This window comes from Mytilus edulis, chromosome 9 (genome assembly GCF_963676685.1).
Source record: "Mytilus edulis chromosome 9, xbMytEdul2.2, whole genome shotgun sequence".
NCBI classification, from domain to species: Eukaryota; Metazoa; Mollusca; class Bivalvia; order Mytilida; family Mytilidae; genus Mytilus; species Mytilus edulis.
The window spans coordinates 69,537,908-69,605,773 of NC_092352.1; the positions used below are offsets into that span (position 1 = coordinate 69,537,908).

The 67,866-nt window shown below is 31.5% G+C and overlaps 5 protein-coding genes across 5 annotated transcripts; 3 read left to right on the plus strand and 2 right to left on the minus strand.

The window, feature by feature from the left end:
* Positions 1 to 12,695: 12,695 nt before the first annotated feature.
* On the plus strand, positions 12,696 to 15,519 carry LOC139488913 (killer cell lectin-like receptor subfamily B member 1A). The gene is made up of 3 exons (XM_071274881.1): positions 12,696 to 12,776; positions 14,417 to 14,505; positions 15,167 to 15,519. The coding sequence occupies exons 1-3, from the start codon at positions 12,725 to 12,727 to the stop codon at positions 15,284 to 15,286; spliced, it is 261 nt and encodes an 86-aa protein (XP_071130982.1). The 5' UTR covers positions 12,696 to 12,724; the 3' UTR covers positions 15,287 to 15,519.
* A 9,311-nt stretch (positions 15,520 to 24,830) lies between these two features.
* LOC139488905 (perlucin-like protein) lies at positions 24,831 to 28,906 on the plus strand. The gene is made up of 5 exons (XM_071274872.1): positions 24,831 to 24,956; positions 26,446 to 26,534; positions 27,410 to 27,515; positions 28,227 to 28,455; positions 28,807 to 28,906. Exons 1-5 carry the CDS (start codon positions 24,905 to 24,907, stop codon positions 28,835 to 28,837), a joined length of 507 nt encoding a protein of 168 aa, XP_071130973.1. The 5' UTR covers positions 24,831 to 24,904; the 3' UTR covers positions 28,838 to 28,906.
* An 11,990-nt stretch (positions 28,907 to 40,896) lies between these two features.
* LOC139488912 (perlucin-like protein) lies at positions 40,897 to 45,237 on the minus strand. Its single transcript, XM_071274880.1, has 5 exons — positions 45,139 to 45,237; positions 44,607 to 44,695; positions 44,000 to 44,105; positions 43,066 to 43,294; positions 40,897 to 40,991 (listed from the first exon to the last, which is right to left on the minus strand). Exons 1-5 carry the CDS (start codon positions 45,188 to 45,190, stop codon positions 40,961 to 40,963), a joined length of 507 nt encoding a protein of 168 aa, XP_071130981.1. The 5' UTR covers positions 45,191 to 45,237; the 3' UTR covers positions 40,897 to 40,960.
* A 2,126-nt stretch (positions 45,238 to 47,363) lies between these two features.
* Positions 47,364 to 51,378, plus strand: LOC139488907 (perlucin-like protein). Its single transcript, XM_071274874.1, has 5 exons — positions 47,364 to 47,437; positions 49,000 to 49,088; positions 49,869 to 49,974; positions 50,687 to 50,915; positions 51,266 to 51,378. The coding sequence occupies exons 1-5, from the start codon at positions 47,386 to 47,388 to the stop codon at positions 51,294 to 51,296; spliced, it is 507 nt and encodes a 168-aa protein (XP_071130975.1). The 5' UTR covers positions 47,364 to 47,385; the 3' UTR covers positions 51,297 to 51,378.
* A 10,601-nt stretch (positions 51,379 to 61,979) lies between these two features.
* LOC139488909 (perlucin-like protein) lies at positions 61,980 to 65,512 on the minus strand. Its single transcript, XM_071274876.1, has 5 exons — positions 65,431 to 65,512; positions 64,986 to 65,074; positions 64,373 to 64,478; positions 63,439 to 63,667; positions 61,980 to 62,079 (listed from the first exon to the last, which is right to left on the minus strand). The coding sequence occupies exons 1-5, from the start codon at positions 65,480 to 65,482 to the stop codon at positions 62,049 to 62,051; spliced, it is 507 nt and encodes a 168-aa protein (XP_071130977.1). The 5' UTR covers positions 65,483 to 65,512; the 3' UTR covers positions 61,980 to 62,048.
* Positions 65,513 to 67,866: the final 2,354 nt, after the last annotated feature.

Below are 67,866 nucleotides of genomic sequence, written 5' to 3' on the forward strand. Positions count from 1 at the left end.
TGGAAAATCAACTAGTCTAAAATTTATTTTCAAGAGTTATTTTGAATACCTCTATTATAGACCTGTTTGTAAACAAAAAGTGCAATCTTAAACATCTTTAAAATGATATTATTTTCATAATTTGTGTACTGTTTTGTCCCCTACGAAACTGCTTCTAAAAAAACATATTTTTTCAATTTTAAATGTTTCCTATAGACATTCCAGTTTGTTTACTTTATATACTAGAAACATCTCATTTTTTTCTGAATTGGAGAACCAATTTTTATCGATAAAGATTAGACAGTACTTCACATATGAAGGTACAACTCATGTTACGTAGTGGACATTTTGATGCGTTTCGTAGTTGACAAAACCGTTTCGTAGTGGACAAAAAGTTTCGTAGTCGACATCAACCCTATTCTATGTTAATAAAAACATAATAAAAATTACATGAAACTAACCTTTGTTATTTGCTTTGCACGAATATAATTGAAAAAAGAGTAAAAAAAGACTGCATGGTAGTGGTAGTGTCCACTACGAAACGGTTTTCTCCCAAACTTGTTTCATAGGGGACCGTTTCGTAGGGGACGTATTCACATGTTTTATTTTTTTCTCACAACCCCTATATTGCAATAGTAACAAGACTGACTGTATTCATCAAAGCGTTATCAAACTGTACACTGATATTTTTTTCATAATTTTAAAACCAGTTACTGAAGGAGATTTTACCCGTTTCGTAGTGGACATTTACAAAAATACGGTATCACTCTGGTCCATTTGATGTGCTCAATTTTTCTTACCAACAGTTTAATTGCCGTTATGAAAGCATCACTTCTTTTGTAAGACCCTAATGTTTATATCTCTTGCAAACAAAAAATTACATTGATTTTATAAAACTGTTTATAAGCAAGTTTTAATGACTTCGTTTCGTAGTGGACATTGTGTTAGAGACACACCTTCTAAAATAAAAAATCCTATGTTAAAAGCTGTTTATTAAAATATGTTGGCTCTAAACCTACTTTTGAATTATTAAAGAACTTATATTAAGTAAAATTTATGTTTATTTCTACATTTTTTTACGATATTTTAGAGTATGAATGTTGAACAGGCGGTCTAGGGACATGCCATTTTGGTTGTTTTGGACCATTCAGGAATCAACATCTTATCAATCCCTCTAAAAAATAAACTGTTTCTTTGCCTAAAAATGTTATATCTAATTCAATGTACTGACTGCATAAAAAATTACTTGCAAAGATCAAACACATTTTTTTTAACGTAGCTAGGACAAGAAAGTACGTTTTTTTTAAAAAACGCCCATATATGAAAACATATTTATGTACGATATGTGCAAAAAGAAGGCTCACACAACAAAACACAATTATTTTAAAACAATAGTTACGGCATTGTTGGTGATTATTAATTTAAGGTTACTCAGTACACTACTGGACGAAAAAACGTCTGTCCATACCAGTAACAGTCGTTCTAAGACTGATAATGTTTGTTAAAGTTGTAACAGTTGCTAAATTTCACTGCTGCAGTTTTTTTGTAACTGTCCCAACTTTAAAAGTGTTTGTCTACAACATAAATCGACTGTAACAACGCAAGAAATAACTGTCACCGTTATTAAAGGACTGATACAACTATTTCAAAGTTGTAACAGTTGATTTACAACTGTCCCAACTCGAAAAATGTTGCAACAGTCATAAATAAACTAATTAAACGCCTAAAGGGTTGTCATAGTCGTAATAAAACTGATGCAACCATTTGAAAGTTGTAACAGTCATTTAATTACTGTACCAACACGGAAAACGTTGAAACAGTCATAAATAAACTGTTTAAACGCAGAAAAAGTTGTAACAGTTAAAATATGATAGCTACAACCATTGTATAGGCATAGCTAATTTATAAGCGTAGCATGTTCCAAACATTGATCTTCATGTACACTTAAAACTTATAGGTTCAATTATTTGTAAAAAAAATTTTACTGTGTGAAATATAAGGTTGTGACAAAGAGAAACAACTATCACTCCAATGTAATACATTAATTTTAGATAGATATTGATTTACAAAAAAAAAGTATTTTGAAATATTTGCCGCTGAACACATTTTTGTATTCCTCGGTTATTTAGTGCATGTGCTGAATTTATATATTTTTTAACACTTCCTCGCCCTTATCTCTTCGAACCAATAAAATCGGAACCAGCACTAGATACCTGCAATTTCACTAGATAAAAGATATATCTACTAAAAAAATAACAGAAAAATCGAAAAACGTTACCCAATATATTTGTTACCAAATGTATCTTTACAACTGAATTAAAAGTTGACAATTTTTATATCATCTAAATAACAATTTAATTATTTTTCTATTAAATTAGTTAGGTGTAAAATCATTCATGCATACACGGTTGTTTTCAATACCCGTAGTTTTACGAATCACATCACTTCATAATAACGCTGAATATACATGATATACTCTAAACCTAGCGGGGAACTCCTAATACACGCACTTGTCAAACTTATCCCCACATAAAACTGCTTTATATTTTCTTGAGGGCTTATTTCACACACTAATTTTTGGGGGGCTACATTTCTTGTAAAATTATAAATATTGCCGTATAATCATTTTGATTTCTATACATGTAAAAAAAAAATCAGACATTTAACACATCTTTTGCAGCTATGGAAAACAAATCTTAAATCTATCTGAATTTAATTTATTTTATTTTACCGTATTTTATTTTTGAATAGGTCAATATTAACTCGACTTTGTATTGTACATTGTACGGAATGGTCTATTTGAAGTTCAATTGTAATAGATACACATGATACAGGTAAATAGCACGTCAGCATTCATGATTGAGGTAAAAAAAATATTATCACTCGCGAGAAAAATTCATATTTTCACCGGATTTTTCGCAAAGAATTTACCATACATAATTTATGTAAATACTAGTAGATGGACGTACTGTTCAAGACCCGACAAATTAACTAGCGCAAGTGAAAGTTCAAATGTTCAAAACATGAAAACTCGCATTGTTTAAGACAGGGAAATCAAATCTTAATTCTTTTATTTTTTCACATCACTTTTTAGAACTTGATGTATTCTTTAGACTCCGGTCTTATTAAATTCTAAAGACTGACATCGGATTCTCTTGTGTGGTTTCAGTTGATCAGATGTACTAACGTTTATCCAAAATATTTTCCCATTTCAATTGTTCAAATTCAAATTATTTAATCCCATAAATGCTTGTACAATAATGACATATTATTCAATCAGTAAAGAAAACTAACAATGTTACTAGATAGATAATTATGTACAGACAATATTTTGGGTCCCTTTATATTTTTTTGTTCGGTGTGAGCCGAGGCTCCATGTTGAAGGCCAAGGGGCGGATCCAGCCATTTTAAAAAGGAGTTGTTACTAACCCAGGACAAAGGGGGGTTCCAATTACATGTACCCATTCAAATGCCTTGATCGTCCAAAAAAGGGGGGTTCAAACCCCCGGAACCCCCCCCCCCCCTGGATCCGCGCCGGAGGCTATACATTGACCTATAATGGTTTAGTGCGTTATACATGTATGACTTTGTAATGCTTATTGTGTTTATGGAAAACAATGGGAAAATGTTGTTTAACATCTTGGGATATATATTAAGAAGGCATTTATTCAAAAGCAGATAGAATTGATTTGTAGAAAAACATGAATATTAAAGGGCAGATGATCAACTATTATAGTACAAGTCTTTGATTAACCACAATATTATATTTGTCATCACTGACGTATCAATGTTGCTTTTGTATACATGGTATAAAAATCCAACTTGGGTTTCTCATCTGAACTTGTTTACACGGTGTTACATTATCTAATATAGCTAGGCCTGTTATAGGTTTTTCATTATCACACTTATGGGGAACTGATTTTGCTCATTGTTGAAGGATGTACAGTTACTAACAATTACATCACTTCACTTGAAGTTCCTCCATCGTTCAATTTTCATCCATGGAGATCCCCGTCTTGGTTTACGGTTGATGGTTGTCTTATTGAAATTCATACCACATCTCCTTATTCTGGTTATCATACAGTATACATGTTATACCAATGTCCCAGGTTAGTGGGAGGGTTGGGAACTCGCTAACATGTTTAACCCCGCCACATTATTTATGTATGTGCCTGTCCCAAGTCAGTAGCCTGTAAATAATTCAGTGGTTGTCGTTTGTTTATGTGTTACATATTTGTTTTTCGTTCATTTTTTAAAATAAATAAGGCCGTTAGTTTTCTCGTTTGAATTTGTTTTACATTGTCTGATCAGGGCCTTTTATAGCCGACTATGTGGTATGGGCTTTCCTCATTGTTGAAGGCCGTACGGTTACCGTAAATTGTTAATATTTGTGTCATTTTGGTCTTTTGTGGATAGTTGTCTCATTGGCAATCATACCACATCTTCTTTTTTATATGTTATACAAGACTAAAATACCTAGTATTATCAAATGAATTATAACAATTGTTAATAGTTGTCAGACTTTTGTTATCAAAAAGCAGCTACTGTACATGTGTATAATCAAGATGTAGACATGATCACTGGCGTCAGATGTAAACAAGAGTGAATGTGCAAATGCTGAAATGTCATCTCTGCTTTGCCTACATGTATGAAGGTTTTACTACATGTACAAGTATCACATAAACTTTCAATTTTCATTAACCTTTGAAAATGAAGTTGCAGTCAATATAACCATGCCAGACAGCTAGATGATGTACACCCTACAAACTGACATTCCATACCCATGATACCCAAAATTTAGTGATTTATACTGTCTGTGAAATAGACTTAATATTCTTAACACCCAAACCATGAAAACTAACTTATGAATATCCAATAATATGCCAAAAATAGTGATCCTATACATGGCATGCATGTACATGTACATTGTAGTTTGAGAAACATTTGAAAATAGATCAAACCACAAAAACTAAGCATTGTTCAATGAACCATGACATTTTCATTGGGGTCAAAGTCTGATGTAAGTCTTGCAATTAGACATATTCACCTTACACTCATTTTATAAACCAAATATAGTTGACCTACTTTTCCTACTGCTTGTAGTATTTTTAAACATGTGTGAGAAACAAACTTGACAAATTACATGTAACTGAAGTAACCTTAATCACTGATCCATGAAATGAAGTCAGGATCAGGCCAACCCTGCCTGACAGACACTGAGACATGTACACCTTTCAAGATACCATAACAATTAATCCAGTAACTCAATTAATATACATACGTTATACATTTAAGACTTCAAGTGTCAGAGTGTATTTCACTGTGACTGTTCAAACAGTAATATTTTTTTGTAAACAGTTACATGTACATGTAGTGTACCATGAAAACTAGATGAAGTGCAATGAACAAATCAATAACAGAAACTTCATAACATTTTAAAGGAAGTATCCAGGCATTTCAGCTTCTAAAATGTATCTGGTGAAGCTTAAATACAAAACGGTACGCTGTAGCCACTGCCAGATTGTAATACATATTTCTTGGCTTGCATGCATGTACTTCAACTTTTGTTTCAGGAGGGATAATAAAATTATACTTAAATGTACGTGCATGGTTTATTTGTTTCAAAAACCATGAACACTTGGCCACTAACATGACTAATCATGCTAATTAAGATTTTTATTTAATTCTAATTCAGACTTTAATAATTTAAGTACAGCAAGCAGTCATTTGACTCTAAACAATTGACACGGACTGCACGAGACCCTCATAGTTGGTTAAGATCTTTTTACACACCCTGGACATGCTGGCGGTAGTTAACAATTGCAATGCCAACATAAACTTCAGATGTGATATACATGTACTGTTTTGTTAATTTCACTGAAACTAGAAATTCACATTATCCATATTGTTACTATATTAAAATGACTGATTATCAACTAATTAAAAGTATTCATGAATTCAGATATGATGCACTATTATTAGTAGTATTCACTGAAACTATGCATTTTCATTATTCCAAATTGCTATTTCAAATGAATAGTTATCCTGGGTATTCATGGAATTCAGAAATAATGTACATGTATGATCGCACTACATGTATTAATATTCACTGCAACTACGAAATTTTGTTATTCCAAATTCACAATTGATCATGATAACCCAAGGTAATTAGTCCTCCAGTAATGTGGTCCTCCTTTAATACAATTTGTAATTTTCCTATTTGTACAAGGCACAATTTTCTTCTTGTCCAATTTAATCAGAACATCACATTATCATCATGGAATAATGCTGCACGCCATATTCATAATTTCCAAAAACAATAGATAACTAGCATTAAATAATGAATTAATCCATTGTTTCACAATTTGCAGCTATACAGTGACTCAGTGACATGATATATCATCTATATTTTCTATGCATCAAAGTGCACATGTACTAGCAGGTGTCATATTCTATTAAAGTGGGAATCATGGTCAAACCAATACATATTCAGTATGATTCTACAAAATAAAATATACATTTAGACTCAAGTACAGTAAATGTTTAACTAATAATAAATATATAATACTACATGTATATACATTGTGCAATAATAAGAAAGTTAATTACAATAACTGTATTTACCATGTTTACCTAGATAAAACTAGCACTTCTCATTTGATTGACCAAAAAATTCAAGCACTAATACAATTCTATTTTCAAGTCCCTATTAACAAGAAAAATAAATCTTTTAAGGGGGTCTAAATTCTATATAGTGTTGTCTTTTTTCCTGCATTAATGATTTGTTAAGTGTGATTGTGTACTTTCATTGAAGGGTTACTGTCTCATTGAGGCTCACACCATAATTTTTTTCATCAATTCTTTAAAGTCAGACATCATGGACATAGTTATTCCTCTCTAAAACACAACAGGTTATTTCTTTTGTTTCTTTTAATTATGTTTATGATTTAATATGAAATATATTGATACTACAAACATGACAAAGAAAAGTTTAAGGAACGAAAAAATAAAATAAATTAATGCCCTGTTACTATATATACATGTAGATGATATTGACTTTACCTTTGTCCAGTGCATATAATGAATAAACCTTTGTGATGTAAAAATATTGTTCCAAGACTTAACCATCCCAGTTAATGTTTTAAATCCTTGAGTTTAATAATTTTTACATCTTTTGTGTTACCCTGAATGCTTTTTACTTATTCATTTGTTATAACAGCTTGCATTAAATAATGCTTTGCAGCTCACTTTTTTATTTAATTTAGTTATTTACCCAATTTTATTTTAATAAATCAATATTCAGATTACTTTTAAAATTTGCATTTTAATATCCAAAATAATATATATATCCTGCTGTTTCATATTTTTCTTAAATTATAATTTGTTTTGAAAAAGTTATCAAAATTTTGAAGAGGACAATTTTAATCATGATAATTTGTGAACATTATTATAAAATTGTATCATTATACCAATGACAGATTAAATATCATCCCCCAGGGCAATAAACTATTGTTTCTTAATTTGTATATTAGCTAGATCATGTATATAAGAATTTCTGATTATTACCTATCGCATATCCAGTGTTAACATCCTGATTATTACCTATTTTAATGTCACATTTGCATGGTCATATTCAGTAAATACAAATATTTTAATTGTTAATTTTGAATTTGAAGAAAAAAAAATTGTTTTAGACTAAATTAGTAGATACAACACATACAATGCAGTTAACACAGTAAATTTTATGAGAACTTACTGGATAATACTATATCTATAAAAAATATTTTGAGCTTCATATAATACTTTTAAAAAGTTTATACCATGTTAACATAAAAAAATATGCATACAGATAGATTGTTTTGTTATGTTTTCCTGACATATTGAATGTTTACATAAAATAATTATCATGATTATATAAAAAATGCAAAAAATCTGCAGTCGTATGTGAATGCACATGATCAAAGGAGATATGGGATATATCAATGATGCATCAACCCAACAGTTTAATAGGCAACAATAAAGTAACCAAAACACAATTGAATGTGTGTCGAAAAATATATATGACTTATGATTAGAAGGTCCTTCATCATTGCGGAATAAATATAATGACCATTGAATGTTACTACTTGTAAGTTAGATAACATGTATGGCACAAATGAATTTTGAAAAACAATGCTAACAGAGCACAATTTATATGAAAATTTCACATGAAAATATATAGTTTGGGTTCAAAGTATTAACAAATTATAGTGATTTAATATAAATTCTATGTTAAATCTAAAAAGAATAAAATTATGATGCTAGCTTTGCTCTTTTAATATGTGTTTTTTAAACAATGCAGTACATGATAAAACAATTACTAATTGAATTAGCACAATTTGTTTAATCAACTGTGTTTAAATGGCAACTGTTTATGACTCTGTGCCTTGTTTCAGGAACATTAGTTTAATAATATTGTTTTATTTTGATGATTAATGCTATTTTAAACCATTTTTAAAATATTTATTCACATTCAATGCCTGGCAAATGCAAGCTATTATCAAATATATTAATGTTTTGTTGTCCATGATTTGAGAATTATTTAAAATATAAATGAAAATGGACACTTGCTAAACACTAAATAAGTCACTATTCAATCTTAAAGTTAATAATTTTCTTAACATTTTATGATCAAATCATATGTGTTTGTACTATGCATTTTTTTTTATCGAAATCGTGACGTCACAATGCATTCTAAATAGAACAAAAACTATCAGCTGATAAAGCAAAACTAGGGAAATACTAGTAATCCAGCATAAGCATGATAAAAAACACATTTATATGGATACGTACATGTAAAGATCGGTTGGTTGTTGGTTATAAAATGTCCAGTGACAAGTATTTCATGCAAATTTATGACCCGAGTTAGCAATACATTAACATACAATATGTACACTACATGATGTATAGGTCAGCATGGTCAGTGGCAGATCCAGAACTTTTCATAAGGGACAGGGCCCCTGACTGCCCTTAGGGTCACGGATCCAGTCATGCTTGAGTGATTCCCTATATAATCGACCAAATTATTCCCACAAAAACGGGGAAGATATAGAGTAACCTTTTATGTATTCCGCTCAGGGTGATGTATGCAAAATAATTAAGGGAATAAATGACATACACATGATAATGGGGGATGGGGGGACGGTGTCCTTCATGACTTTCAATGATTTATTATGAAGCACAACTTTAACATTGAAGCTTAAAGGTGGCTCAAAGCTTATATTTTCCCTGGAACATGCAACTATGCACGAGTGTGGTAATATATAACGTCGATTCATAGCTATATATAGCATATCGGAGTATCTCAATATAGATTCCGTAGGATCAGTGGCGGATCCAGCCATTCTAAAAAGGGGGGGGGGTCCAACCCAGAACGAAACAGGGGGAGGGGGGGTACAACTATATATCCCCATTTAAATGCATTGAGCGGCCAAAACAAAGGAGGTTCGAACCCTTGGAACCCCACCCCCCCCCCCCTTTTGGATCCGCCAATGAGAACACATTGTAAGGTCTGTAAGCCGACAAATGTGCACATTTTCCCTTCAAAATTATGAATCCATGATTATTCGATAGACATGCTTTAAAATATTGATAATTTCTACTCACCGATTGTATTTTCCAGCTCAGATTATTGAACATGTGGTCTAACATCTGTAGTTACCTGTGTAAAAATATAGTTTGCCGACCTGAGGTCCCGGTTTTTTTTGTTTTTTTGCCGACAAAAAATTAAAGTGGATAAATCGTTTACGGTGAAGAATTGTTTTCCGTTTTTAATGAAACTTGACAGATTTTACTAATTATTTTTTTAATCATCGGAAATGTCCCTCTTGGTGTAATTCGAATTAAAACGGGTTTATTATGCTGTACAATATTGGTAACTTAGTCATAATCTTTAAATTTAGGCATGCCTTAAATTTATTTCAGGTACACCCTTGTACATTTTTCTATTGCGCAGAATTTATCAAATATGAATTTGAATGAATCCATTATCATCTTCTCATTCTTCTGCAATAATATTAAAACTCTATTTTAAACGAAAGCTTCTGGTTTTTAAAACCAGTTATGTACGAAAATGTTATAAAACAGATATATTATAAAATAAAAAGTAAGGATATCAAAAGGATTATTTAAAGTCAAACGCACATGACTGTCAAAAATGAACGGACAATTCTACGGCAATAAATGGAAAACGACAAAAGACAAACAACGATCGCAAAATAAGTGAATAAACAGCAAAACAAGTTTACAATCGCACGATAGACGATAATAGTATAAGTAATGGACTATTTCACAACACAATCAAATCTTGAGAGCCGGGTGAGACGTGATTTTTTTTTACACTGATGGACTACCGTTACGCTAAAATATTTGTATTAAAACATTTACCGACTGTATCAACCTATGAAGTGTTTGTTTTAAACATTTAACGACTGTTTCAACCTTTTATAAGTTGTAATAAACATTTAATGACTGTGCCAACCTTTAGAAAGTTGTAACAAACATTTAACGACTGTCCCAACTCTAAAAACGTTGTGACAAACATTTTTTGACTGCATCAACGTCTGAAAAGTTGACACAAACAAATTTTAACTGTCCCAACTATTAAAAGGTTGGGACGGACATTATGCAACTGCCACAACTATTAGAAAGACTGTAATAAATAGATGTTGACTGTGACAACACCGTAAACCACTGCAACAGTTCTGAAATGACTGATGGTAGCATTTTTTGACTTTCACAACCCGTAGAAAAGTTGGGACAGACATAAATGAACTGTTGCAACGAAATATGACAGATTTGACAGTCATTACTTGTCTTTTACAGACTAAGACAGTCGTACAACGACTGTTACTGGTATGGACAGTTGTTTTTTCGTCCAGTAGTGGTATTGTAATACCTTATTTTTTTTCATTTAAATCATTCCTCGACGAAAATTTGATATGAAACATCATGCCGAAAAAAAAAATAGACGAAGAAATAACAACAGCTCACAAAACTCTGCAAAAAAAAGAAAAATGAATAAACTTATCATAAATATCATGATTGGAATTGTATATGTGTTCCAGACGCGCGTCTTCTTTTACTAAGACTCATCAGTGACGCTCGAATAAAAATGTTACAAAAAAAGCCAAATAAAGTACGAAGTTGTAAAGCATCGAGGACCCATAATTCTAAACTATTTGCCAAATATAGCTAAGGTAATCTATTCCTGGGGTAGAAAAGACTGCGTATTTCAAAAATTCAACAAAGTTTCCTAAACTAATAAAAACCATACAACAAACCGGGTTGATCCGTATGCAATCAGGTATCAGACGCATTTACTATTGTCCTACGTTGTGAAAGTCATATATTCAGCTAACGTTATTGTGTTGTAAAATAGAAGCACACAATCGGCTAATTCTTTGCTTTAAAATGCAAATATGTATGTCAGATGATTTATATAAATAAAGAAATGTAACATGTGTTAGTGATTTTCTGTATAATTTTAAAAAAAAAATGTTTTGATTTATGTTATTTGCTTTTTTTTTTAATTCAATTGTTCTACTCTGTCATATATCAGGGGAAATATATGTAACTCTTAGAGTAAAATGTGTATAAAAGAGGGACGAAAGATACGAAAGGGACAGTAAAACTCATAAATCTAAAACAAACTGACAACGCCATGGCTAAAAATGAAAAAGACAAACAAACAACAGCACACATGACACAACATAGAAAACTAACGAATAAACAACACGAACCCCAAATTAGACCTTTGGTTTTCCCGTTTAAATAGTTTTACACTTGTTATTTTGCGGCCCTTTATAGCTTGTTGTTCGGTGTGAGCCAAAGCTCCGTGTTGAAGGCCGTACATTGACCTATAATGGTTTAATTTTATCAATTGTAATTTGGATGGAGAGTTGTCTCATTGGCAGTCACGGCACATCTTCCTATATCTATATAAAGGAAAGTAGTAGCAAGTTCACAAGTTATACGTTATTTTTTTTTTATTTGCATTTTCTAAAAAAAAAAAGCATTTTATATAACCTATCTTCTCCTATGTAACTCAAAATTTGTTTTCGGAAGGCTTTGTATTGCTAGAGGAAATTCACTCTGAGACAATGGATCATACCAAACATCATTTTGACCCCTGGTTGCAACTGAAATATATGAGCATTGGTTAAAGCTTATTCTGGAAATATGTTTCGTGTGCACATTCTAAGTTGTCAAGTGATTACAATTTTCTACTTGTACTACAAACGCATCAAATGTATGAGGCTTATAAGTTTGCACGGAAGACGCGCGTTCCGTCTAGGTGAAAGTCATCAAAGGCGCTCATAATGAATATTCTGATTAACATTCTCATAGTTCACCTCATGTACTCATGTATATTCTTATTCAAATTTCAATAATTAATCACATAGGATATCACGATCTATCGCTTTTATCCTTATCCTGATAAATGTTCTAAATTATATTCCAAATAATCTTGTTCTGAAATTTGACCTTTTTATCAAAATGGTCTGTATGAATACCAGTCATAAAAGTTGGTCCATTATCAGTCATAACTAAGTAGACCTTGACTTTGTTTTTGGCCCACATGTTACACCCCATTCCAGTTTGTCTGCAATTGTTTGACCGTACGAACTTGAGATAATTAACGAATATAAATATCGCCTCTTGAAATGCAACATTCAATATTCAAACTGCTGCCTAATATAACAAAATGTCTTTTGTTTGTATGAAACTTTGTGTTCTGGCATTTGTAGCCACAGTTGGTAAGTAATTTTTCTTAATATTTGAATGCTTCTTGAATATTTTGGGCTGTACAAGAGTTTACCGAGGTACATTAAGTATAAAGCGCCGAAACGCTTCATTCTAAAAATGTAAAAAGGGTCATTGCTTTTACAACGCTATGAAATTACTTCAAGAATTCTATACTTTTAATTTAATATTTTGCTAGGATGATGACAACAAGATTGATAACAAGTTTTTCTTTAATTTACCTGTGCACTTTATTGTCGAAGCTCGTGTCATGATGAATGTTTAATTTCATTTCAAAATGAACGTGAGTTTCCAGACTGACTCGAGAATGCTGATAGCCAATCAAAATAAAGTATTTAAATGAAGCATACATACAATGCATGTAATATAATGTTTAACTAATTCTTCATGATTCAATCTGTTATATAGAATTAAATGCCTCTTCGTGTAGTTTTGATTTATGGATATTTGTTGATTAAAGTAAATGTAAGGATAAGCATTGCTGTCAAATCCATGCTCACCAATTTGACCCAATTGCAAATTAACATTTTGAATCACAGAAGAGTCAAAAACATTTCCAATTTACCAACAAATTAGTAGAAAGTCAATTAATCGTAAATCCGATATAATTTAGCAGCATTTTTTTTTTATTATAGACTTCATGCCATCAAATTATCCCTTGCGATAACATTAAGCCTGCCAACTATCATAAAACCCGATACATGCCATGCATACATTATTTTGATTTACAAAGACAGACAAACGCGTGAACTAAATGTTTGGGTCTGTTCGATTTAATGTTTATCCCGTAGCTGAATGTATTTATGTGTACCGGATCAGTTAGTGAAAAGGTCTTTTTGCTGATTTCTACTTTGATAAATATATCAATGTTAAACATTTGCAATACCCTTCCCCTTCAAAAACTATAATTAAATGTTACACGAACATGACCTAAGATGATATTACTGCCTTGCAAACCAATTATAAATCATCGAAAATTTTGAGCAATTTGTCTATAAAATTAAACCAAAATTATTACGAATAGCGATATATTATTTTTATTTGTTTGCCATATTGTACGCGCATTTGGTCTACGAAGTTATTCGTACTCCTGTGATGAGTTTATCTTTTTATCAATGTTTGAAGCAACCTAGATCATATATCAACTGTTATCAACTGTTACTTTACTGTGTAAAAGCGTTAGTCACAGCAAAGTTATCAACGGCTTCATATGTATGTATAAATGGCCAACGCACCATAAAAAATTACTAAAAAGCAAGAAAAAGTGAACATAGTAACAAATAAAAAGTACGAACGTTATATTTTGTGCGAAATCAAGCTTTTCCTAGCTTTTTTTTCTATATTCATATTTTTGTGATGAAGTAACTTTATCATAGATCACACGAACAGTTATAGATGCGACAATTTGTCCATTTGAAAAAGGTTTTTGTCGTGATGCAAATAAACTGAGCGTCGAATAAAATTTATCAATCAAAATGTAACATAGATTATTCTTCTTTGACTTTGGATTTTGACTGCATTCCTTGAACGTGAACGTGACACATCTCTTTATGTCATTTGTTTGTAAATATTAGACAGTTCTCAGCATTTATATTCTGTATGAAAGATAAACGAAAAATTATTTTAATTTCAGTATTTTGTGCTTGTCCCAATAGTTGGAGTCATTATGGAGACAAGTGTTTCTTTCTAAGCCGTGATAACGAGACATTTGCCGATTCACTGGTGTGTAAAATTGAAAAGAGCCGAGGGAGGTTAAAAAATAAGTGGTATTGAAATTTAATTTAATTTCGCGCCGTTTGCGAGTAGTTAAATTACGTGAATATAAATCGTCGCGATAATATAGTTCCTTATCTGACTGCAGTAAAGGAATTTGAAAATCACTAAATTAAATCGCCACGAAGTTGGCTAGAAAGGGTGGAACAAAGTATCCGCGAAAAGAAGTTGGTTTACAGTATTTGAATCCCTAAGGTTTTTGGTTTATCATTGAATTGTATCTTTCTCATTGGATACATGCGTTTTCAACACCGGTCAACAACTGTTGCATCTCATTTCACATCACGTGATCTTGTATAAGATATCAATAACTTTGTATAACAAGCGTTAGGGACTACTGTCTTATAATAAGATCATCAAAATAATATTAGGAGCAGGATATATATTTTCTTAATGTAGCATATCTAATCATGGTTATACTTAAGCAGTTGGTAATGTAGGAATGTCCTTTTGTTTAAAACGTGTAAGCATGGAAGATGTTTTACAAGGGATATAAAGGGCTGAAAATATGCTAATTTTGTCACTTAAATATATGTGTCATGTCATATCAACATGCTGAAAAAATGTTTGTTTTGAAATTTGAAAGTAATATTTCTTTATCTTTTAACAGAAACTGTGTGAAGTGATTGGACTTCAATATGGAAGATCTGCATCATTAGCTACCGTTGATGATGCAAAAACACAACAGTTTCTTGCAAATTTAATGATCAAAATAAGTAAGAATGCGTAGACGTTAGATTTAACATTAATGATGGAGCGCAACTTTTCTTCTATATCTTGCATTACCTTAATACAATTTTCTTACTTGTTTAAGGTGTTATCAAGCTTGACTGTTTTACTTACTATCGATTTGTTATGTTCTTATCAAATCAAACAACAAATGAGAAACTTAACATGGAGATGAAAAAATAGAACCTGGTTTGAATTACGTTCACATAACAACATTGCATCACCAAACAGAGAGTGACCTCACGTGTTTTAATTACGTTGTGTTGTAAAAAGAATATTACGCTTCTCAATGATCAAAATTGGTGTTTGTCAAATTGCTATATAACCAGTGTAATTTTTCTGACAAAACGGTTGGTTCAAAAAATTTTATATTTCTATATTTTTGTTCAAGTGTCAAAGTAAAAAAAAATTTATGAAAATTAAACGAGCCAAATTAATTTTAGTGAAAGTGTTGGGTACCACCTTAAACGACAGCAATCTTGATTTCTTTACAATATAAAACTAATATAGTTTTACCTGAACAGCATATGTAGAGACACTAGTGAAATTTAAGGTAAAGGTTATGGCCTTCTAAATAACGTTTCGATCCCTAACATCACTGACTATACATGTATTGTCGAAATCCAGAACTGGTGTACAATTTTTTTGCACATTATATTTGTGGTTTAACATCTTTGTCTCAAGTTTATGGTTTTCTGATTAGTATTAAATTAATATTTAGATCCAGTTTGTTACATGTTGTGATCAATTTATTTGGCAATCGCCAATGGCAGTCAGCAGGGTTTAAAAACATCAGTTGTTCGACTTGTTAGTCAAATGCGTTTTGTTTAAATATATCTTTTCACCTTTATGGTCTTTTGGAAAATGTTGTTTGTGCTGTATTTAGTCCCTTCAATAACGAAATTTGTTTTACATCCACAGTAATGAAAATTGCGGGTTTTATCCAACGCATTCATAGGTTTGAACGTAGTTCACAATTTAGACTTGTTTACATATTGTCGTTTGGGCTTGTATCATATTTTCCTTCCGGTTTATATTATCTATTTATCCTATTTTATTTCTTTTAATTCAAGTATTTATCCTTTTAAAATTGAGGTAAATTATATGGCCTTCCAAATACCGTTTCTATACCTAATAAAATTAACAGTACCAATTTTCTTGCACCAGATGCGCATTTCGACAAAACAAGTTTCTTCAGTGATGCTCGTGGCCAAAATATTTGAAATCCAAAGCTTATATAAAAGATGAAGAGCTATAATCCAAAAGGTCCAAAAAGTATAGCCAAATCCGTGAAAGGAATCTGAGCTTTGCATGAGGGAGATACATTCCTTAATTTATAATAATTTCTAATATTTTGTAACAGCAAATTTTAATAACACAAAAAATCCGTATGTTCATGCCAGTACCGAAGTACTGGCTACTGGGCTGGTGATACCCTCGGGGACTAATAGTCCACCAGCAAAGGCATCGACCTACATCACTTAAAAGACATGTATTGTCGAAATCTGGATCTGGTGTACACATGTTTTGCATTCATGTGTGTGGTATAACATCATTGCAGCAAACTTATGCTTTTCTGTTTAGTATTAAATTTATATTAAGATCCATTTTGTTACATCTTGTGATCATCCTTTTTTATTTGAAATCACTAATGGCAGTCAGCAGGGTTTAAGAACATCAGTTGTTCGACCTGTTTATAGTCAAATGCGTTTTGTTAAAATATACTTTTTCACTTTTTTGGTCTTTTGGAAAAATTGTGTGTTGTCTGTGCTGTATTTAGACCATTCTACAACGAAATTTGTTTTACATGCATTTGGGTCTGGAGCCGGTATGTCAGTAAACTGCTAGTAGTCTGTTGTTATTTATGTATTATTGTCATTTTATTTATTTTCTTTTGTTACATCTTCTGACATCGGACTTGGACTTCTCTTAAACTGAATTTTAATGTGCATATTGTTTTTCTACATTGGCTAGAGGTATAGGGGAGGGTTGAGATCTCATAAACAGGTTTAACCCCGCCGCAATTTTGCGTCTGTCCTAAGTCAGGACCTCCTGGCCTTTATTAGTCTTGTGTGATTTTTAATTTTAGTTTCTTGTGTATAATTTGGAGTTTAGTACGACGTCCATTATCACTCTACTAGTATACATGTACATATTTTTAAAGGGCCAACTGAAGGACGCCTACGGATGCGGAAGGTTCTCGCTGCATTGAAGACCCATTGGTGGCCTTAGGCTGTTGTCTGTTCTATGGTCGGGTTGTTGTCGCTTTGACACATTCCCCAATTCCTTTCTCAATTTTATCATTCATTTTAGCATCATAGTAGTTACATATCTTGAGATCCATGTAATCAAGTATGTGTGAGAAGTTATTTAGACATATTGATAGTCAATGCTTTGTGTCATAATAATTAATGTGCCAAGCCTCAGTCATCATTGTAAATGTTTCTTCCACTGGTAGTATTGATAACAGCAATAATGACGTTGCGTCCAATTTCAACAGGGTTTTATGTACTTATTCTAGCATGTTGTTTGTTTTTGAATGTCATATATGAAAATATATGTATGTACGATATGTGCAAAAAGAAGGCTTACACAACAAAACACAATTATTTTAAAACAATAGTTACGGCATTGCTGGTGATTATTAATTTAAGGTTACTCAGTATTGTAATACCTTATTTTTTTCATTTAAATCATTCCTCGACGAAAATTTGATAAGAAACATCATGCCGAAAAAAAAAATAGACGAGGAAATAACAACAGCTCAAAAAACTCTGCAGAAAAAGAAAAATGAATAAACTTATCATAAATATCATGATTGGAATTGTATATGTGTTCCAGACGCGCGTCTTCTTTACTAAGACTCATCACTGACGCTCGAATAAAAATGTTGCAAAAAAGCCAAATAAAGTACGAAGTTGTAAAGCATCGAGGACCCATAATTCTAAACTATTTGCCAAATATAGCGAAGGTAATCTATTCCTGTGGTAGAAAAGACTGCGTATTTCAAAAATTCAAAAAAGTTTCATAAACTAATAAAAACCATACCACAAACCGGGATTATCCGTATGCAATCAGGTATCAGACGCATTTACTATTGTCCTACGTTGTGAAAGTCATATATTCAGCTAACGTTATTGTGTTGTAAAATAGAAGCACACAATCGGCTAATTCTTTGCTTTAAAATTCAAATGTGTATGTAAGATGATTTATATAAATAAAGAAATGTAACATGTGTTAGTGATTCGCTGTATAATTTAAAAAAAAAACGTTTTGATTTATGTTATTTGCTTTTTTTTTAATTCAATTGTTCTTATCTGTCATATATCAGGGGAAACATATGTAACTCTTAAAGTAAAATGTGTATAAAAGAGGGACGAAAGATACTAAAGGGACAGTCAAACTCATAAATCTAAAACAAACTCACAACGTCATGGCTAAAAATGAAAAAGACAAACAAACAACAGCACACATGACACAACATAGAAAACTAAAGAATAAACAACACGAACCCCAAATTAGACCTTTGGTTTTCCCGTTTGAATAGTTTTACACTAGTTATTTTGCGGCCCTTTATAGCTTGGTGTTCGGTGTGAGCCAAAGCGCCGTGTTGAAGGCCGTACATTGACCTATAATGGTTTCCTTTTATAAATTGTAATTTGGATGGAGAGTTGTCTCATTGGCACTCACGCCCTATCTTCCTATATCCATATAAAGGAAAGTAGTAGCAAGTTCACAAGTTACACATTATTTTTTTTTTATTTGCATTTTCTAAAAAAAAAAAGCATTTTATATAACCTATCTGTTAGATTTGAAATGTAATTCTAAATTGTTGGGTTACTTCATTTATTATTACTGAATTTATTCATTTTATTTATAATACTTGTAGATACTATTTTTGGGTATTTGCGCATATGTAACGTTGCGCTCATGAACATTATAATATTTCCCGTTTTTAAGTTTTATGACGTTTCGCTTTTGACGTACGTTACGTTGTCTAGGTTTTATTCATTGCAAGTTATTTGATATTCGGAGACACATCATAATTTTATAGAGAGATCATAATCGGTAAGAGATAATGTATGTACATTTTTAAGAACAATATTTATTTAAAGAAGAAATATTAAGAATTGTAAAAGTATTTAAATATAAATTTATATTTATTCTAATTAAATTTTTAATTTAACAAGTTACTTATGAAGAGTGAAAGAAAGTGAATCATATTAGTATTATGCTATTAGTGTTTTAAGTTATATTTTTACTTTACAAAAAGACAAATACGATGTATTTTAATGTGTATTTGTATTTTATTGTAGATAATCGGGTGTTATGATATAGTATATGAAGCCAAAATTATATGTAATTTTGAAGAATAAAGATACTTATATAGACCGCATACTCGCCTTATTTGATGTCTTTGATGTGATCCGTTACACTATCTTCTCCTATGTAACTCAAAATTTGTTTTCGGAAGGCTTTGTATGGCTGAGGAAATTCTCTCTGAGACAATGGATCATACCAAACATCATTTTGACCCCCGGGTTGCAACTGAAATAGACACTGGTATTAAAGAGATAATAGTAACTGCAATTACGATTATCCCAATATGGCGACGGTAGATATAGGTAAAATCTTTATACTCATTTTTCTTAAATGTAGCATGCTTTTGTCAATAGTTACTCAGCTGCAAGGTTTATCTATACCAGTACATCATATTTGAATCGTGAAGGTGCACTGGATTAGTCTTAGCGCTTTGAAAATTGCCGTCGAAAAATTCGGGATGATAATCGTAACTCGGAAAAAAAGATAATCGTAATTATGGTATTTAAAAATGGAAAGATAATCGTAACTGGAAAGTGTTTTATTGATATTGACACTTAAAACATATATCTAATAGCATATAATGAAGTTATGTCGATGAATTATTTACGAAACGTTCCAACATCTTATGACATTTCTTTTTATGCATATATTATTAACAGTTCTTAGGAAAACAGCTACATATGTGTATTAATTTATGTTTTTTGATTGAGTTAAGTCTGCCAATTGATATTTTAACGTGTGTTTTTCTATGTTGTGATGTTATGCTATTGTTTTTTTACACTAGTAATTTTGGGGCCCTTTATAGCTTGTTGTTCGGTGTGAGCCAATGCTCCGTGTTGAAGGCCGTACATTGACCTATAATGGTTTACCTTTTTATAAATTTTTATTTGGATAGAGAGTTGCATGTCTCATTGGCACTCACACCACATCTTCCTATATCTACATACTAGTATATCATAAAATTTAGTTTTTTTAATAAATAAAATAAATGCCGTTAGTTTTCTCGTCTCAAGTGTTTTACATTGTCATTTCGGAGCCTTTTCTAGCTGTCTATGCCGTATGGGCTTTGCTCATTGTTGAAGGCCGTACGGTGACCTATTTTTGTTAATATCTGAGTCATGTTGGTCTCTTGTGGAAAGTTGTCTCGTTGTTAATCATACCATATTTTTTTGGCATTTTAGCTACTTCATGACTGTCACTGAAATTTCTATATCTCAGAAAATAACTATAAACAACACAAATTTAATTTTGAATTATAACAATATGACATCCTTTTAACAGTTAATGCTACATGTATATAAGAATAGAGAAAGGTTGGGATTTTTTGTGTATTATGAAATTAAGTAACGTGGAGTTCTTTGACAAACATGGATTTGTGTTCTCTTATAGTTTGGCAAAAAGCCCGAAAATGAAGAATTGAAGTTGATGTGGCTTTAAATTGTCTTACAAGGAATACTTATTCAAAGAATGACTGCAAAGTGGAGAATAAAATAACGCATATTCCGCAATATTAGAAACAAACTAATTCAAAAATTCATAAATACTCGGTATATGAAAAGTATGATGCATACATATGCATGGAAGATATTGTAGAGACAAATATTGAAGGTACTAAACAAGGAACATTTTTGTATTTGCATACTTGCCATACAATAAGTTATTTTCTATTAAATGAAAACAAAAACTAGCCTAACCTAATTGTCATGTATTTTTCTGAAGCACAAAATATTTGTTGTAAAATCTGTATTAAGACTATAGGTAAGGCTAAAAAAACAAAAAAAACAAAAGTAACTATAAACAAAAGTAACAATAAACAAAAGTAACAATAAACAATAGTAACAATAAACTGTAACTATTTTAGATCCTTTACCATACACACTGTTTAAAGAAACGTCCTAAAATACATGGGTATTTGATCAAAACATTTGAAGTAAATTTTTAAAATCATATATTATATCAGTATAAAATAGAAAAAAGGGAATCAAAGGGGAAAAAATGGACGGCTATATTTATTGAACTATAAGGAAAATGGAAATATGAACACTCATATCTACTGATAAAGGTATCAACTGTTAAATCCGATAATGCAGTTATAAAGTTATTGACGGAAACTATTGTTCATTTCGCGCAGAATTTTAATATAAACGTGATATTGGAGGCAAAACATATATATGAAAATGTGGTATACGTGACTTTCATTTTGAGCAATGAATTGAAAGGATTGCAATTTTAGGATATGGGATATAGCTAATCCCCCCTCCCCCTCCCCACTAAAAAAAACAAACAAAAACGGACTTAAACGCGCACACAACATTGAAACTTTGAAAAAAATCAAAATATCTACTTACCACAATAGTTGTCTCGACAGCTGCTTCATTTTCCGTATCTTTAACAGGTACATGTATATATCAAAAGGTTCACCAGCAAATAGAAATTTATTATAGGATATGCATGTCACTTGATGATCGCTGTATAACATCTCTTATATTATGTGATACCTCGAAAGCTTTTGATAGGGTATGACATAGTGTCCTCTTAATAAAACTAAAAGCGTATGGTATTGATGGAAATCTGTATAAATGGTTTGAAAGTTATATGTCAAATAGAAAACAAAGCGTTTTCGTTTCAAATGCCTATTCGCCTTTTGATAATACTAATGCAGGAGTTCCGCAAGGCTCTGTATTAGGTCCCCTTCTATTTCTTATTTATGTAAATGACATAGCTGATAATTTGACAAGTCTAACTCGATTGTTTGCTGATGATACATCTCTTTCTTATTCCAGCAATAACCCTTACACTATAGGGGATGTCTTAAACAGCGATTTAGAACAAATTTCAGTATGGTCTAAAGATTGGCTTATTAACTTTAACCCTAATAAGACAAAGGCTATGATATTCTCCTGCCATACTTCCCCAGATGATATTGAAATAGAATTTCAAAACCAATTAGTAGAATTTGTCTCCTGTCATAAACACTTAGGGATTACTTTTGATTCCAATGATAAATTCCATACACATATAGAAAATATTTTAAAGTGTGCAAGCACGAGATTAAATGTTCTTAAAAAATTGAAATATGTATTGAATAGAAATTATCTTGCTCGTATATATTTAACTTTTATAAGACCCGTTATGGAATATTCATGTGAGTTATGGGATGGTTGTACCCAACAAGAAGCCGACAATTTAGAACATGTTCAGTTAGAAGCAGGGAGGTTAGTAACTGGGTTGCCCGTGTTTGCTAGTCGGGAAGCTATATATTTTGAAACTGGCTGGCAATTGCTTGTGAACAGAAGAAAATCCAGAATGCTCAATATGTTCTATTCTATACATAATGAGACTGCCCCTGATTATCTCTGTGATTTAATGCCCCCGCTTGTTGGTCAAGTATCTAACTACGATTTGCGAAACAGTAATAATTATGTAGTACCCGGTTATAGACTAGACATAACTAGAAAATCCTTTTTCCCATCCACTACTTTTGAATGGAATAGCCTTCCCCCCGACATACGTACGTCCAAAACATAAATATTTTTAAACGAAAGATGAAGTCCAAATTGATACAGCCGCCTTCCTATTTTAGTTGTGGGGATAGAAAATTAATATCATTCATACACGTTTGAGAAATATGTGCAGTTCTTTAAATTCAGATTTACATCGTGTTAATATTAAACCCAGTCCCGCGTGCAGCTGTGGCCACCCAGTTGAGGATAGTATACACTATTTTTTACAGTGCGCTCTTCACAACGAAGCCAGAGAAATACTGTTTTCAAAATTAGAAAGTTATGCTATATCCATTGAGCTTCTTTTAGCTGGTGACGGTGACCTTTCTTTTCAGCAAAACAAAGACATTTTGAGTCCTTACAATCTTATATCAGAATAACACAAAGATTTAAAGCAGTCAATTAACATTCTAAATTTCTACTTTACAACCTTTCACTTCAGTCTAGTTGTTTCATTATTATTCCTTATTATATTGTATTTTTTTTTCTTTTTTCGTTTTATTTCTAATTTTTGTTTGAAGTATGTATTACATGCATTACTACTATGTTGTGTTTTTTTTTTCGCCATTATCTAATGTACTTTGTGTTTATATTTATATTGGGAGAGGACGTCTCTAATGTTGTTATAACTTGTGTCCAATCCCTTTTGCTACTTTTGCAAGTAAAATATGTTTAAACTAAAAGGTTATGCATATTGTTGTCAGTTATAAATAGATATACAAGTTGAAATGATAGGACTTTTTTTTACTGGGAACTCACTTTAGTCCCATGACTGTTTATATATATATATATATATATAGGTAAATTTGTCCTAGATATTAACCTGTAAGTTTCTTCATTTATTTTTATATGCGTTTATGTCATCGTTAAACTTGACATTTGCATTTTTAACACACAAAATACCATTGAAATGCTGAAAGACACATTTATTATGTTTCAGTTACTATTATCCGATAAAGAAAATTACGATTATCAAAGAAGAAAAATACCATAGAGTTACGATTATCATACCGAATTTTTCAACGGCAATTTTCAAAGCGCTCAGACGATTCCAGTGCACCGTTACGATTCAAATATGATGTAATGGTATAGATAAACCTTGCAGCTGAGTAACTATTGACAAAAGCATGCTACATTTAAGAAAAATGAGTGTAAAGATTTTACCTATATCTACCGTCGCCATATTGGGATAATCGTAATTGCAGTTACTATTATCTCTTTAATACCAGTGAATATATGAGCATTGGTTAAAGCGTATTCTGGAAATGTGTTTCGTGTGCACATACTAAGTTGTCAAGTGATTACAATTTTCTACTTGTACTACAAACGCATCACATGTATGAAGCTTATAAGTTTGCACGGAAGACGCGCATTCCGTCGAGGTGAAAGTCATCAGAGGCACTCATAATGGATATTCCGATTAACATTCTCATAGTTCACCTCATGTACGGATGCATATTCTTATTCAAATTTCAATAATTAATCACATAGGAAATCACTATCTATCGCTTTTATCCTTATCCTGATAAATGTTCTAAATTATATTCCAAATAATCTTGTTCTGAAATTTGACCTTTTTATCAAAATGGTCTGTATGAATACCAGTCATAAAAGTTGGTCCATTATCAGTAATAACTAAGTAGACCTTGACTTTGTGTTTGGCCCAAATGTTAAACCCCATTCCAGTTTGTCTGCAATTGTTTGACATCACGAACTTGAGATAATTAACGAATATAAATATCGCCTCTAGAAATGCAACATTCAATATTCAAACTGCTGCCTAATATAACAGAATGTCTTTTGTTTGTATGAAAATTTGTGTTCTGGCATTTGTAGCCACAGTTGGTAAGTCCTTTTTCTTAATATTTAAATGCTTCTTAAATATTTTGGGGTGTACAAGCGTTTACCGATGTACATTTAGTATAAAGAACCGACATGCTTCATTCTGAAAATGTACACAGGGTCATCGCTTGTACAACCCTATGAAATTACTAAAAGAAGAATTCAATTCTTATAATTTAATATTTTGCTAGGATGGTGAAAACAAGATTGAAAACAAGTTTTTCTTTTATTTACCAGTGCACTTTATTGTCGAAGCTCGTGTCATGATGAATGTTACATTTCAAAAAAATAGTTTCAGACTGACGACGCGAGAATGCTGTTAGCCAGTCAAAATAAAGTATTAGAATGAAGCTTACATACAATGCATGTAATGCAATATTGAACTTATTCTTCAAGATTCAATCTGTTATATATAATCAAATGCCTCTTCTTGTAGTTTTGATTTATGGACATAAGAATTAAAGTAAATGTTAGGATAAGCATAGCTGTCAAATACATGCCATCAAATTATCCCTTGCGATAACATTCAAAGCCTGCCAACAATCATATAACCCGATACATACCATGCATTCATTATTTTGATTTAAAAAGACAGACAAACTCATCAACTAGAATGTTTAGGTCTGTTCGATTTAATGTTTAACTTGTAAATGAATGTATTTATGTGTACCGGATCAGTTAACGAAAAGATCTTTTTGCTGATTTCGACTTTGATAAACATATAAATGCTGAACACCTGCAATACCCTTCCCCACCAAATACTATAATTAAATGTTGCACGAACATAACCTAAAATGATATTGTTGCCTTGCAAACCAATTAAGAATCAGCGAAAATTTTGAGCAATTTGTTTGTACAATTGAACCAAAATGATTACGAATAGCGATAGATAATTTTTACCATATTGTACGCGCATTTGGCATACAAAGTAATTCTCGTACTACTGTGATAAGTTTATCAATGCTTGAGGCAACATAAATCATATATCAACTGTTAGTTTACTGTGTAAAAGCGTTAGTCACAGCAAAGTTGTTATAAAAGCCTTCATATGTATGTATAAATGGCCAACGTTTTTGCACCATACAAAAACAACCGAAAAGAAAGAATAAGAGAACATAGTAAAAAAAAAAGTACGAGCGTTATATTATTAGCAAAATCAAGCTTTTCCTAGCTTTGTTTTTACAATATTCATATTTTTGTGATGAAAAAAGTAACTTTATTATAGATAGCTCGAGCAGTTATAGATGCGACGATTTATTGGGAATAAGAACACCATGTGCTTTTAGTCCGATTACCAAAAAGTGGAATCCGTTTGAAACAGGTTTTCATCGTGATGCAAATAAACTGAGCGTCGAATAAAATGTAACATGGATTATTCTTCTGTTCCTTGAATTTGACAAATCTCTTTATATCATTTGTTTGTAAATATTAGACAGTTCTCAGCATTTTTATTCTGTATGAAAGGATAAACAAAAACTAATTTTGATTTCAGTATTTTGTGCATGTCCTACTAGTTGGAGTCATTATGGAGACAAGTGTTTCTTTCTTAGCCGTGACAACGAGACATTTGCCGATTCACTGGTGAGTAAAAATGAAATCAACAGAGGGAGGATAGAAAAATAAGTGTTCTTATTATAATTTTTGTCTTTTACTATGATTTATAATTACTCTTTTTGCATGTTTTGTATAAATCGCTGTATGAAGTTTGTCTTATTCCCGATTCTGGATGAGTGTGAATTCCAATGACAGATAATGAGCGGAAGCAGAAGTTGATTACTGTTTAAACACATCTAGGCTCGACTCTTTTAAAGTTACTGAAAACCAATTAGTTTTCGCGAGCGATTTAATTTCGCGACCTTTGCGACTAGTTAAATTACGCGAATATAAATCGTCGCGATAATTTATTTCCTAATCTTACTGCATTTAGTGAATTTAGAAATCGCTATAAAAATAAAATTAAATCAACACGTAGTGGGCTTAAAAGGGCTTGAAAAAGTATCCGCGAAATGAAGTTGGTTTACAGTATTTGAATCCCTCAAGTTTATCATTGAATTGTATCTTTCTCATTGGATACATGCGTTTTGATCACCGGTCAACAACTGTTGCATCTCATTTCATATCACGTGATCTTGTATATGATATCAATAACTTTGAATAACAAGCTTAAGGGAATACAGTCTTAGAATAAGATCATCGAAATAATATTAGGAGCGGGATACATTTCCTTAATGTAGCATATTTCATCATGGTTATACCTAAGCAGTCGGTTAAGTAGGAATGTACTTTTGTTTGGAATGTGTAAGCATGGAAGAACTTATGCTGTTTTTTAAGGGAGAGAAATGACTGAAAATATGTTAACTTTGTCATTTAAATTAATGGTATCATATCATATCAACATGCTGAAGAAATGTTTGTTTTGAAATTTGAAAGTAATATTTCTTTATCTTTTAAAACAGAAACTGTGTGAAGTGATTGGACGTCAATATGGAAGATCTGCATCATTAGCTACCGTTGATGATGCAAAAACACAACAGTTTCTTGCAAATTTAATGATCAAAATAAGTAAGGATGCATAGACGTTAGATTTAACATTAATGATGGGGCGTAACTTTTCTTCTCTACCTTGCATTACCTTAATACAATTTTGCCACTTCGTTTAAGGTGTTATCAAGCTTGGCTGTCTTAATTACTATCGATTTGTTATGTTATCCTATCATGGCAAATAAAAAATGAGGAACTTAACATGACGATAAAAAAAAACTGGTTTGAATTACGTTCACATAACAACAATGCATTACAAAACAGAGAGTGACGTCACGTGTTCAAATCTCAAACCCTCATTTGTTTGAATAGTAGGAAGTAGCATACTAAAACAGAAACGGATGTTCCGATGAGCCTAGAAAACGATATATTACACTATAATTATCATATCACGTTGCTCAATTGTTGGTATGTATTTGATATAATAGTTTAGACCGTTGGTTTTCCCGTTTGAATGGTTTTACACTAGTATTTTGGGGGCCCTTTATACCTTGTTGTTCAGTGTGAGCCAAGGCTCCGTGTTAAAGACCGTACTTTGTCATATGATGGGTTACTTTTACGAAGTGTAACTTGGATGAAGAGTTGTCTCATGGGCATTAATACCATATCTTCTATTACCAAAATACAAAAAAAATCACAGCATAACTTTGAAAATGAATAATTGATTGATGGAACTAACATCAATGAACATGTTTTGTTTAAAAGCAGCAACATTTTTGTTTGTTTTATCAGATTCCATTGGAATGTACATAGGATTAAATGACCTTGTAACTGAAGGGGAATTTCACTGGATAGCAAACGGCAAGCAGGCAACATACTTTAACTGGGGACCTACCCAGCCAAACAACAGAGGGGGGAATGAGAACTGTGTAGCTATGAGAGTTGATCCAGTAATAGGCTTCAATTATTCTTGGACAGATGGTCCTTGTACAGTACCAACTACCTATATCTGTGAAATGGTGTAAGTACTATTTCAAAGAAATCAATTTAAACGCAATAACTTTAACACTGTGCTTTTCATCAGTACAAAAATATGTTGTTTTTCCCCTGTTTGTTTTGATTTGGTTCCAACTATCGAGTAATCAACATTTATTTGTCATTTTCAAAATTGAAAAAAAAATGTCCTCTCTTCCTAGATTTTATATGTTCGGATATTTTGTTCCAAAAACAGTAGTATGTATAACAAAAGCTAACTGATAAATGACTTCGTTCAAACACTTATACTTTTACAAAAATCACAAACATTTGAAATAAAAATTACTTTATGTATACAACTGAATATTTTTTTCAAATTTGTCTTTGTATATTTTAGAGCAGCAGATATCGGAAACCTTCTTGGATAGCCGTAATTGTCAGGAATGTGTTCATATCATTTTACATATCAGTTTATTTATTACATATATACACACCAACTTTGTTGTTGTTTTTATTTAATATTTAGTTTGTATGTTACTTGCTATATATTGAGAGAACCCTCATTGTTACATGGAATGTCGTTAGAAATAATTCATCAAGTCAAGTTTTTAAACATGCTGATAACATCATATTTTTTTTTGTCTTTAGAAGCATGTAAGACTCACTACAAATTTGATTAAAAAAATGTTGATACGATATTACAGCATCTATCTACCTTCATCCGGCTATTAGAGTTCCGAAGGTAGTAGGTTTGTAAAAGCATATTTAACCAACACGAGATGACGTAAAAAAATCAAACTTATTTCGACATCGATATCTGTTTTTAAACTATATAAAAACTGAAGAAGAAAAAAACAAACGTAACATTGTGCTCTACAAACTTTTAGACTTATAACAGGGCTCTCTGATGTCGGAAGATATCAATATGTTATACATGAATCGGTACCATTATTTATTAAAAAAACAATTTATTGACTTCAACGTCAATTCTGACGATTAAAATATTTGTGAAAATCTTGTGTTAGTGCAATCAACAAATGATTATGGAAATATAAATAAACAGAAACATAAAGGAAAATTCTGCAAGAGTTGTCGTTCTTTGTTCGTGTGTTTATCATTTGCTGGTTGAAGTTATTATTGGGTGAAACGAAATGCAAGCTAAGCGACCTATGTTTCATTCAAGCTCAGACAAACGAGATAAATCATTAACATGTAAATCATTCTTATTATTCCATCCAATGATGTTGTACATTTTATTTTGTAATTTTAAAATTTTAGACGATTGTGACGTGTTATTTGGGTTCTATTGGTGTAAATTATCTAAACGGTTTCAATATTGACTTTCATGGTTTCCAAGTCTATTTGTCTTATGTACATCTGTTAAATGTTATGTAAGAATATATGTCGTAATCCCGATAATCTCTATCGTTCTTTTTTATAAACAAATAACAAAATTTAGTCCTGGTTTCTATGATGAGTTTATTTGCAGGACTTGCAAAAACTCTGCAACATGATATTACTGCTGATTGAATCCTTCTTTGACAACTTAAAGCTAGTTGTCTGACTTTAATAAATATATTATCATGCTCTACTAATTTCCGATGGTGTTTTCTATGTTGTTGTGAATCGTTATGACACATAATAGTTTAAAATTGAGAATGGAAATGGGGAATATGCCAAAGAGACAACAACCCGACCATAGAAAAAAAACAACAGCAGAAGGTCATCAACAGGTCTTCAATGTACCGAGAAATTCCCGCACACGGAGGCATCCTTCAGCTGGCCCCTAAATAAATACATGCTACTTCAGTGATAATGAACGCCATACTAATATCCAAATTGTACACAAGAAACTAAAATTAAAAATAATACAAGACTAACAAAGGCCAGAGGCTCCTGACTTGGGACAGGCGCACAAATGCGGCGGGGTTAAACATGTTTGTGAGATCTCAACCCTCCCCCTATACCTCTAGCCAATGTAGAAAAGTAAACGCATAACAATACGCACATTAAAATTCAGTTCAAGAGAAGTCCGAGTCTGATGTCAGAAGATGTAACCAAAGAAAAAAAAATGACAATAATACACAAATAACAACAGACTACTAGCAGTTAACTGACATGCCAGCTCCAGACTTCAATTAAACTGACTGAAAGATTATGATTTCATCATATGAACATCAGGCACAATCCTTCCCGTTAGGGGATTAGTATCATACCATCATAACATATATGAGAAGATCATAACCCGTGTCATGCCAACTGGTTTTTGAATAAATGTGTTTAGTTCCGATGCAAAGACCCTATAAGTGAATCAATATTAACGCCAAAATATGCAATCTTTAATGTAACTATATCCCTTCTTAATAAGTCTATGCAAAGGTTTTGTTAGTTTTTGAGGTGAATAATAAAATTAACGGTATCAATTTTCCTGCACCAGATGCGCATTTCGACAATACATGTCTCTTCAGTGATGCTCGTGGCCAAAATATTTGAAATCCAAAGCTTATATAAAAGATGAAGAGCTATAATCCAAAAGGTCCAAAAAGTATAGCCAAATCCGTGAAAGGAATCAGAGCTTTGCATGAGGGTGATACATTTCTATACTGACACCTTTGTGCTTGATAAAGAATATTTCCATAAAAAAATGGATGTGAAATACCTGAACGTAGAAGAAGTCTGCATATTGAGCTATATTTACGAATGGTGTCCTTATACCGATGATAAAATTTAGTAAATGTTTTGACTAGTTTGTGATATCGAAAACCCTGGTGTAATAATTTTTCAGTAATACATAAATTTCTCTCGTTAAAATCTAAAACATTGTTACATACACGAGCGAATCGTACAAGTTGAGATATATAAACACCGTAAGATGGTGACAAGGGAACGTCACCATCTAAAAATGGATAATTTATCATAAATTGTAGTATTCAGCTTTCCGTTAATGATATAGATATCAAGATCGAGGAAAGGGCAGTGGTCATTGTTAGTATTAGCATTATTTAAAGTAAGTTCAACAGGATAAATTTCTTTAATATACATACTGAAGTCGTCATTATTGAGAGCCAAAATATCATCCCAATATCTAAAAGTATTATTAAATTTGTTTATCCCGATAATCTGACGATATACGGAATCCCCAAAGCGAACAAAAATGTTATCTAGTAAAAATTCAAGGGCATATATAGTATCAAAGCATGTCCAATTGACATAGTTTTTGTGTTTATTGCTACTAAAAAATGACCTAAAAGAGTTTGAACATATATATTCAAATTCTGACTTTTTAAATGCCCATTTAATTAGGTGTGTGAATTTTTTCTTAATGAGAATGTGAGGCAATGTGGTATACAGGGTAGAAAAATCAAAACTTTGAACAGATTCAAAATCACCAATATAAGCATGCAATTTATCAAGTAGTTCTTGACACTCCAAAAGTAATTAATTCCACTATTTTCTAAGGCCTTATTTGAACTATTTATTATCAGGTTTTTAATTGTACCAAGTGTGCTGGTAAGAAGAATAGACAATTTAGTAGTGGAACAATGGCGTGAAGACGCAATAAATCTATATTTGTAAGGTGTTTTGTGTAGCTTCGGAAGCCAGTACATAGTTGGGACTTTCATTGTATTTGGCTCTGCTTGTAAAGCGGTAGCTAAAAGTTTTTTGTTACAGATGTCGTTTTCTGAAAATGGAGTCAGTTGGAATGTTGGTGAATTGGTGATTTCTTTTTTTAGAACCTCAATGTAAAATTTACGTCAAACTATAATAATGTTATTAGCAGCTTTATCGGCCGGGACAAAAACAAATTTCTTGGCTAGTTCTGTTAGTTTATGTTTGATACGAGAAATAGGTTTTTTGTGGTTATTGTTAATAGTAAAATGTTCTTTAAAATATTGAATACGTATATCAACTATCTTCATTACTGAAATAAAAAAAGAGTCCAAAGATTTTTTGTCAGCTTTTTCCCGTTTTATCCATTTCATACAGTAAGTATGGAGTGAGTCGTGGATGATATTACGACACTCATTCCAATTAATAATTGACGGGGGACGATATTTAGGTCCTTTACTGAGGAATGATTTTAACTCTCGGTCTTGAACGATGTTAAGATCTCCTGTTATAACATGGGAAATGGGTCCATAAATATATTCGGAGGTACTACAATTACATGAAGTAGGTGTATTTTCGCTGATATTAACATCTTTACACAGTTGACTATAATTAAACACAAATTTCCGGGTAGATTTCTTGTAAATATAACAAATAAGAGGTAGCTCAGTATTATCAAAATATCCAGGAATTTGTTCTTTAACAGAATGGTCGTTACATATACAGGCAATATTTACATAATCAAAACCTTTATTGACATACTTTATTTTAATAAAATGTTTTTTATGATCTTCAGGGCGATCAATTTTTGGAAATAGTTTAGAAGACCAATATGCCATAATAATTTGAACAATTTCATACTTAGGACTGCTATATGAAATTGTGTTGCAATCCTCCAAAATTTTTTTTAACTTATTAACCGGTAATGAACTGAGTTGTGTTAACAGATAATGTCTACCGTTGTTTTTTTAAATAGAAATTAGGTCCGAAATATTGGTATGATTGGTCCGAAATTTTCTTTGATTGCGATTTGTTCTACGACCGTGAGAACGGTTTTTACGAACAGTTTTAGAAACTATATCCAAAATGTTAACGGAATCGGTTCTAGATATATTACCAATTCTAATGATATTATCATTAAGACCGAGAGGGTAGACTGTCTGTAATTTTTTAATCCAATTTAATTCAATTATTTTCCGTGATCGTACAAACTTTGAATGAGATTCACCAGGCTGCTTATTTACTACTTCTAAAGGTTGATCTGCTAAATATTTAAAAGGATGGTTGTGCTTCTTAAGGTGTTGGTAAATGATACTTTTGAATTTATTGGGTCTTTTAAAACGATACAGATGTTCTTGAGTGCGTTTAGATAAATATCGTCCAGTTTCTCCTACGTACTGAATACCACATCCCGGTTTGTTTCATGTGAGTAAATAAATAATACTGTTTGTTTTGCAAGTTATATCAGTTTCAAAATTCAAAGAAAATGTGCGACCATTAAACGTGGACCTTACCGTATTGTTGGTGGAAAGACGGGGACATGTAAGTCATTTTATTGCATGACACTTATTGATAGAAGGGTAACCACGATTTTTATTGTTAAAAATGTTAGCGATGGTAGTATTTTTAGATAACCGATTTTGAAGATTGAGACGTGTAGATACCCTTTGAACAGTTTAGTATTTAATATTTTTCCATTTCTAAGCTTCATAATTGTTTTTTGGTAGTGAATTATATTATAAAGGAGCAAAGACTGGCGTCCAGAATATGAACCAGCATACAATAATTTAAGTTATGTAAAATTGATAAATCTGTTCGGTTAAAAATGTCAAACTCTATCAGTATTAATTACCCGAAAAAGATAGGGTATATCAGGGTAGGACTGATGGCTGACTAAATAGTAGAATGGGGCTGAATATTGAAATACTAATGTTTGATAAATATTACTAAAGTAATGAACTAGAGCAGTTCTCGCTCGGACACACACTCCATAATCTAGTATATTATTAGAGCATAAACCTGCAGGACAGGGACGCACTCTACTGCCTTCACACGGCACTAATATGTTTCTGTAAGCTTAGATTTGTCTATAAATAAGGATTTGAACTTGAAGTTTATTTCAAGTGCAAAAATGTGAAACAGGACCAAAGTATAAATTCTGTATGAGTATTTGATATAAAATGTCCTTATTAAAGACACAGTCACAAAGAAGCTACATCAAATGATACGAATAACACAATCAAGTAATCCTATTTGAATGTCTTAGAAAAGAGGGACGAACTCGTAAATCAAAAATCAACTGACAACGACATGGCTAAAATTGAAAAAGACAAACAAAAAACAAAAGTACACCTAACACAACATAAAAAAACTAAAGAAGTAGCAACACGAAGTTCATTAAACCTTAAATTATGCCTTTTTAATTATAGTTCATCTAAGTGATTTATTTCTTTAATTTAGGAAACAAAATATTATTAGGTTTATAGTTCGTAAATACCTTACTTAATCAAGGCCACGACTTATAATGATTTTATCTGACATTGACCAAATATAAGTTACCTGAGATTTAACCACTCAAAGCTCTATTTATAGTCGGCATGTTACATAACAAATAAACATAAGCTCTCTGAGCTTTTATAACCGAAAAATATCATATGTAGTGGATTGTCTCAAATATGATATTCCCGACTCCAGATAACATTTATGCTATTGCCTAATGATGAAATATTATATTGTTTAGTGATCAGTTACTAAAACAAAATCTCCAGGTTATCTTCTTTGAGAGATATTGCATTACCTCTAAACAAATTGTAAAATAATAAACAAAAATAATATATAGACCTTTAGGTTACTATTATAATAATAATTGAGATACAAAAAAAACTCATACATAACGATTTGAACATATACAGTAAAAAAGGTCAAATATTTCAAAATAACTGTTATGAGAATGATGACGATGAAATGTGTTTTACCGTCCGTGGAATATATTACATGAATTTTAGAATGATAACTTGTCAGTGTGCTATGAATATGCCCCCTGCGTGTTTACTATATCGACACTCTGAGAATGGATTTTTACTGGCTTGTTTATGAACAACAAATTTCAGGAGAAGATGCCACAACTCCTGTACACGACCTTTGCTCTTCATGCTCTTAGCACTGAACAAATGCGTAAAAGCGTGGCCCCTCAAATGGTTTATTTGACTCGACTGGTTATAAATGTAGAGACTTATGATTTTTGTTACCAAATATGAATAAAACCTAATGCAAGGTACATGTATTTCATAATGAAAATGTGTCCCTCTTTGGCAAGATTTTCATAGCAAAGAACAAACTTTCATGATACATACTCATGAAATAATATCTTGTTTGGCAATATTTCATAGGACAAAAGTTTGCTTTACATATGCATGGATGCTTCATCAATAGACCCGTTAATATCATGAAATTCTAAGCCGTATCTTTTATAGCAATATAACAATATACTTTCTTGCGTCGTGGCATTTAATTTTTTTAATCAAATATCTGACATTTAAAAAAGATTACGAAAGAATCTAAAAGAGACCAATTCCTTACGTATCGGGAATTGTTTCATAATAAATGGTTCAACACTTTCCTTATTCCTCTTGTTGGCGATTGCAACCTTTCGCCAAGGTCAGAATAGTTATCAAAAGTACCAGGATTATCATTAAGTACGCCAGATGCGCGTTTCGTCTACATAAGACTCATCAGTGACGCTCATATCAAAATAGTTATGAAGCCAAACAATATAAAAGTTGAAGAGCATAGAGGATCCAAAATTCCAAAATATTGTGCCAAATACGGCTAAGGTAATCTATTCCTGGGACAAGAAAATCCTTAGTTTTTCGAAAAATTCAAATTTTTGTATCAGGAAATTTATAAAAATGATCACATAATTGATATTCATGTCAACATCGAGGTGCTGACCACTTGGCTGGTGATACCCTCGGGGACGAAACGTCCACCAGCAGTGGCATCGACCCAGTGGTGTAAATAGTTATCAAAAGTACCAGGCTTATAATTTAGTACGCCAGACGCTCGTTTCGTCCTCTTTTTTTTTGTGACTACTGAAAAGTCTGAATGGACTTTTTTTTAAATAGACAGGATACATCGAATTCTATACTATTTAACATTAAAATGTGTGTGTGTTATGATTTTTTCATAAAATGATATTCTGATCCCCAATTGTTCTAGCATATAACCCCCTTTATGAAGTTAAATTGTTGCTTCTTTAATGCATATGGATATAAATCTTCACAATAGAATTATATATATATATATTGAAAAAGTATTGTACCACCGTAATTTTTCAAATAAACCAAAATCTTATATAGCATGTGATATTAGTAAATTCTTCAAAAGATATTGTTTTTGCATTTTTAGCTCCCATGAACATGCTTTAAGATTTACTCTCTTTGAATTTCTAAGAATTAAAATAACAACTCATTTGTGGTTCTGTACATACATAACCTACCTGCACTATCTATTGGTATGTTATAAGTTTTTTCTTAAAATGTCCTGTACCAAGTCAGGAAAATTGCCATTGTTAGCTTATAGTTCGTTTCTGTGTATGTGACATTTTAATGTTGTGTTTCTGTTGTGTCGTAGTTCTCCTTTTGTATTTGATGTGTTTCCCTCAGTTTTAGTTTGTAACCCGGAAATGTTTTTTCTTTATCTTTAACTATTAATGTATTTCGAACAGCGGTATACTACTGTTGCCTTTATTTATAAATGTTCAAACCATTAATTCAATGATGTTCTCTTCTGTCAAGTGGAATTCTAGATATGTTCACTTTCGTTGTTGTCTGGTTGATGTCTTATTGATGTGTACCCTCCTTTGATTTATTCCAATGCAGGATGATTGGTCCCGAACCAATTAAGCAGATCATGTTGCTGTACATTATATCTGTTTTTGTTTTTTTTTTGTAAATTATGTTCAACAAACATCAATCTGACAGTGAGTTTCCTCGTTTAAATTGAATTGTTGAGGTGCTCATCGTATGATAGATGTGCCTTTGCAGTTTTATATTCACATTAACTCTAGATTATTTGTGCGAAAACCGATGCTATAGTATGGATTCTCTCAATATCCAGGTATTTGCATAAAATCTAAATATCAACTAAAATAACAATAAAATGTTTGTGTGCATATATGTAATAAATAAACTGACATGTAAAGTGTAAACAAATCCTGACAATTACAGCTATCCTAGAATTTTATTTTCAGTTATGATATGTATCAATTATATATATACAGACAGATAAAAGCTTATCAACATAAACAGAGAGTGCGTTTTTCTAATTTTGGAACTACAAATATGTATTTTAAGATTACTCGGTAGTTGATACAGAAAAACACAACAGTTTATCATACATTTTTGCATTAGCGACAAGAACAGTGTTAAATGAATTCAATGTCTTTGCAAAAGTACTTACACCATTTCACAAATGTTTGTGGTCGGAACTGTACAAGGACCATCTGTCCAAGAATAATTAAAGCCTATGACTGGATCTACTCGCTAAAGCCTATGACTGGATCTACTCGCATTGCTACACAGTTCTCGTTTCCCCTCTGTTGTTTGGCTGGGTCGGTCTCCAGTTAAAGTATGTTGCCTGATTGCAATTGGCTAACCAGTGAAATGTCCCCTCAGTTACAATGTCATTTAATCCTATATACATTCCAATGGAATCTGATAAAACAAATAAAATGGTTTTGAAAATGTTACAAACATTTATTGCTGCGATAAAAACAAAACACGCATACTTCATGTAATTGCATTAATCAAATACACAATTTCAAACCTGCATTGTAAAGTAAATTTGCATTTTCAATCCAACTAATAAACATGGTTCAAATGTGTAGTGAAATTTATCGTTTTGCAGGCTTACGGGGATATGCATTACGATATAAGTGAATGACTTCTCTATTTAAACAATTCAGCGATTGGGATTTGACCACATGATGTCACTCTCTGTTTTGTAAGGTATTGTTGAGCGTAATATCAACCGAATAAAAAGCAGAAAAGCTTGTATGAACATGCATCTTACACTGACATAAACACCACATCAAATAAAAAATATAGCCGAGCTTAATAGTAAATTAAACCACACAAGTTGTTTAAGTAAATATAGATAAAGGAGGAAAATATCCTTCATTGTTTATTTTTAATCAATTAGCGTCCACGTATTCTTACTTATTTTGATCATTAGATCTGTAAGATACTGTTGTGTTTTTGCGTCATCAACTGTAGCTTATGATGCCGATATACCATATTGGCGTCCAATCACTTCACACAGTTTCTGAGAATAAAATAGAAAATAATACTTTCAATTTAGTAAACACGTATTTCATTATCATGTTAACGTTGGTATTATACGATAAATCTGGTTGAAATAGTTGACACATAATTATTCTGTTCTATCCCTCCCTCGAAACACATCATATTAGATCTGCCATGCTTACATGTTTGTAACGAACGGACATTCCTACAGCATCAAGTGCTCTGGCTTAGCCACAATAAAATAGGTTATATTGTGTTCATCTATTTCCCGCTCCTATTATTATGTCATAATTCTTATTCTAAGGTTGCAGTCCTTTAAGATTGCTATCTATAAACTCTAAGCTATTTCATATACAAGATCATTTGATTTCATATATGAGCAAACTACCAGTATAGTTTAATGATGTGCAAATTTTACCAATCTATAAGAAGATACAAATCAAATTGAAAAAAAAACCGAGGGATTCACATTGACTCGAACAATCGCAAAACCTTAAACCTATTAAAACCAAGAGTTCCAAATGGTGAAGTTGAAATCATCCCTTCGTAATGTTTACGGAAGCAATAGAGAGTTTGTTGACCGTCATGGAATGTGTTCCTTGTGTCATAACTACAATCCCATTCACTTTTGTTTTGTGTTTCCCTCAGTTTTTGGTTTGTAACCCGGATATGTTCTTGTCTCATTTGATTTATGGATATTATACAGCGGTATACTACTGTTGCTTTTATATATACTCTCTGTTTTTAATTTCTATATTGTGTTTTGTGTACTATTGTTTTTGATTTTTAGCCATGGCGTTGTCAATTTATGTTTGATCTATGAGTTTGCATGTCCCTTTGATATGTTTCGATCCTCTTCTAAATGATAACATCTTCTGTTATGCATACATTGTCCATAATTAGAATCCATTAAAGTCGAGACTTGGATATCTCAGTAAAACGTAATTATATATATATCATTGTAGGACAATCTAAATCATAATTTTTTTTCAAAATTTCATTTTGTAACGTCCTACTACTCTTTCCATTTAAACTCACAAGTGAATCGGCAAATGTCTCGTTGTCACGGCTTAGAAAGAAACACTTGTCTTCATAATGACTCCAACTATTTAGACATGCACAAAATACTGAAAATAAATTGATGATGCGATTGCATCTTATAAGTTACATTTGGAGTGTTAGCATTTATTTATACACTTTGTTTATTTACATCATGCGGAAAAACTGTTTCAAAGTGATTTCCTTGTTTGATAAAGTTACTAAATTCATATATCATGCTTTATATCAATAAACCGTGACCTTATAACTGCTAATGATCTCTATGACAAGATACTAAATATTACTAATATGAATATTTGTGTACTTGTAATCTTATTTTGGTATTCTTTACTCTAAATAAGATCGACCCTGAGCACTCACATACCTGTATCAGCGATATATAACGTTTGTTTTGGTCATCGCTTTTACACAGTAGACAACAAATTGATATATGATTGTTTCAAACATATGATAATAAACAAGTCAACACTATCCTTTAATTTTATACGCGTACAACATGTTATGTAAAACAGATATATGTAAATCATCGTTTAATTGTTTATAATGATATTTCTATGTACCGGATCAGTCGACAGAATGGTTAAACCGTATTTCTACTTTGTAATTGTTGAAATAGTTATAAATAAATAAAATAAACCCAGCTGAACACAGACACAACCCTTCATCACAAAAAAAATCTAATTAAATGTAAACTCGAACAGATCTAGAAATTAAAGAACACGTGTCTATCTGATTATCAATTTTTAAAGCTGTCTATGTATCGTTTTATATGACTGATGACAGTCTTTAGGGTCATATTTGTGGATAATTTGATGATATTTGGTCTATACAAACGAATGGCTTTTACATTGTAACGAGTATATGCATTGTTAAATGCTTCTTTATGAACTTGTCTATAATTTAGATAGAAGTTTTTACTTAAAAATCCAATTGCTAATTTGTTATTGGGTACAATGCGTAAAATGGGTGAGCATGATTTTGACGGTTACCCCTATCCTAAACTTGATCCTTACCATAATGCCCATTTGTTAAAACTAAACAAAGAAGTGCATGCAATTTATCATGAATTTCATATTCAAATATTTAATCACTTCACCAAACTATAATAAAAAAAAATACTTACTAACAGGCTAGAAATGCCAGAACACAAAGTTTCATCATAACACGAAGCAGCAGTTTAAATATTGCATGTTGCATTATTACAACCGATATTTATAATAGTTAATTATCTCATTTTGATAAGTTCGTGATGTCATAAAACTGCAGAACGATTGAATTGTTGGTAACAAATTCGGAAAAAAACCCAAGTCAAGGTCCACTTTGATATTCATTATCAATAATTAACTTTTATAGACATGTATTCATACAGACCATTTTGGGGGGAATACCGTGTGGCTATAAAGCTAGTCATCTGCATACATTGTTACGCAAGTTTTTTTATTCTCAAGCATGCTCTCTGTTGTAATATTAAAGCATAGAGACTCTTAATATTCATCAATTAAAACAATAGAAAATATGGGTATAAATTTAATAAATAAACTGACATGTACAAGGTTAATCAAAATCTGGCAATCCCGGCTATCTGATAAGGTTTCCAATATCTGCTGCCCTAAAATGGTTAGATAAATATTTGAAAAAAAATCAACAGCTTATTTTATATAACAAAAATTATTTTAATTTGGATGTTTCTTTTGTGATAGGAGTTGGTGCTAACAGCAAAAACAATAAACATTTGGAACAAATTTAGAATCCTATTAATCAATGATTATCTTTTGTTGGTGTATATTATGTTAAACTTTGTGTTAAGTTATTTGTTTTAGCAAACCTAATATAAATAGCGTTTGTGGTTGAATTGTTTTACATTTGTAATAGATTGGTCTACTATAGTTTCGTTTAATTTATGAGTTTTCCTTATTGCTAATGGTCTATTGGTGATCTTAAGGTGTCCACCTTAACGCCAATAAGTATCTGGTGGACCATTATCAGTCAGGGGCATTACTTAAACAAGTAACAATTAAAATTACCTATACAAGTAATGTTGAAAACGAGGCTAATTTAAATATAACTTATATAAGTTATTTTTCTGAATATTATGTTTATATGTGTCCAAGAATACAGATTTTACTAGCTCTACATAATTTTCACAGTTATCTGGTTATTTTTCCCTTGATATATAAAAACTAATTCTTCAGAAACACTAATTAACTTTCCGACGCACTTATCTTTCATACCGACGCTTCTGGGTCAAAGATTGGTCTCTTGGGACTATTAAATTATCATTTTCCTCTAAAATCTTGAAGGTAGACTGATATAAATAGATAGATACTTGTGAATTAATTAAGACCTGAAGTTATTTATAATTTGTAACCTAAATCAATTACATATGTGCCTTAGATAAGTGTAATTGCTATTTTTTACAAAAATGTTTAAAATAACTTATTCAAGTAATATTTTTGCCATTATTTTCAAAGTAACCCTTTATCTCTATACTCCTTTTAAATCTGATAAATTCTTTATTTTATGATATAAAATGTTATTTAAAATCATGAAAACTACATTTAGTCTATGTTTCTATTGAAAATTAAAATAACTCTCTTAAGTAATTTTATTATTTTTAAAATAAAAAATTACTTATATAAGTAATTAAAAAAAATAACTTGTTTAAGTAACGCCCCTGACTGATTATCTGCTTGCCAATCACATCACTATTTTTTTGTATATCAGTTATGTAGTAAGTAATTTTTCTAAAGCTTTTCTTAAAATGTCCTAACATGTAACAAATTCAGGAATATGGCAGTTGTTGTCGTATAGTTTGTTTTTATGTAAAATACTTTGTCGTTTGTTTGTTGTTGCACTTCAGTGTTCTGTTGTGTATATGTTTTCCTCTTATAGTTGATGTGTTTCCCATGGTTTTAGTTTGTAACCCACATTTGTTTTTCTCAATATATGTCTGAATTTTGAACAGCGGTATACTAATTTTGACTTTATTTCAGGAAACAAAATCATTTGGTTGACAGTCATGTAAATGATGTATACAACAAACAATTCAGATGGGAAATATACGCATATTATTGTTTATGTTAATCAGAAATGAAAAAACCGACAACTTCATAAAAGTTATTATGAATAACTTAGTGTTCGTAGTGCTCGTCAACTTCGTTTTTTATTTTGACGATTTTACATTCTTGATTCGAGCATCAATAATGAGTCTATTTTGGACGAAACAAGCTACTTTGGGTTTTTTTTATATAAAACTCCTGTTTTATGTAATATATTATTTCATATAGCGACTTGTACCATGCACATAACATAGCAGAAATGTGTTAAACACTATTTCAGTGCATATGCTTATATATGCTTAATATTTTTAAGGACACACCCAGGCTGTTAAAAAGTTTAAGACTGAGAGGACATTATTGAATTTTAAATTATGCACCATTTGTTGGTAATTCGGTTCAGACGATGAAAAAAAAAGAGCGATACAGATTAACCATTGTTTTAGATATTGTAAAAATCACAAAAATTAGATCTTTGGTTTATTCTATTTCTTTTCAAATCATTTTTCAAACATGACAAATGCGGTTGAAAATGTGCAACGATCTTCTGTTCCTGTGTTGTTAAAGCCGTCCACAGAATCAACGCGTATTACAGTGTCAAATGTATTTCTTTGCAATAATACTTACACCATTTCACAAATGTATGTGGTTGGTACTGTGCAAGGACCATCTGTCCAAGAATAATTGAAGCCTATAACTGGATCAACTCGCATAGCTACACAATTTTCGTTTCCCCCTCTGTTATTAGGTTGAGTAGGTCCCCAGTTAAAATATGTTGCCTGCTTGCCGTTTGCTATCCAGTGAAATGTTCCTTCAGTAACAAGGTCATTTAATCCTATGTACATTCCAATGGAATCTGATCATTCAAAGGAACAATGGCATAGACAGATTAACATTGTTATTGGAGATTATATATAACAATTAATTATTTACAAAATTGCTTTGCCCTCCGAAAAAATATTTCCTATGACAATCGTATAATAGAAACGCATAAAAACAAAAGTTTTATTTCTGTATAGGATTTCCAACGATTTCAAACTAATGGAAAAAGTGTAAATGAAGAAAAATGTTGCACCCCATGTCGGTTTTTGATTTTGGAGAAATATTGTGTGAAAGTGTATTCGCTGTTTATACTGTTCATTTATCTGATCAATTTGTTTAATTCGTGTTTTGTTTTGATGCATTCCAGTATGTAAATTCATGAATTCTTTCAAAAGCCATCAACGAAGTGGTAGATAGTATAAACTTCGATAGGTAGTAGATGTTAACTAATAAAACACTGTATTATATGTTTAAAACTTGCAACGGATTTTATAAACAATATCAAAGGTAAAATATATTTAATATCATACACAAATACAGATGAACGTCCGAAAACATGAAAGTCTTATCATGTAGACCGAAACAAGACGAACCTTTAATTCTTATGAAAATCAAGCATTACTGTCTAAAAACGAGACGGCTTATTCCCTAAACTTAGAAAGAAACGTTCCATAGAAAGAATAATTGAACGTTTTGGTTCATCATGCTTCTAATATATATGTTGCAATTTTATTCTTACTAATTTTGATCATTAAATTTGTAAGAAACTGTTGTGTTTTGGCGTCATCAACAGTAGCCAAAGAGGCAGATCTTCCATACTGACGACCAATCACTTCACATAGCATCTGACAAAAAATAAAGACATAGTATAAAAAATATTAAAGAAAGATGTTTTTTTAATAGATTTCAAGCTTAATAAGTGTTTATGAAAGTTTGGATTTTCCTAGAGTTAGGGATGGTCATAACAACCAGTTTCTGTCAATTATTTTTTTCTCTCAACCTTTTCGCCAATATACATGTCATGAATTTATCAACATTTGAGAATTGCCAATGGACTTAATTTCGTTCAGTTCAAGCTACATCCAAAACTCTTGGAAGAAAATTAAATATAGAAATGTTTATGAAATCCAACAACGACAACGCAGTGCATCCTTTGTGAGGATTTATAGTTTAAAACCAAGTTATAGCCTGAAATGTTATAAATCGATCTGTCAGCTACATGGCGGTTAATATCATACGTTTGTATTTGATGGTTAAGTTTGGTTCAAACAAAATAAAATTTAAACGTTGTTAGCACATGTAGCATGTAAGTAATTTTAAGACTTCTTTTCATCATATCAACATACCAGTGAATTGCCAAATGTCTCATTGTCCCTGCTTAGAAAGAAACATTTATCTTCATAATGGTTCCATCCATTTGGACATGTGCAAAATACTGAAACAGTTTTACCATTGCATTAATAAGTGTCATACAATTTACCATGGAACTTTACATTCATAAATATAACAGATTGAATCTTGAAGAATTAGTTCAATATTACATTACATGCATTGTATGTATGCTTTATTCTAATACTTTATTTTGATTGGCTATCAGCATTCTCGAGTCAGTCTGAAAACTAACGTTCATTTTGAAATGAAATGTAACATTCATCATGACACGGCCTTCGTCAATAAAGTGCACAGGTAAATAAAAGAAAAAAACTTGTTATTAACCTTGTTTTCATCATCCTAGCAAAATATTAAATTATACGCGTTGACCCTGTGTACATTTTTTTAATGAAGCGTTTCGACGCTTTTTACTAAATGTACCTCGGGAAACGCTTGTACGACCCAAAATATTTAAGAAGCATTCACATATTAAGAAGAATTACTTACCAACTGTGGCTACAAATGCCAGAACACAAAGTTTCATACAAACAAAAGACATTTTGCTATATTAGGCAGCAGTTTGAATATTGAATGTTGCATTTCTAGAGGCGATATTTATATTCGTTAATTATCTTAAGTTCGTGAGGTCAAACAATTGCAGACAAACTGGAATGGGCTGTAACATGTGGACCAAAAACAAAGTCAAGGTCTACTAAGTTATTACTGATAATTGACCAACTTTTGTGACTGGTATTCATACAGACCATTTTGATAAAAAGTTCAAATTTCAGAACAAGATTATTTGGAATATAATTTGGAACATTTATCAGGATAAGATAAAAGCGATAGTTCGTGAATTCAAATTTTGAGTTACATAGGAGACGTTAGGTGATACAAAATGCTTTTTTTTAGAAAATGAAAATACAAAAAAATAATAATGTGTAACTTGCGAACTTGATACATCCCCCACAGCTAAACGGACGCCCTACTTCGGCAAGCGTTTTACTGCCGGTCAGGAGAAGACCAAGTGACCATATTTTTATCCCAGTCACCTTTGGTGGCATAAATAGAATGAATAAAATACTATAAGTAAATTAACTTTAATGCATACATTAAAGATATGCCTGGAAATTTCTGTTTATTTGAACTAATAATACGAAAGCAACACTATTTTGAAACGTTAACAAATATAACAAACACCAGTATCTTGTGTTTTAGAAAGTAGTGTATAGTTATTATTTTATTAAGTCTGTAAGAAAACATTTTTTCCTATAAATAAATGAAACATTAACATTACCTATAACAAATGTGAATCGGAAATTTATATTTAGAGTATGAAGGCCGTGTAAACTCAGTTGTTTAAGGTCTGTTTGATTCACTTGTGAATAACTTAGTTATCTCATGACGAAGCATAAACAATGTTATAAAAACTTGGAAATCGTTATTAAAATAAATCGTTAAACCAGTTTTTGGGAAATACGCATTTCAATTCTTTTAATTTTATCATGATGTAGAAAATTATTTCATGCATTAAATGATACTTCCAAAACAGCACCAACGGTTGTGTTACGTACCAACCGTACATGATACGTAGCAAATAGAGAAACTTCTAATGGGACTGGTTATTTCCAACCATTGAATTTTATTTAATACGTTGCTCAAGTTCAAACTGAGATAAAACAATCTTTTCTGTTTAATTTCGAATTAAAGTATATCTCATTTATTATAAAATTCATTGATAAAAACATCCCTATAGCATGTATATGTGCTGTGGTTCTTTTAGAATTAAGCTGTGTTCAATAAAGGATTTTTTTGCACTATGTGTCTATCTTAGTCCAAATAAACAGATATTTCCAGGCATATCTTTAATGTATCCACTTATGTAAATTTACTAATAGTATTTTATTCATCCTATTTATGCCACCAAGGGTAACTGGTGAATGGACATATGGTCACTTGGTCTTCTCCTGACCGACAGTTAAACGGTTGCCGAGGTGGGGCGTCCGTTTGGCTGTGCGGGATGTATCAAGTTCGCAAGTTACACATTATTATTTTTTTTTATTTTCATTTTCTAAAGAAAGCATTTTGTATCATCTATCTTCTCCTATGTAACTCAAAATTTGTATCGGAAAGCTTTGTATGGCTAGAGGCAATTTTTTCTGAGACAGTGGATCATACCAAACATCATTTTGACCCCTGGTTGAAACTGAAATAAATGCTTATTCTGGAAATATGTTTCGTGTACACATACTAAGTTGTCAATTGATTATAATTTTCTATTTGTACTACAAACGCATCAAATGTATGAGGCTTATAAGTTTGCACGGAAGACGCGCGTTTCGTCTAAGTGAAAGTCATCAGAGGCACTCAAAATGGATACTCCAATTAACATTCTCATAGTTCACCTCATGTACTAGTAAAGATTCTTGTTCAAAATTTAATTATTCGCATAGGAATTCACGAACTATCGCTTTTATCTTATCCTGATAAATGTTCCAAATTATATTCCATATAATCTAGTTCTGAAATTTGAACTTTTTATCAAAATGGTCTGTATGAATACCAGTCATAAACGTTCGTCAATTATCAGTAACAACTAAGTAGACCTTGACTTTGTTTTTGGTCCACATGTTCCACCCCATTCCAGTTTGTCTGCAATAGTTTGACCCAACGAACTTGCGATACTTAACGAATATAAATATCACCTCTTGAAATGCAACATTCAATATTCAAACTGCTGCCTAATATAACAAAATGTCTTTTGTATTTATGAAACTTTGTGTTCTGGCATTTGTAGCCACAGTTGGTAAGTAATTTTTCTTAATATTTGAATGCTTCTTAAATATTTTGGGGTGTACAAGCGTTTACCGAGATACATTTAGTATAATGCACCGAAACGCTTCATTCTAAAAATGTACACAGGGTCAACGCTTTTACAACCCTATGATATTACTTAAAGAAGAATTCAATACTTATAATGTAATATTTTGCTAGGATGATGAAAACAAGATTGATAAAAAAAAATTTTTATTTACCTGTGCAATTTAATTTATTGCCGAAGCTCGTGTCATGATGAATGTTACATTTCATTTCAAAATGAACGTTAGTTTTCAGACTGACGCGAGAACGCTGATAGCCAATCAAAATTAAGTATTAGAATGAAGCAGCATACATACAATACATGTAATGTAATATTGAACTAATTCTCCAAGATTCAATCTGTTATATATAATTAAATACCTCTTCGTGTAGTTTTGATTGATGGATATTTGTTGATTAGAGTAAATGTAAGGATAAGCATTGTTGTCAAATCCATGCTCATCAATTTGACCCAATTGCAAATTAACATTTTGATTCACAGAAGAGACAAACACATTTCCAATTTACCAAAAAATTAGTAGAAAGTCAATTAATCGTAAACCCGATATAATTTAGCAGCATTTTTTTTATTATAGACTTCATGCCATCAAATTATCCCTTGCGATAACATTCAAAGCCTGTTAACTATCATAAAACCCGATACATGCCATGCATACATTTTTTTGATTTACAAAGACAGACAAACGCTTGAACTAAATGTTTAGGTATGTTCGATTTAATGTTTTTCCCGTATCTGAATGTATTTATGTGTACCGGATCAGTTAATGAAGAGGTCTTTTTGATGATTTCTACTTTGATAAACATATCGATGTTAAACATCTGCAATACCCTTCCCCTTCAAAAACTATAATGAATTGTTACACGAACATGACCTAAGATGATATTGTTGCCTTCCAAACCAATTATAAATCATCGAAAATTTTGAGCAATTTGTCTATAAAATTGAACCAAAATTATTACGAATAGCGATATATTATTTTTATTTGTTTGCCATATTGTACGCGCATTTGGTCTACGTAGTTATTCGTACTACTGTGATGAGTTTATCTTTTTATCAATGTTTGAAGCAACCTAAATTATATATCAACTGTTATCAACTGTTACTTTACTGTGTAAAAGCGTTAATCACAGCAAAGTTATAAACGGCTTCATATGTATGTATAAATGGCCAACATACCATAAATTTTGTTTTTGTATATTCATATTTTTGTGATGAAGTCACGTTATCATAGATAACACGAACAGTTATAGATGCGACAATTTGTACGTTTGAAAAAGGTTTTGTCGTGATGCAAATAAACTGAGCGTCGAATAAAATTTATCAATCAAAATGTAACATAGATTATTCTTCTTTGACTTTGGATTTTGACTGCATTCCTTGAACGTGAATGTGACACATCTCTTTATATCATTTGTTTGTAAATATTAGACAGTTCTCAGCATTTATATTCTGTATGAAAGATAAACGAAAAATAATTTTAATTTCAGTATTTTGTGCATGTCCCAATAGTTGGAGTCATTATGGAGACAAGTGTTTCTTTCTAAGCCGTGATAACGAGACATTTGCCGATTCACTGGTGAGTAAAATTGAAATGAGCCGAGGGAGGTTAAAAAAATAAGTGTTCTTATAATAATGTTGGCTCTTTTACTATGATATATAATTACTCTTTTTGCCTGTTTTGTAGTAATCGCTGTATGGAGTTTGTCTTATTCGCGATTTTAAATTCCAATGACAGATAATGTGCGCATAGCAGAAGTCGATTACCGTTTAAACACATCTAGGCTCGACTCTTTTAAAGTTATTGAAATTCAATTTAATTTTGCAACCTTTGCGAGTAGTTAAAATACGTGAATATAAATCGTCGCGATAATTTATTCCTTATCTGACTGCATTAAGTGAATTTGAAAATCGCTAAATTAATTCGCAACGAAGTGGGCTAGAAGGGGCTGAAACAAAGTTTCCGCGAAAAGAAGTTGGTTTACAGTATTTGAATCCCTAAGGTTTTTTGTTCATCATTGAATTGTATCTTTCTCCTTGGATACTTGCGTTTTCAACACCGGTCAACAACTGTTGCATCTCATTTCACATCACGTGATCTTGTATATGATATCAATAACTTTAAATAACAAGCGTTAGGGACTACAGTCTGAGAATAAGATCATCGAAATATTATTAGGAACGGGATATATATTTTCTTAATGTAGCATATTTCATCATGGTTATATTTAAGCAGTTAGTTATGTAGGAATGTCCTTTTGTTTCAATTATGTAAGCATGGAAGAAGCATATTTTACCAAAATGCTGAATAAATGTTTATTTTGAAATTTGAAAGTAATATTTCTTTATCTTTTAACAGAAACTGTGTGAAGTGATTGGACGTCAATATGGAAGATCTGCATCATTAGCTACCGTTGATGATGCAAAAACACAACAGTTTCTTGCAAATTTAATGATCAAAATAAGTAAGAATGCGTAGACGTTAGATTTAACATTAATGATGGAGCGCAACTTTTCTTCTATATCTTGCATTACCTTAATACAATTGTGCCACTTCGTTTAAGGTGTTATCATGCTTGGCTGTCTTAATTACTATCGATTTGTTATGTTATCCTATCTTGGCAAATAACAAATGAGGAACTTAACATGACGATAAAAAAAAACTGGTTTGAATTACGTTCATATAACAACAATGCATTACAAAACAGAGAGTGACCTCACGTGTTCAAATCTCAAACGCTCGTTTGTTTGAAAAGTAGGAATTAGCATACTTACACGGAAACACATGTTCCGGTAATCCTGGAAAACGATAATATCGTATATATCACACTATAATTATTATATCATCTTGCTCAATTGTTGGTATGTATTTGATATAAAAGTTTAGACCGTTCGTTATCCCGTTTGAATGGTTTTACACTAGTATTTGTTGGGGCCGTTTATGCCTTGCTTTTCAGTGTGAGTCAAGGATCCGTGTTAAAGACCGTACTTTGGCCTATGATGGTTTACTTTTACGAAGTGTAACCTGGATGGAGAGTTGTCTCATGGGCATTAATACCATATCTTCTATTACCAAAATACAAAAAAAATCACAGCGTAACTTTGAAAATGAATAATCGATTGATGGAACTAACATGTTTTGTTTAAAAGCAGCAACATTTTTGTTTGTTTTATCAGATTCCATTGGAATGTACATAGGATTAAATGACCTTGTAACTGAAGGGGAATTTCACTGGATAGCAAACGGCAAGCAGGCAACATACTTTAACTGGGGACCTACCCAGCCAAACAACAGAGGGGGGAATGAGAACTGTGTAGCTATGAGAGTTGATCCAGTAATAGGCTTCAATTATTCTTGGACAGATGGTCCTTGTACAGTACCAACTACCTATATCTGTGAAATGGTGTAAGTACTATTTCAAAGAAATCAATTTAAACGCAATAACTTTAACACTGTGCTTTTCATCAGTACAAAAATATGTTGTTTTTCCCCTGTTTGTTTTGATTTGGTTCCAACTATCAAGTAATCAACATTTATTTGTCATTTTCAAAATTGAAAAAAAATGTCCTCTCTTCCTAGATTTTATTTGTTCGGATATTTTGTTCCAAAAACAGTAGTATGTATAACAAAAGCCAACTGATAAATGACTTCGTTCAAACACTTATACTTTTACAAAAACCACAAACATTTGAAATAAAAATTACTTTATGTATACAACTGAATATTTTTTTCAAATTTGTCTTTGTATATTTTAGAGCAGCAGATATCGGAAACCTTCTTGGATAGCCGTAATTGTCAGGAATGTGTTCATATCATTTTACATATCAGTTTGTTTATTACATATATACACACCAACTTTGTTGTTGTTTTTATTTAATATTTAGTTTTTATGTTACTTGCTATATATTGAGAGAACCCTCATTGTTACATGGAATGTCGTTAGAAATAGTTCATCAAGTCAAGTTTTTAAATATGCTGATAACATCATATTTTTTTTTGTCTTTAGAAGCATGTAAGACTCACTACAAATTTGATTAAAAAATTGTTGATACGATATTACAGCATCTATCTACCTTCATCCGGCTATTAGAGTACCGAAGGTAGTAGGTTTGTAAAAGCATATTTAACCAACACGAGATGACGTAAAAATATCAAACTTATTTCGAAATCGATATCTGTTTTTTTTTACTATATGAAAACTGGAGAAAAAAAACAAACGTAACATTGTGCTCTACAAACTTTTAGGCTTATAACAGGGCTCTCTGATGTCGGAAGACATCAACATGTTATACATGAATCGGTACCATTATTTATTAAATAATAATTTATTGACTTCAACGTCAATTCTGATGATTAGAAATATTTGTGAAAATCTTGTGTTTATGCAATCAACAAATGATTATGGAAATATAAATAAACAGAAACATAAAGGAAAATTCTGCAAGAGTTGTCGTTCTTTGTTCGTGTGTTTATCATTAGCTGGTTGAAGTTATTATTGGTTGAAACGAAATGCAAGCTAAACGAACTATGTTCCATCCAAGCTTAGACAAACGAGATAATTCATTAACATGTAAATCATTCTTATTATTCCATCAAATGAAGTTGTACATTTTATTTTGTAATTTTAAAATTTTAGACGATTGTGACGTGTTATTTGGGTTCTATTGGTGTAAATTATCTAAACGGTTTCAATATTGACTTTCATGGTTTTCAAGTCTATTTGTCTTATGTTCATCTGTTAAATATTATTTAAGAATATATGTCGTAATCCCGATAATCTCTATCGTTCTTTTTTATAAACAAAATATGTGTAAATAATCAATAGCAGGGGTAGCTAGAGAAGGGTGTCCGTTATGCTTTTCGAGTTGTATGAATTCTCAGACTCGAACCGACAATAGATTGTTTCGTATGAATGTAGTTACAATTTGGAAAATTGGCAAACATTTCTTTGAGGGGATACTTTAAATGTACGTGGTTGTAGGTTGCAAATATCAGCTAAGAAACCAGCAGTACTAGTAACTATGACAGTTTGACAAACGAAACTATTTTTGAGTAACTGATGAGTCTTTTGTAGACTAAACGCGCATCTGGCGTATATACAAAATTTAGTCCTTGTTTCTATGATGAGTTCATTTGCAGGACTTGCAAAAACTCTGCAACATGATATTACTGCTGATTGAATCCTATTTTGACAACTAAAAGCTAGTTGTCTGACTTTAATAAATATATTATCATGCGCTACTAATTTCCGATGGTGTTTTCTATGTTGTTGTGAATCGTTATGACACATTATAGTTTAATATGTTTCTGTAAGCTTAGATTTGTCTATAAATAAAGATTTTGAACTTGAAGTTTATTTCAAGTGCAAAAATGTGAAACAGGACCAAAGTATAAATTATGTATGAGTATTTGATATAAAATGTCTTTATTAAGGTGGTACCCAACACTTTAACTAAAATTAATTTGGCTCGTTTAATTTTCTTAAAATTTTGACAAAGTATTTACTTTGACCATTTGACAATAATGTACAAATTTTAGAAAATTTGAACCAACCGTTTTATCAGAAAAATTACACTGGTTATATAGCAGTTTGACAATCACTAATTTTGATCATTGAGAAGCTTAACATTCCCTTAACTCCACAACGTAATTAAAACGTTTAGCTGATTTTACAGAGTTATCTCCCTGTAGTGTTAGGTACCACCTTAAACACACAGTCTCAAAGAAGTTACATCAAATAACACGAATAACCCAATCAAGTAACTACTTGAATGTCTTAGAAAAGAGGGACGAACTCATAAATCAAAAATCAACTGACAACTGACAACGCCATGACTAAAATTGAAAAAGACAAACAGACAAACAAAAGTACACCTAACACAACATAAAAATCTAAAGAAGTAGCAAGACGAAGTCCATTTAACCTTGAATTATGCCTTTTTAATTATAGTTCATCTAAATGATTTATTTCTTTAATTTAGGAAACAAAATATTATTAGGTTTATAGTTCGTAAATACCTTACTTAATCAAGGCCACGACTTATTATGATTTTATCTGACATTGACCAAATATAAGTTACCTGAGATTTAATCTCTCAAAGCTGTATTTATAGTCGGCATGTTACATAACAAATAAACATAAGCTCTCTGAGCTTTTATAACATAAAATTTCATATGTAGTGGATTGTCACAAAGATGATATTCCCGCCTCCAGATAACATTTATGCTATTGCCTAATGATGAAATATTATATTGTTTAGTGATCAGTTATTTAAACAAAATCTCCAGGCTGTCTTATTTGAGAGATATTACATAACCTCTAAACAAATTGTAAAATAAAACTAGAGGCTCTAAAGAGCCTGTGTCATTCACCTTGGTCTATGTGAATATTAAACAAAGGAAGCAGATGGATTCATGGCAAAATTGTGTTTTGGTGATGGTGATGTGTTTGTACGTCTTACTTTACTGAACATTCTTGCTGCTTACAGTTATCTCTATCTATAATGAACTTGGCCCAGTAGTTTTAGTGGAAAATGTAAGTAAAAATTTACAAATTTTATAAAAATTGTTAAAAATTGAATATAAAGGACAATAACTCCTTAGGGGGTCATTTGACAATTTCAGTCATGTTGACTTATTTGTAAATCTTACTATGCTGTACATTATTGTTATTTACAGTTTATCTCTATCTATAATAATATTCAAGATAATAACCTAAAACAGTAAAATTTCCTTAAAATTACCAAGTTAGGGGCAGCAACCTAACAACGGGTTGTCCGATTCATTTGAAAATTTTAGGGCAGATAGATTTTTACCTGATAAACAATTTTACCCAATCAGATTTGCTCTAAATGCTTTGGTTTTTGAGTTATAAGCCAAAAACTGCATTTTACCCCTATGTTCTATTTTTATCCATGGCGGCCATCTTCGTTGGATGGCCGGGTCACTGGACACATTTTTTAAACTAGATACATTGTACCCTAAAGATAATTGTGGCCAAGTTTGGATTAATTTGGCCCAGTAGTTTCAGAGGAGAAGATTTTTGTAAAAGATAACTAAGATTTACGAAAAATGGTTAAAAATTGACTATAAAGGACAATAACTCCTAAAGGGGTCAACTGACAATTTCGGTCATGTTGACTTATTTGTAAATCTAACTTTGCTGAACATTATTGCTGTAAACAGTTTATCTCTATCTATAATAATATTCAAGATAATAACCAAAAACAGTAAAATTTCCTTAAAATTACAAATTCAGGGGCAGCAACCCAACAACGGGTTGCCCGATTCATCTGAAAATTTCAGGGCAGATAGATCTTGACCTGATAAACAATTTTACCCTTTTGTCAGATTTGCTCTAAATGCTTTGGTTTTTGAGTTATAAGTCAAAAACTGCATTTTACCCCTATGTTATATTTTTAGCCATGGCGGCCATCTTGGTTGTTTGGCCAAGTCACGCCAAAGATTTTTTAAACTAAATACCCCAAAGATGATTGTGGCAAAGTTTGGATTAATTTGTTCCAGTACTTTCACAGGAGAAGATTTTTGTAAAAGATTGCTAATCTTTACGAAAAATGGTTAAAAATTGACTATAAAGGTCAATAACTCCTAAAGGGGTCAACTGACCATTTTGGTCATATTGACTTATTTGTAAATCTTCCAATGCTGAACATTATTGCTGTTTACAGTTTATCTCTATCTATAATAATATTCAAGATAATAACCAAAAACAGCAAAAATTCCCTAAAATTACCAATTCAGGGGCAGCAACCCAACAACGGGTTTTCTGATTCATCTGAAAATTTCAGGGCAGATAGATCTTGACCTGATAAACAATTTTACCCTTTTGTCAGATTTGCTCTAAATGCTTTGGTTTTTGAGTTATAAGCCAAAAACTGCATTTTACCCGTATGTTCTATTTTTAGCCATGGCAGCCATCTTGGTTGGTTGGCCGGGTCACGCCACACATTTTTTAAACTAGATACCCCAATGATGATTGTGGCCAAGTTTACTTTAATTTGACCCAGTAGTTTCAGAGGAGACGATTTTTGTAAAAGTTAACGACGACGGACGACGGACGACGGACGCCAGACGCTAAGTGATGAGAGAAGCTCACTTGGCCCTGTGGGCCAGGTGAGCTAAAAAAACAATATATAGACCTTTAGGTTACTATCATAAGTGAGACACAAAAAAACTCGTACATAACGATTTGAACATATACAGTAAAAAAGGTCAAATATTTCAAAATAACTGTTATGAGAATAGTGACGATGAAATGTGTTTTACCGTCCGTGGAATATATTACATAAATTTTTGAATGATAACTTGTCAGTGTGCTATGAATATGACCCCTGTTTGTTTACTATATCGACACGCTGAGAAGGGATTTTTACTGGCTTGTTTATAATAAGGTAACAAATTTCAAGAAAAGATGCCACCACTGTACACAACCTTTGCTCTTCATGCTCTTAGCGTAAAAGCGTGGCCCCTCAAATGGTGTATTTGACTCGACTGGTTATAAATGTAGAGACTTATGATTTTTGTTACCAAAAATGAATACAATCTGATGCAAGGTACATGTATTTCATAATGAAAATGTGTCCCTCTTTGGCAAGATTTTCATAGCAAAGAACAAAATTTCATGATACATACTCATGAAATAATATCTTGTTTGACAATATTTCATAGGACAACAGTTTGCTTTACATATGCATTGAGGCTTCATCAAAAGACACGTTAATATCATAAAATTCTAAGCCGTATCTTTTATTGCGATATAACAATATACTTTCTTGCGTCTTGGCATTTATTTTTTTTTTTAATCAAATATCTGACATTTAAAAAAGATTACGAAAGAATCTAAAAGAGACCAATTCCTTAAGTATCGGGAATTGTTTCATAATAAATGGTTCAACACTTTCCTTATTCCTCTTGTTGGCGATTGCAACCTTCCGCCAAGGTCAGAATAATTATCAAAAGTACCAGGATTATTATTTATACGCCAGATGCGCGTTTCTTCTACATAAGACTCATCAGTGACGCTCATATCAAAATAGTTATGAAGCCGAACAATATAAAGTTGAAGAGCATAGAGGATCCGAAATTCCAAAATATTGCGCCAAATACGGCTAAGGTAATCTATTCCTGGGACAAGAACATCCTTAGTTTTTCGAAAAATTCAAATTTTTGTATCAGGAAATTTATAATCACATAACATCACATAATTGATATTCATGTCAACACCGAAGTGCTGACTACTGGGCTGGTGATACCCTCGGGGACGAAACGTCCACCAGCAGTGGCATCGACCCAGTGTTGTAAATAGTTATCAAAAGTACCAGGATTATAATTTAGTACGCCAGACGCGCGTTTCGTCTGCAGAAAAGTGTCCTCTATTTTTTTGGTGACTACTGAAAAGTCTGAATGGACTTTTTTAAATAGACAGCTGAGGATACAATGAATTCTATACTATATAACATTAAAATGTGTGTGTGTTATGGTTTTTTCATAAAATGATATTCTGATCCCCATTTGTTCTAGCATATAACCCTCTTTTTGAAGTTTAATTGTTGGTTCTTTAATGCATATGGATATAAATCTTCACAATAGTATTATATATAATATATTGAAAAAGTATTGTACCACCGTAATATTTCAAATAAACCAAAATCTTATATAGCATGTGATATTAGTAAATTCTTCAAAAGATATTGTTTTTGCATTTTTAGCTCCCATGAACATGCTTTAAGATTTACTCTCCTTGAATTTCTAAGAATTAAAATAACAACTCATTTGTGGTTCTATACATAGGTAACCTACCTGCACTATCTATTGGTATGTTACATTTTAATGTTGTGTTTCTGTTGTGTCGTAGTACTCCTTTTGTATTTGATTTGTTTCCCTCAGTTTTAGTTTGTAACCCGGAAATGTTTTTTCTTTATCTTTATCTATTAATGTATTTCGAACAGTGGTATACTACTGTTGCCTTTATTTATAAATGTTCAAACCATTAATTCAATGATGTTCTTTTTTTTCAAGTGGAATTCCAGACATTTTCACTTTTGTTGTTGTCTGGTTGATGTCTAATTGATGTGTACCCTCCTTTGATTTATTCCAATGCAGGATGATTGGTCCCGAACCAATTCAGTAGATCATGTTACTCTACATTATATCTGTTTTTTTTTGGGGTTTTTTTTGTAAATTATGTTCAACAAACATCAATCTGACAGTGAGTTTCCTCGTTTAAAATGAATTGTTGAGGCGCTCATCGTATGATAGATGTGCCTTGGCAGTTTTATATTCACATTAACTCTAGATTATTTGTGTTCTTACGAAATCTGATGCTATACTATGGATTCTCTCAATATCCAGGTATTTGCATAAAATCTAAATATCAACTAAGAATAATAACAAAATGTTTGTGTGTAGATATGTAATAAATAAACTGACATGTAAAGTGTAAACAAATCCTGACAATTACAGCTATCCTAGAAGGTTACCAATATATGCTGCCCTAAAAAAGATAAATAAATATTTGAAAAAAAATGAATTGTACATTGTATGTATTAAAATAATTTCATTTCAACATGGGATATTTTTTTATTAAGAAGAAGTTGTTGCTGCATTAACAATAATAAGGGTAAACGAAGTAAGATGGTTGAAATTCAGTAGTTGTCTTTTTTTGTTTGTTAAATATTGTATTGAATTGTTTTCCATTTGCAGTTTCAGCGACATTAATTTCTATACCTTGGTACTCTGTATGGGTTTTGTTAATTGTTAAACGCCTAACTGCGACCAATAATTGCTAACTGATTTTAATTAGTCTCTTTAGAAGGGTTGTAGAATCGGCAATCATACCACTTCTGCTATGTTTATATTACTAGACAGGTTAAAGTAATTTGTTTTACATATTATGGCCGGCTAGGATTTTATTTTCAGTTATGATATGTATCAATTATATATATACAGACAGATAAAAGCTTATCAACATAAACAGAGAATGCGTTTTTCTAATTTTGGAACTACAAATATGTAAAGATTACTCGGTATTTGAAAACAGAAAAACACAACAGTTTATCATACATTTTTGCATTAGCGACAAGAACAGTGTTAAATGAATTCAATGTCTTTGCAAAAGTACTTACACCATTTCACAAATGTTTGTGTTCGGAACTGTACAAAGACCATCTGTCCAAGAATAATTCAAGCCTATGACTGGATCTTCTCGCATTGCTACACAGTTCTCGCTTCCCCTCTGTTGTTTGGCTGGGTAGGTCCCCAGTTAAAGTATGTTGCCTGATTGCCATTGGCTACCCAGTGAAATGTCCCCTCCGTTACAATGTTATTTAATCCTATATACATTCCAATGGAATCTGATAAAACAAATAAAATGGTTTTGAAAATGTTACAAACGTTTATTGCTGCGATAAAAACAAAACACGCATACTTCATGTAACTGCATTAATCAAATACAAAATTTCAATACTGCATTGTAAAGTAAATTTGCATTTTCAATCCAACATGGTTTAAATGTGTAATGAAATTTATCGTTTTCCAGGCTAATGGGGATATGTTTTACGATATAAGTGAATGACGTCTCTATTTGAACAATTGAGCGTGTGGGATTTGACCACATGATGTCACTCTCTGTTTTGTAAGGTATTGTTGAGCGTAATTTAAGCCGAAAAAAAAGCAGAAGAGCTGGTATGCACAAGCATCTTATACTGACAAAAACATCATATAAAATCAAAAATATATCCGAGTGTTATAGTACATTAAACCACATATTTTTTTTAAGTTAATCAAACGTCTACTTATTCTTACTTATTTTGATCATTAAATCTGTAAGAAACTGTTTTGTGTTTGCATCATCAACGATAGCTTATGATGCCGATCTACCATATTGGCGTCCAATCACTTCACACAGTTTCTGAGAATAAAATAGAAAATAATACTTTCAATTTAGTAAACAAGTATTTCATTATCATGTTGGTATTATACGATAAATCTCGAAGAAATAGTTGACATATATTCTGTTCTATCCCTCCCTTGAAAAACATCATATTAGGTCTGCCATGATTACATATTTGTAACGAACGGGAATTCCTACAGCATCAAGTGCTCTAGCTGAACCACAATAAAATAGGTTATATTGTGTTCATCTATTTCCCGCTCCTATTATTATGTCATAAATCTTATTCTAAGGTTTCAGTCCTTTAAGATTGCTATCTATAAACTCTAAGCTATTCCATATACAAGATCATTTGATTTCATATATGAGCAAACTACCAGTATAGTTTAATGATGTGCAAATCTCACCAATCTATAAGAAGATACAAATCAAAGTGAAAAACAACGAGGGATTCACATTGACTCGAACAATAGCGAAACCTTAAACCTATTAAAACCAAGAGTTTAAAATGGTGAAGTTGAAATCATCCCTTCGTACTTTTTACGGAAGCAATAACGAGTTGGTTGACCGTCATGGAATGTGTTCCTTGTGTTATAACTACAATCCCATTCACTTTTTTTTTGTGTGTTTCCCTCAGTTTTTGGTTTGTAACCCGGAAATGTTCTTGTCTCATTTGATATATGAATATTGTACAGCGGTATACTACTGTTGCTTTTATATACCCTCTGTTTTTCATTTCTATGATGTGTTTTGTGTACTATTGTTTTTGATTTTTAGCCATGGCGTTGTCAATTTATGTTTGATCTATGAGTTTGAATGTCCCTTTGGTATATTTCGATCCTCTTCTAAAGTATAACAGCTTCTGTTATGCATACCTGTACACTATCCATAGTTAGAATCCATTCAAGTCGAGGCTTGGATATCTCAGTAAAACGTAATAATATATATATATCAATGTAGAACAATCTAAATCATAATGTAACTACTACTCTTTTCATTTACATTCACATGTGAAACGGCAAATGTCTCGTTGTCACGGCTTAGAAAGAAACACTTGTCTTCATAATGACTCCAACTATTTGGACATGCACAAAATACTAAAAATTGATTATGCGATTGCATCTTATAAGTTACATTTGGAGTGGTAGCATTTAGTTAGAAACTTTGTTTATTTACATCACGCGGAAAAACTTTTTCAAAGTGATTTCCTTGCTTGATAAAGTTACTAAATTCATATGGCATGCTTTATATCAATAAACCGTGACTTTATAACTGCTAGTGATCTCTATGACAAGATACTAAATATTAACAATATGAATATTTGTGTACTTGTAATCTTATGTTGGTATTCTTTGCTCTAAATAAGATCGACCCTGAGCACTCACATACCTGTATCAGGTATATAACGTTTGTTTTGGTCATCGCTTTTACACAGTAGACAACAAATTGATATATGTTTGTTTCAAACATATGATAATAAACAAGTCAACACTATCCTTTCATTTTATACGCGTACAACATGTTATGTAAACCAGATATATGTGAATCATCGTTTAATTGTTTAATAATGATATGTCTATGTACCGGATAAGTCGACAGAATGGTTAAACCGTATTTCTTCTTTGTAATTGTTGAAATAGTTTTCTTTAAATAAAAACAAACCAGCTGAACACAGACATAACCCTTTATCACACAAAATTCTAATTAAATGTAATATCGAACAGACCTAGAAATTAATGTACACGTGTCTATCTGATTATCAATTTTTAAAGCTGTCTATGTATCGTTTTATATGACTGATGGTAATTCTTTAGGGTCATATTTGTGGATAACTTGATGATATTTGGTCTATACACACGAATTTACATTGTAACGAGTAAATGCATTGTTAAATGCTTCTTTGTGAACTTGTTTGTAATTTAGATAGAAGTTTTTACTTAAATATCCAATATGCTAATTTGTTATTTGGTACAATGGGTAAAATGGGTGAGCATGATTTTGACGGTTACCCCTATCCTAAACATGATCCTTACCATAATGCCCATTTATAAAAACAAAACGAAGAAGTGCATTCAATTTTTATATGAATTTCATATTCAAATATTTAATCAGTCCATCAAACGATGATAACAAAAATACTTACTAACTGAGGCTAGAAATGCCAGAACACAAAGTTTCATCATAACAAGAGACATTTTGATATATGAAGCAGCAGTTTAAACATTGCATGTTGCATTATTACAGCCGATATTTATTATAGTTAATTATCTCATTTTGATAAGTTCGTGATATCAAAGAAACTGCAGAACGATTGGATTGTGGGTTACAAATTCGGACAAAAACCCACGTCAAGGTCCACTTTGATATTGATTATAAATAATCAACTTTTATAGACAGGTATTCATACAGACCACTTTGGGGGGAATACCGTGTAGCTATAACGCTAGTCATCTGCATACATTGTTACGGACGTTTTTTTTTGTTTTTTTTTTCTCAAGCATGCTCTCTGTTGTAATATTAAAGCGTAGGAATCTCAATATTCATCAATTAAAACAATAGAAAATATGGGTATAAATTTAATAAATAAACTGACATGTACATGGTTAATCAAAATCTGGTAATCCCGGCTATCCGAGAAGGTTTCCAATATCTGCTGCCCTAAAATGATTAGATAAATATTTAAAAAAAATCAACAGCTTATTTTATATAACAAAAATTTATAAACAAAAATATAATTTGGATGTTTCTTTTGTGATAGGAGCTGCTAACAGCAAAAACGATGAGCATTTGGAACCAATTTAGAATCATATAAATCAATGATTATCTTTTGTTGGTGTATATTATGTTAAACTTTGTGTTAAGTTATTTCTTTTAGCAAATCTTATATCGATAGCGTTTGAAGTTGAATTGTTTTACATGTGTAATAGATTGGTCTACTATAGTTTCGTTTGATTTATGAGTTTTCCACATTGCTAAATGGTCTATTAGTGATCTTAAGGTGCACACCTTAACGCCAATAAGTATGTGGTGGACCATTTTCTGCTTGCCAATCATACCACTTACTTTTTGTATATCAGTTATGTAGTAAGTAATTTTTCTAAAGCTTTCCTTAAAATGTCCTTACATGTAATAAAGTCAGGAATATGGCAGTTGTTATCGTATAGTTTGTTTTTATGTAAGTTACTTTGTCGTTTGTTTGTTGTTGCACTTCAGTGTTCTGTTGTGTATATGTTTTCCTCTTATAGTTGATGTGTTTCCCACGGTTTTAGTTTGTAACCCACATTTGTTTTTCTGAATATATTTCTGAATTTTGAACAGCGGTATACTGATTTTGACTTTATTTAAGGAAGCAAAATCATTTGGTTGACAGTCATGTATACAACAAACAATCCAGATGGGAAATATACACATATTATTGTTTATGTTAATCAGAAATGGAAAAACCGACAACTTCATAAAAGTTATTATGAATAACTCAGTGTTCGTAGTGCTCTGCAACTTCGTTTTTTATTTTGACGATTTTACATTCTTTATTCGAGCATCAATAATGAGTTTATTTTAGACGAAACAAGCTACTTTGTTTTTTTTAATAAAAAATCCTGGTTTATGTAATATATTATTTCATATAGCGACTTGTATCATGCACATAACATAGCAGAAATTTGTTATTTCAGTGCTTATGCTTATATATGCTTAATATTTTTAAGGACACACCCAGGCTGTTAAAAAGTTTGAGACTGAGAGGACATTATTGAATTTTAAATTATGCACCATTTGTTGGTAATTCGGTTCGGACAATGACAAAAAAGAGCGATACAGATAAACCATTGTTTTAGAAATTGTAAAAATCACAAAAATTAGATCGTTGATTTATTCTATTTCTTTTCAAATCATTTTTCAAACATGACAAATGCGGTTGAAAATGTACAACGACCTTCTGTTCCTGTGTTGTTAAAGCTGTCCACAGAATCAACGCGTATTACAGTGTCAAATGTATTTTTTTGCAATAATACTTACACCATTTCACAAATGTATGTGGTTGGTACTGTGCAAGGACCATCTGTCCAAGAATAATTGAAGCCTATAACTGGATCAACTCGCATAGCTACACAATTTTCGTTTCCCCCTCTGTTATTAGGTTGAGTAGGTCCCCAGTTAAAATATGTTGCCTGCTTGCCGTTGGCTATCCAGTGAAATGTTCCTTCAGTAACAAGGTCATTTAATCCTATGTACATTCCAATGGAATCTGATAATTCAAAGGAAAAAAGGCATAGACAGATTAACATTGTTATTGGAGATTATATATAACAATTTATTATTTACAAAATTGCTTTGCCCTCTGAAAAAATATTTCCTATGACAATCGTATAATAAAAACGCATAAAAACAAAAGTTTTATTTCTGTATAGGATTTCCAACGATTTCAAACTAATGGAAACAGTGTAAATGAAGAAAAATGTTGCACCCCATGTCGGTTTTTGATTTTGGAGAAATATTGTGTGAAAGTGTATTCGCTGTTTATACTGTTCATTTATCTGATCAATTTGTTTAATTCGTGTTTTGTTTTGATGCATTCCAGTATGTAAATTCATGAATTCTTTCAAAAGCCATCAACGAAGTGGTAGATAGTATAAACTTTGATAGGTAGTAGATGTTAACTAATAAAACACTGTATTATATGTTTAAAACTTGGAACGGATTTTATAAACAATATCAAAGGTAAAATATATTTAATATCATACACAAATACAGATAAACGCCAGAAAACATGAAAGTCTTATCATGTAGACCAAAACAAGACGAAGTTTTAATTCTTATGAAAATCATGCATTAATGTCTAAAAACGAGACGGCTTATTCCCTAAACTCAGAAAGAAACGTTCCATAGAAAGAATAATTGATCGTTTTGGTTCATTATGCTTGTAATATATATGTTGCATTTTTATTCTTACTTATTTTGATCATTAAATTTGTAAGAAACTGTTGTGTTTTGGCGTCATCAACAGTGGCCAAAGAGGCAGATCTTCCATACTGACGACCAATCACTTCACATAGCATCTGACAAAAAATAAAGACATAGTATAAAAAATATTAAAGAAAGATGTTTATTTTTATAGATTTCAAGCTTAATAAGTGTTTATGAAAGTTTGGATTTTACTAGAGTAAGGGATGGTCATTACAACCAGTTTCTGTCAATTATTTTTTTTTCTCTCAACCTTTTCGCCTATACACATGTCGTGAATTTATCAACATTTGAGAATTGCCAATGGACTTAATTTCGTTCAGTTCAAGCTACATCCAAAACTCTTGGAAGAAAATTAAATATAGAAATGTTTATGAAATCCAACAACGACAACGCAGTGCATCCTTTGTGGTGAGGACTTATAGTTTAAAAACAAGTTATAGCCTGAAATGTTATGAATCGATCTGTCAGCTACATGGCGGTTAATATCATACGTTTGTATTTGATGGTTCAGTTTGGTTCAAACAAAATAAAATTTAAACGTTGTTAGCACATGTAGTATGTAAGTAATTTTCAGACTTCTTTTCATCATATCAACATACCAGTGAATTGCCAAATGTCTCATTGTCCCTGCTTAGAAAGAAACATTTATCTTCATAATGGTTCCATCCATTTGGACATGTGCAAAATACTGACACAGTTTTACCATTGCATTAATAAGTGTCATACAATTTACTATGGAACTTTACATTCATAAATATAACAGATTGAATCTTGAAGAATTAGTTCAATATTACATTACATGCATTGTATGTATGCTTTATTCTAATACTTTATTATTAACCTTGTTTTCATCATCCTAGCAAAATATTAAATTATAAGTACTGAAATCTCCTTTTAGTAATTTCATATGGTTGTAAAAGCGTTGACCCTGTGTACATTTTTTGAATGAAGCGTTTCGACGCTTTATACTAAATGTACCTCGGTAAACGCTTGTACGAACCAAAATATGTAAGAAGCATTCAAATATTAAGAAGAATTACTTACCAACTGTGGCTACAAATGCCAGAACACAAAGTTTCATACAAACAAAAGACATTTTGCTATGTTAGGCAGCAGTTTGATTATTGAATGTTGCATTTCTAGAGGCGATATTTATATTCGTTAATTATCTTAAGTTCGTGAGGTCAAATTGCAGACAAACTGGAATGGGGTGTAACATGTAAACCAAAAACAAAGTCAAGGTCTACTTAGTTATTACTGATAATTGACCAACTATTGTGACTGGTATTCATACAGACCATTTTGATAACAAGTTCAAATTTTAGAACAAGATTATTTGGAATATAATTTGGAACATTTATCAAAATAAGATAAAAGCGATAGTTCGTGAATTCCTTTACGAATAATTGAAATTTAAATAAGAATCTTTATCAGTACATGAGGTGAACTATGAGAATTATAATCGGAATATTCATTTTGAGTGCCTCTGATGAATTTCACTTAGACGGAACGCGCGTCTTCCGTGCAAACTTATAAGCCTCATACATGTTATGCGTTTGTAGAAAATTATAATCAATTGACAACTTAGTATGTGCACACGAATCATATTTCCAAAATAAGCTTTAACCTATTATCATTTATTTCAGTTGCAATCAGGGGTCAAAATGATGTTTGGTATGATCCATTGTCTCAGAGAGAATTGCCTCTAGCCATAAAATAACTTGATACATCCCGCACAGCTAAACGGACGCCCTACTTCGGCAAGCGTTTTACTGTCGGTCGGGAGAAGACCAAGTGACCATATGTCTATTCCCCAGTTACCCTTGGTGGCATAAATAGAATGAATAAAATACTATAAGTAAATTTACTTTAATGCATACATTAAAAAGATATGCCTGGAAATTTCTGTTGATTTGAACTAATAATACGAAAACAACACTATTTTGAAACGTTAACAAATATAACCAACACCAGTTTCTTGTGTTTTAGAAAGTAGTTTATGGGTATTATTTTATTAAGTCTGTAAGAAAACATTTTTTTTCTATAAATAAACGAAACATAAACATTACCTATAACAAATGTGAAACGGAAATCTATATTTAGAGTATGAAGGCCGTGTCAACTCAGTCGTTTAAGGTCTGTTTGATTCATGCACTTGTGAATAACTTAGTTATCTCATGAAGAAGCATAAACAATGTTATAAAAACTTGGAAATCGTTATTAAAATAAATCGTTAAACCAGTTTTTGGGAAATACGCATTTCAATTCTTTTCAATTTTATTATGATGTAGAAAATTATTTCATGCATTATATGATACCTCCAAAACAGCATCAACGGTTGTGTTACGTACCAACCGTACATGATACGTAGCAAATCGAGAAACTTCTAATGGGACTAGTTATTTCCAACCATTGAATTTTATTTAATACGTTGCTCAAGTTCAGATAAATCATTGAAAGACTTTCAACATCACACAGTGGAATGATCGTCCTTAAACAATAAATTGACAATGCCAAAAAAAAGATATAAATCAAACATTTTTAGGTATGACGTGGTTTCTGGATTCCCGGCTTTATTTCATTAGCATAATATCACGTATTAACACAAGTATTCCATACCTACAAAACTTATCATACGCACAATTTGAGTTATCTTTCATGGTTTTGAATATGACAATTATTTTTCAATATACTTTGTAGGTGAACACCCCATTATACTTTGTTCTCTCTTTCTATATGTTACATCTTATTTTTATAATTTTCGTTGTAGTGTAAATAATTAGAAGTTTTTTTCCCTACAATTCCCGATATACCGAAACAAAAGTTTGTCAGAATCCGTCTCTCTATATAAATTGAAAACTGAGATAAAACAATTTTTTCTGTTTAATTTCTAATTAAAGTATATCTCATTTATTATAAAATTCATTGATGAAAACATCCCTATATCATGTATATATGCTGTGGTTCTTTTAGAATTAAGTTGTGTTCAATAAAGGATTGTTTTGCACTTTGTGTATATCTTAGTCCAAATAAACAGAAATTTCCAAGCATATCTTTAATGTATCCATTAATGTAAATTTACTTATAGTATTTATTCATTATATTTATGCCAGCAAGGGTGACTGGTTAATAGACATATGGTCACTTGGTCTTCTCCCGACCGGCAGTAAAACGCTTGCCGAAGTGGGGCGTCCGTTTGGCTGTGTGGGATGTATCAAGTTTGCAATTTACACATTATTATTTTTTTTATTTTAATTTTCTAAAAAAAAACATTTTCTATCACCTATCTTCTCCTATGTAACTCAAAATGTGTATCCGACATTGTCCGAAGGCTTTATACATGTTATATGGCTAGAGGCAATTCTCTCTGAGACGGTGGATCATACCAAACATCATTTTGACCCCTGGTTGAAACTGAAATAAATGCTTATACTTGAAATATGTTTCGTGTGCACATGCTAAGTTGTCAATTGATTATAA

What these genes read in the sequence shown, in the direction of transcription:
- LOC139488913 (XM_071274881.1), top strand. Translation starts at nt 12,725, where the DNA reads ATGTCTTTTGTTTGTATGAAACTTTGTGTTCTGGCATTTGTAGCCACA. An exon ending in GGCATTTGTAGCCACAGTTG is followed by an intron (nt 12,777 to 14,416) that starts GTAAGTAATTTT and finishes TTTTAATTTCAG; the next exon opens with TATTTTGTGCTTGTCCCAAT. An exon ending in AGACATTTGCCGATTCACTG is followed by an intron (nt 14,506 to 15,166) that starts GTGTGTAAAATT and finishes ATCTTTTAACAG; the next exon opens with AAACTGTGTGAAGTGATTGG.
- LOC139488905 (XM_071274872.1), top strand. Translation starts at nt 24,905, where the DNA reads ATGTCTTTTGTTTGTATGAAAATTTGTGTTCTGGCATTTGTAGCCACA. An exon ending in GGCATTTGTAGCCACAGTTG is followed by an intron (nt 24,957 to 26,445) that starts GTAAGTCCTTTT and finishes TTTTGATTTCAG; the next exon opens with TATTTTGTGCATGTCCTACT. An exon ending in AAATTTAATGATCAAAATAA is followed by an intron (nt 27,516 to 28,226) that starts GTAAGGATGCAT and finishes TTGTTTTATCAG; the next exon opens with ATTCCATTGGAATGTACATA.
- LOC139488912 (XM_071274880.1), bottom strand. Translation starts at nt 45,190, where the DNA reads ATGTCTTTTGTTTGTATGAAACTTTGTGTTCTGGCATTTGTAGCCACA. An exon ending in AGACATTTGGCAATTCACTG is followed by an intron (nt 44,106 to 44,606) that starts GTATGTTGATAT and finishes ATTTTTTGTCAG; the next exon opens with ATGCTATGTGAAGTGATTGG. An exon ending in AAATTTAATGATCAAAATTA is followed by an intron (nt 43,295 to 43,999) that starts GTAAGAATAAAA and finishes TTGAATGATCAG; the next exon opens with ATTCCATTGGAATGTACATA.
- LOC139488907 (XM_071274874.1), top strand. Translation starts at nt 47,386, where the DNA reads ATGTCTTTTGTATTTATGAAACTTTGTGTTCTGGCATTTGTAGCCACA. An exon ending in AGACATTTGCCGATTCACTG is followed by an intron (nt 49,089 to 49,868) that starts GTGAGTAAAATT and finishes ATCTTTTAACAG; the next exon opens with AAACTGTGTGAAGTGATTGG. An exon ending in ACCTATATCTGTGAAATGGT is followed by an intron (nt 50,916 to 51,265) that starts GTAAGTACTATT and finishes TGTATATTTTAG; the next exon opens with AGCAGCAGATATCGGAAACC.
- LOC139488909 (XM_071274876.1), bottom strand. Translation starts at nt 65,482, where the DNA reads ATGTCTTTTGTTTGTATGAAACTTTGTGTTCTGGCATTTGTAGCCACA. An exon ending in AAATTTAATGATCAAAATAA is followed by an intron (nt 63,668 to 64,372) that starts GTAAGAATAAAA and finishes TTGAATTATCAG; the next exon opens with ATTCCATTGGAATGTACATA. An exon ending in ACATACATTTGTGAAATGGT is followed by an intron (nt 62,080 to 63,438) that starts GTAAGTATTATT and finishes TAATCATTTTAG; the next exon opens with GGCAGCAGATATTGGAAACC.